The sequence below is a fragment of the Aotus nancymaae genome, unplaced genomic scaffold, assembly GCF_030222135.1.
Source record: "Aotus nancymaae isolate 86718 unplaced genomic scaffold, 86718_ANA_hifiasm-v0.15.2.pri h1tg000016l, whole genome shotgun sequence".
In the NCBI taxonomy this organism is placed as follows: domain Eukaryota; kingdom Metazoa; phylum Chordata; class Mammalia; order Primates; family Aotidae; genus Aotus; species Aotus nancymaae.
Genome location: NW_026988428.1, coordinates 39,291,222 through 39,352,169, shown reverse-complemented (window position 1 = coordinate 39,352,169; position 60,948 = coordinate 39,291,222). Strand labels below are relative to the sequence as shown.

The 60,948-nt window shown below is 51.5% G+C and overlaps 5 protein-coding genes and 1 long non-coding RNA gene across 12 annotated transcripts; 2 read left to right on the top strand and 4 right to left on the bottom strand.

Moving 5' to 3' along the window:
• Positions 1-3,339: 3,339 nt before the first annotated feature.
• LOC105715916 (uncharacterized) lies at positions 3,340-5,404 on the bottom strand. Its single transcript, XR_001107158.2, has 2 exons — positions 5,142-5,404; positions 3,340-4,851 (listed from the first exon to the last, which is right to left on the bottom strand). It is a non-coding gene; the product is annotated as an uncharacterized LOC105715916 (long non-coding RNA).
• Positions 5,405-5,491: 87 nt separating this feature from the next.
• On the top strand, positions 5,492-8,978 carry CD63 (CD63 molecule). Its single transcript, XM_012450392.2, has 8 exons — positions 5,492-5,545; positions 6,138-6,214; positions 7,146-7,334; positions 7,519-7,593; positions 7,688-7,783; positions 8,198-8,338; positions 8,566-8,649; positions 8,822-8,978. The coding sequence occupies exons 2-8, from the start codon at positions 6,149-6,151 to the stop codon at positions 8,885-8,887; spliced, it is 717 nt and encodes a 238-aa protein (XP_012305815.1). The 5' UTR covers positions 5,492-5,545; positions 6,138-6,148; the 3' UTR covers positions 8,888-8,978.
• A 769-nt stretch (positions 8,979-9,747) lies between these two features.
• Positions 9,748-14,919, bottom strand: RDH5 (retinol dehydrogenase 5). 3 transcript variants are annotated; one of them, XM_012450390.3, is made up of 5 exons: positions 14,210-14,919; positions 12,973-13,319; positions 12,521-12,779; positions 10,401-10,564; positions 9,748-10,126 (listed from the first exon to the last, which is right to left on the bottom strand). In XM_012450390.3, exons 2-5 carry the CDS (start codon positions 13,280-13,282, stop codon positions 9,903-9,905), a joined length of 957 nt encoding a protein of 318 aa, XP_012305813.2. In that variant the 5' UTR covers positions 13,283-13,319; positions 14,210-14,919; the 3' UTR covers positions 9,748-9,902. The 3 variants fall into 3 exon arrangements, with proteins under 3 accessions (XP_012305813.2, XP_012305814.2, XP_064233257.1); XM_012450391.3 differs by having other exon boundaries at positions 12,973-13,300; XM_064377187.1 differs by lacking the exon at positions 14,210-14,919 and having other exon boundaries at positions 12,973-14,203.
• Positions 14,920-15,018: 99 nt separating this feature from the next.
• Positions 15,019-18,619, bottom strand: BLOC1S1 (biogenesis of lysosomal organelles complex 1 subunit 1). The gene is made up of 4 exons (XM_012450393.2): positions 18,469-18,619; positions 17,667-17,739; positions 15,496-15,628; positions 15,019-15,220 (listed from the first exon to the last, which is right to left on the bottom strand). Exons 1-4 carry the CDS (start codon positions 18,611-18,613, stop codon positions 15,110-15,112), a joined length of 462 nt encoding a protein of 153 aa, XP_012305816.1. The 5' UTR covers positions 18,614-18,619; the 3' UTR covers positions 15,019-15,109.
• A 7,777-nt stretch (positions 18,620-26,396) lies between these two features.
• Positions 26,397-48,037, top strand: ITGA7 (integrin subunit alpha 7). 5 transcript variants are annotated; one of them, XM_064377184.1, is made up of 26 exons: positions 26,475-26,811; positions 31,026-31,153; positions 31,253-31,332; positions 32,852-33,107; positions 33,619-33,750; positions 34,014-34,133; positions 35,086-35,293; positions 35,421-35,614; positions 35,951-36,039; positions 36,162-36,289; positions 36,440-36,535; positions 36,702-36,763; positions 36,912-37,081; positions 37,497-37,646; positions 38,280-38,395; positions 39,265-39,457; positions 39,540-39,620; positions 39,713-39,792; positions 39,904-39,978; positions 40,095-40,197; positions 40,944-41,120; positions 41,287-41,418; positions 43,924-44,037; positions 44,612-44,710; positions 44,800-44,925; positions 47,324-48,037. In XM_064377184.1, exons 1-26 carry the CDS (start codon positions 26,606-26,608, stop codon positions 47,552-47,554), a joined length of 3,546 nt encoding a protein of 1,181 aa, XP_064233254.1. In that variant the 5' UTR covers positions 26,475-26,605; the 3' UTR covers positions 47,555-48,037. The 5 variants fall into 5 exon arrangements, with proteins under 5 accessions (XP_012305809.2, XP_064233254.1, XP_012305810.2 ...); XM_012450386.2 differs by lacking the exon at positions 34,014-34,133 and having other exon boundaries at positions 26,397-26,811; XM_012450387.2 differs by lacking the exon at positions 33,619-33,750.
• Positions 47,994-51,329, bottom strand: TMT1B (thiol methyltransferase 1B). The gene is made up of 2 exons (XM_012450389.3): positions 50,703-51,329; positions 47,994-48,784 (listed from the first exon to the last, which is right to left on the bottom strand). The coding sequence occupies exons 1-2, from the start codon at positions 51,198-51,200 to the stop codon at positions 48,548-48,550; spliced, it is 735 nt and encodes a 244-aa protein (XP_012305812.2). The 5' UTR covers positions 51,201-51,329; the 3' UTR covers positions 47,994-48,547.
• Between the last annotated feature and the right edge of the window lie 9,619 nt (positions 51,330-60,948).

Genomic DNA, 60,948 nt, shown 5'->3' with positions numbered 1-60,948 from the left:
CAAGTAGCTGGGACTATAGGTGCACTCCACCACGCCTGGATAATTTTTGTATTTTTAGTAGAGACAGGGTTTCACCATATTGGCCAGGCTAGAATTTTGTATTTTTAGTAGAGATGGGGTTTCTCCATGTCGGTCAGGCTGGTCTCGAACTCCTGACCTCAGGTGATCCACCGGCCTCAGCCTCCCAAAATGTTGGGATTACAGGCGTGAGCCACTGAGCCCGGCCACATTTTCATCTTTCTAAACTGAAACTCTGTACCAATTTTTTTTTTTCTTTTGAGACGGAGTTTCGCTCTTGTTACCCAGGCTGGAGTGCAATGGCGTGATCTCGGCTCACCGCAACCTCTGCCTCCTGGGTTCAGGCAATTCTCCTGCCTCAGCCTCCTGAGTAGCTGGGATTACAGGCACACACCACCATGCCCAGCTATGATATTTTTTGTATTTTTAGTAGAGACGGGGTTTCACCATGTTGACCAGGATGGTCTCGATCTCTTGACCTCGTGATCCACTAACCTCGGCCTCCCAAAGTGCTGGGATTACAGGCATGAGCCACCACGCCCGGCAACTCTGTACCCATTAAACACTAACTCTCCATGCTGCCTGTCCCCATCCCTCGCAATCACCGTTTCACTCTCTATGAATTTGACTCAGATGTACCCCAAAACCTAAAATGCAATAAAAAAAATAAATAAAAAATAAAAAATTCACATGTACCCCAAAACCTAAAATGCAATAAAAAATAAAAATAAATAAAAAATAAAAAAGTCACATGTACCCCAAAACCTAAAATGCAATTAAAAAAAAAAAATGAATTTGACTCAGAGTGGGCTATTTACTTGCCCTCCTCCCTTCCCCTTCCGCTTCAAACTCCGCACAGCCTTGTTCTCTGGGTTTCCCTGGCCCTATCCTTTCTTGCCCTGTTGCTTTACCAAGTTGCTGTTACCACTCTGCACTTGCTACAGCTTGCTTTCAGCCCCTTCCCCTGGTGTTCCTCTAGGAGGGCCCCATTCTCTTGACCTTCACCTCAGCTCTCCCTCTGCTCACCTGGATGTCTCTACTTCCTCCCCTTACTCTGGGGCCCCAACAGGTGCTCCTGACACTGCTCCAGAGAAAGCACCCCATCCAATGGCCTCTCGCTTTTCACCCAAACTGCCCTCTCTACACTATTTGGCAGAGTTCCCTCTTCCTGTATTTATTTATTTATTTAGAACAGAGTCTTGCTTTGTTGCCCAGGCTGGAGTGCAGTTGTGTGATCACAGCTCACTGCAACTTCCACCTCCTGGGCTCAAGTGATCCTCCCACTTCAGTCTCTAGAGTAGCTGGGACTACAGGTGCTCATCACCAAGCCCAGCTAATTTTTTTTTTTTTTTTTTTTGGTAGAAATGGGGTTTTGTCATGTTGCCCAGGCTGGTCTCAAACTCTTGAGCTCAAGTGGTGTGCCTGCCTTGGCCTCTCAAAATGCTGGGATTACAGGTGTAAGCCACTCCTGTCAAAGTTCTCTTTTCTCAGCTGGGCAAGGTGGCTCAAGCCTGTAATCCCAGCACTTTGGGAGGCCAAGGTGGGTGGATCACTTGAGGTCAGGAGTTCGAGACAAGCCCGGCCAACATGGTGAAACCCCATCTCTACTAAAAATACAAAAATTAGGCCAGGTGTGATGGCTCATGCCTATAATCCCAGCACTTTGGGAGGCCAAGGCAGGCAGATCACAAGGTCAAGAGATCAAGACCATCCTGGCTAATACGGTGAAACCCCGTCTCTACTAAAAATACAAAAAATTAGCTGGTCATGGTGGCAAGTGCCTGTAGTTCCAGCTACTCGGGAGGCTGAGGCAGGAGAATTGCTTGAACCTAGAAGGTGGAGGTTGCAGTGAGCCGAGATCATGCCACTGCACTCCTCCTGGGTGACAGAGCAAGACTCTGTCTCAAAAAAAAAAAAAAAAAAAAAAAGTAGCCAGTGTCGTGGTACACGCCTGTAGTCCCAGCTACTTGGGAGACTGAGGCAAGAGAATCACTTGAACCCAGAAGGAGGTCGAAGTGAGCTGAGATCGTGCCACTGCGATCCAGCCTGGGCAACAGATCGAGACTCTGTTTCAAAAAAAAAAATTCTCTCTTCTCTTGGCCTCCTTGAATGAGGGGGAAAAAAGCACAGGCTTTGGAACTCCCCCAGAGATCTGGGTTCAAATCCTAAGACTGCCTTTCACTGGGTTAGATCAATGTGTCAGAAGCGTTTGATCCAGAGTGACTCCATTTTGAGTGAGGGCTGGGACTTGCTGGGATGCATTCTCAGAAAGTTAGGCATTTTTAGCTTCCAGACGTTTATGGTTAAGGGAACAAATTAATAATAATAATAAACAGATAATATCGATTCTTACAAAATATAGTAATTAAGAAAATTAATCCTTTATCACAAACCCTTGTGCAGAGCATATCTCTCCATATATACAAGCATTGTACCTAGGGTGGATGTGTTCCCCTCCGCTTTTTTTTTTGAGATGGAGTTTCACTCTCGTTGCCCAGGCTGGAGTGCGGCGACACATCTCTGCTCACTGCAACCTCCGTCTCCTGGGTACAAGTGATTCTCCTGCTCAGCCTCCTGAGTAACTGGGACTACAGGTATGCACCACTATACCTGGCTACTTTTTGTATATTTAATAGAGAAGGGGTTTCACCATGTTGACCACCAGGCTGGTCTTGAACTCCTGACTTCAGGTGATCCACCCGCCTTGGCGTGGTGAGCCACCATGCCTGGCCCCTCCTCTTACTTTCAGGAACATCCTACTCTGTCTATGGAGCAGCTGTTCTTTCACCACTTCACTTATTTTTTTTTAATTTTTTATTTTTTGAGAAGGAGTTTTGCTCTTGTTGCCCAGGCTGGAGTGCAATGGCGTGATCTCGGCTCATGGCAACCTCTGCCTCCTGGGTTCAAGCGATTCTCCTGCCTCAGCCTCCTGAGTAGCTGGGATTACAGGCATGCACCACCAGGCCTGGCTAATTTTTGTATTTTCAGTAGAGATGGAGTTTCTCCATGTTGGTCAGGCTGGTCTTGAACTCCTGACCTCAGGAGATTCACCCGCCTTGGCCTCCCAAAGTGCTGGGATTACAGGCGAGAGCCACTGTGCTGGCCCTTCACCACTTTACTTTCTTTTCTCTTTTTTTTTTTTTTTGAGACAGAGTCTTGCTCTGTCTCCCAGGCTGGAGTGCAGTGGTGCGATCTTGGCTCTCCGCAACCTCTGCCGCTCAAGTTCAAACGATTCTCCTGCCTCAGTCTCTCCAGTAGCTGGGATTACAGGTGCCTGCCACCACACTCGGCTAATTTTGTATCACCACTTTACTTTCTTTCTTTCTTTTCTTTTTTTTTTTTTAAGATGCGGTTTCACCATGATGGCCAGGCTGGTCTTGAACTCCTGACCGCAGGTGATCCACCCACCTCGGCCTCCCAAAGTGCTAGGATTACAGGTGTGAGCCACAGCGCCCGGCCACCACTTTACTTTCTTAATAAATTTGCTTTTACTTTGCACTGTGACTTGCCCTGAATTCTTTCTTGCATGAGATCCAAGAACCCTCTCTTGGGGTCTGGATCGGGACCCCTTTCCTGTAAACAAATGCACTGGCCGATAAAGAATTAAAAAAAAAAATAAAGAAAAAAAAAGAAAAACTAGAGTAACTTATCGACATAATCATATCATGATATGCCCATTTTGTTAACCATGATAACAGTTCACAAAATAATTTTCTCATGTCTAATTCTCAGTCCCAAAATGTCTTTCACAGCTGGTTTGTTCAGACAACCATTCAGTGGACCAAGTTGGTTGTTATGTATCTAAAGTCTCTCAATCTTGATTTTCAGACCACCTTCGACACATCTCACCACATCCTTCCCAAGCACTTCGAGCCAGCCAACCCCAAGCTGTCATATACTTTAAAAAATGCTCCTTTTTTTTTCACAGTTAACTGCTTCCCTGTCCCTGGAGCTCTCGCCTTTATTCTCCAAGGTCACCTTGAGTACACTCCCCTGCTCCGTGAGATCCATTCTCCTATCGTCCCTCCCTTTGAGCTTAACCAGCTGCCGCGGCAGGCTTCTGCCTTTCTTCAGTGTGGCCAGAACTTGGTTCTGCCTGCTGGCACAGGGCAGGGCCACTGTCTTCCTCTCCTTGCAGCCCCCGTGCCTAGCACATGCCTGGCATCTAGTGGCAGCACAATGAGGAACCTGAATACTCCTTTCTTCAGCTCTTCGCTCCTCCTCCACAGCCTGCCCGCCATGGCCAGGGACAGCAAGGTCGGGAAGGGCTTGGTGTGTCCCGCGGGAAGGCCGTGATCCTGGAAGCTGCTTCTCAGCCCAGCCCAGATCTCCTTCCTTTTGCTCTAGTGGTTTCTTTCCTTCTTTGTGTACACACATAAACCAAGCCTTTAGATACATACATACACCAAGACTCAGGAAGCGGTTCTTGAGGCAGGACTCTAAGAGCCCAAGGAGTGGGGCCGAGGCTGGAGTGTGGGGGTGTGACGGTCGGTCCTACCCTCTGGTCCGTTCAGATCAGCTCTTTCTGGGGACCACCCCTGGCACACAAGGGAGGGAGGCTGCTTGGCCCCCCTAGGCCGCTTCCAGCCCTCACCTGGCTTTGTCTTCTGGGATAAGACGGGGAAATCCAGAGGACATAAGCCTCTCCCGCCTTCTTGTCTTCCCGCAAGCCCACGCCATAACAGGCGGATGCAGGAGCTGTCCGGGAGGTTGGGAGCACAGACCTTGTCAATCCTCCCCCCAGAGGGCGGGACCCGACGCGGACGTGTCTTGATTGACTGGGGAGTGTGGCTTCGAGGAACGGTTTCCTCCCCTTTGCTCAGACCAGGAGCCCTGGAAAATGGAGAAGCTGTGCTAATGGAGGGGGGCCTGAAACCCCCACTCTAGAATGCTCTAGCATGTTGGGAGACACCCACGATGTGAGGCCAGGGACTTTCTGGAAGTGCTTGTTCTGGCCCCACCCGACCCCAGGCAGACCACAGCGGTCTGCAGAGTCGGATGGGGAGGGGCTCGCACTGGAGAGAGCTGGGCTGTGGGAGAAGGATGGGGAAGCCTCTCTCAGACCGCCGGGTCACTCGTCCTCCGCTCTCCGCCCCGGCCCCGAGAGGGTAACTCTCACCCACCTCCTCCGCTTCTCTGAACCAGAGTGACCCAGGCGGCGCTCCGCCCCGCCCTCCTACTCGGTGTCGGCGCGGAGGTGGGGGCGCCGGAGGGGGGCCCCAGGCGCCTTGAGGTCTTGCGCTGGCGGCTTTCCCTTTGCGGGGGTGGGCGCTGTCTTCCGGGTAGGGGCCACGTGGCCCTGGCTGGGCGGGGGGCTCGGCCCACCCCGCGCCCGCCCCAGTGACTCAGACCTCAGCTGTTCCCGCGTCACATGAGGGAGGTCGGCGGCCACCCGGCGGGGGAGGAGGGGACCGTGGCTGGAGCCCGGGGCGGGGCCGCGCGGCAGGCGGGGCGGGAGCCGAGGGGGCGCAGCTAGAGAGCCCCGGCGCCGCGGCGGGAGAGGAGCGCGCAGCCTTGGGGAGCCCAGGTGAGGCCGGGGGGCCCCGGCAGACTTGGACGCGGGCTGGCGGAGACCACCGGCGCTCCCCTCCTCCAGGGCTGGCCCCAAGCCCGAGGAGACCTGCCCGGCGCTCTCCAGCCTCCCTCGAGCAACTTTGCTTCGAAGTTCCCAGGGCCCGGGCAGAGTGTGGCGGGGGTGCCGGCCGCACTTTATTTTGGTGGGCGGAGAGGTCCGATCCCAGGGGAAAGGGGCTGGGGTGGGGGTCGGGGTTGGGCTGAAGACCGTTTGTCCGGACTGGTTGGGCGGGGAGGGGGTGTCTGACGCCGGGAGGCTGGCGGGCCGAGGGTCGGGGTCTGACTCAAGCCCCTGCCAGCGTCCTCGGATCTGTCCTGGGCCCCACGGGCGGCGGGGCGGGGTCCGGGCTTCGCGGCCGTCACCCCCACCCCTCTCCTGCGGGTGGAGAGGGGGCTGGGAGACGTGGATCCGACCGCGGGTTTCCGGGTGGGAGGGGCCGGGAATCGGGGCCGTGCAGGGAAGCCCTCGAGGGCCGGCGGGGATCGCGGAAGCCGAGGTCTCCCCTCGGCCGGTGTTAATCCCCCCGCCCGCCCCTCTGCCCCAGGCCCGGCAGCCATGGCGGTGGAAGGAGGAATGAAATGTGTGAAGTTCTTGCTCTACGTCCTCCTGCTGGCCTTTTGCGTGAGTGGCGAGGGGTCCTGGGGGGCGCGCTGGCAGGGTGCGGGGAGACCTGGCTGCACAGTGGTGAGGGCTGAGGGAGTAAGAATGAAGGCAGCTGGAGACCAGATGTGGAAGGAAAGCCAGGGGAAGACAGCGCGGCCACTCCCTCCTCCAGCTTTCCTGGACACCTGAGGCTGGTTTCCACAGAGAATGGCCATCCTGGGGTGCAGCAACCCCCACCCCCACCCCTCCTGGCCCTTCCTGTCTGGTGACCCAACCACTTGTGATATGGGGCAGTGAGTGGGGCAACCAGCCAACTGCCTGATGCTATCGCCCCGGGGCTTCCCTTCTCTCCCTTCTCCCCTCTCTTCCTCACCCACAGCCCCATCCCTCTCCAGTCCTTTTCCCCCTTTCCCTCCTCCCAGCGCTTGGGGGTGAGGAAGGGCTCTGCCCACCTCAATTTGCTTCTGCCCTGGGCTCCTGTCTTGAGAGGCTACTGTTTGTCTAGGGCATATCACTCTTTCCCCCTTTTCCTCTTCCCTTCTCTTGGCCTAACTAGCCATAGGAACCTTAGTTACAGCTGACGCGCGTGGGGTGTGCACTGGAGGATAGCGAGGGGGCAGTTCTGGGAGAGAACTGAGCTGGGAACCCTTGAGGCCCGTAGAAAGCCTTACTCTAGGTCAGAAACATGCGCTTTCGGGGGTCAAGTCTTTCTGGGAAGCCTTTGAATTTAGTCAAGTCCCTGATTAAAGAGCCTGGAGGGGGTCAGAGGAGCTGGGGCCAGGCAAGGATGGGTCATCCCCCTTCCCCACAGCCAAAAAAGTTCACTGGAGGTGTGAGAATCTCTCCTCTGGTTAGGGCCAAGTCTGTGTCCTGGGTGTACCCCCGTCCTCCACCATGGAGGGCCACTGTGTTGTGGGTCCAGCCTAATCCTCGCCTGCCTTTCTCTTAGGCCTGTGCAGTGGGACTTATTGCTGTGGGTGTCGGGGCACAGCTTGTCCTGAGTCAGACCATAATCCAGGGGGCTACCCCTGGCTCCCTGTTACCTGTGGTCATCATTGCAGTGGGTGTCTTCCTCTTCTTGGTGGCCTTTGTGGGCTGCTGCGGGGCCTGCAAGGAGAACTACTGTCTTATGATCACGGTGAGTGGCGGGGAGTGGGACCAGCATGGGTGATCTAGGACTGCCAGGGCAGCTTGGTTGGGGCTTAGGAAGGTGGGTGAGGTGAGGTGGGTAGGTGGGTGAGGAAGATGTTTGTGAGTGTCCCCTGAACGGGCCCCTGTAATGCATAGACTCCAAACCTGATTCCTGTCCTTTGCTCCTGCAGTTTGCCATCTTCCTGTCTCTTATCATGCTGGTGGAGGTGGCTGCAGCCATTGCTGGCTATGTGTTTAGAGATAAGGTAAGCAGGAAATAACGGGAAGGGCCTGCCTCAGCCTGGCAGGGACCCAGGTGCTTGAATTCTGACTGCAGCAATGCTCCTTACCTACTCTCAGGTAATGTCAGAGTTTAATAACAACTTCCGGCAGCAGATGGAGAATTACCCAAAAAACAACCACACTGCTTCGATTCTGGACAGGATGCAGGCAGATGTGAGTGGGGTTATTGGGAGCAGGGGTGGTGGGAATAGAGAATTCTCATCTCTAAGGCCGGGCGTGTTAGCTCACGCCTGTAATCTCACCACTTTGGGAGGCCAAGGTGGGTGGATCACCTGAGGTCAGGAGTTGAAGACCAGCCTGGCCAACATGGCGAAACCTGTCTCTAATAAAAATACAAAAATTAGCCAGGTGTGGTGGCGTGCACCTGTAATCCCAGGTACTCGGGAGGCTGAGGCAGGAGAATCGCTTGAACCTAGAGGCAGAGGTTGCAGTGAGCCGAGATCGTGCCACTGAACTCCAGCCTGGGCGACAGAGCAAGTCTCTGTCTCAAAAAATAAAAAAGAATTCTCATCTCCGTATTGAAGATGAGGTTCACTTAACCTTCTCTGTATTTCTTCCCTCTCCCAGTTTAAGTGCTGTGGGGCTGCTAACTACACAGATTGGGAGAAAATCCCTTCCATGTCGAAGAACCGAGTCCCCGACTCCTGCTGCGTTAATGTCACTGTGGGCTGTGGGATTAATTTCACCGAGAAGCAGATCCATAAGGAGGTAGGGAGGAGACTGTGTACGGGACTTGGGAAACCTGGGAAATGTTTTAGGAGGCAAGAGAGACCTAGGATGGAGGTGGACAGGGTCAGGGATGGGGAGGGGATCTGGAAATGATAAGGGTGGGGTGAAAGGTACAGGGGCAGGGAAGAGACTGATGGACCAGGGGAGGGGCATGGGGTAGGAAGTTTCTGATGGTGCTTTTGCACTGCATGCCTGCCACCCTTCAGGGCTGTGTGGAGAAGATTGGGGGCTGGCTGAGGAAAAACGTGCTGGTGGTGGCTGCAGCAGCCCTCGGAATTGCTTTTGTCGAGGTGAGAGAGAACCCTGAGCAGGGGCTGGGACTCAGTCCAGGGTGCCTGGAGTAGGGGCAGTGGGGAGGGTGCTGAGCAGGAGGTACTGGCCTGGGAGTGTGTCTCTTGCATGGGTCTGGGGTAGCTTGCCCTTCTGACTCCTCTCCACCCCGGTCCCCATCTTTCTTTCTAGGTCTTGGGAATTGTCTTTGCCTGCTGCCTCGTGAAGAGTATCAGAAGTGGCTACGAGGTGATGTAGGGGTCTGGACTCTTCACCTTCTTCATCTTGGGGAGTGGAGTAGTATCCTCCAGGTTTTTCAATTAAACGGATTATTTTTTCAGACCGAAAAGAGAGATGGTCTGAGTTTGTCTTAGAGAGATGCTCGAGTCCTTCCTTTCCTTACCCATGTTCCCTGTCCTCTGGGACTTTACTGTTTGTGTACTTCGGGAAGGTGTATTGTGGGGTGTTTGGGAAAGGAGGACTTTGCTGAAGGTGTTGGTTGGGCAGGCAGTGGGAGAGGTGGCGATCCAGAGACTGTGGTGCTTCCTGCCCCCTAGTCTTGTGCTGCTAGGCTCACTCCGAACATTCACAAAGCCATCTGCTGCCGGAGTCAAAGCAGCTCCCCAGGAAGGCCCCACGTGGGAGAGCCCAGCCCACAGCTACCTTGGACATTTTCCTGGCCTTTTGTGCACCGCTAAGGGCCTAGCACCTCCTGCCCTGGCCAGTCCTCCAGGGATCCAGCTCCTTTCAAAGTGGTGATAAGTTGCCTTGACACCTGTGTGGCCAGTCTTCTCCTTAGCAAGAGAATTTATGTGAATATTGCCTTTTTTTCCGTGGAAGCCATCCAGCCTGACCCCACCCCTCTTCATCAGTTGCTCTTCTCCCCCAAGAGATATAAAGGCCATTCCCAGTACAGACCCTGAATTGCAACCTTACTCCCCTTTAGAAAATAAGGAAAACGTATTAAAGTGCCCTCTGATGGCCCCGCCTCGAGGTACAGCTGTAGATGTGAGGCAGCTCCCTGGCGCCCCCCTGTGGGTGTTAGCTATTTTGCAGGCACTGAACTGACCAGAGACCGCGAGCCTGTTGTAGTAGTTAGCACTTAAATGAGGTCAGCCTTCTACTGGGCACCTTCGTTTCTGCCCACCTTCTTTTTATTTTTCAAACAACACACTTGTTAGTGGTTATTTTGTGACAGGCACCAGGCAGTACCAGGGTGAGGGCAGAAATAAAGTCCTTGCCCTTGAAAAACAATCTTGCTGGAAGGCTGGATTCAGTGGACTGCTTGGGCAGGCTTGGGAAGGACCCAGGTGAGCACAGCATCCACCAGGCTGGCTGGCAGGTAGGAGGCAGGCAGCCAGAGCAGCTTGGCATCCCAGCCTGGGCTGTAGCGGGTTCGGGGGTGTCGAGCAGTCAGGGCATGCTCCAGGCATCGGCTCACCTTGGTGAGGTCCGGGTCGCAGATCAGGTTCATGATGCGCTCCTGCACTTTGAGGTCTGCAGCCCCATAGGTGGTGGCAGTCAGCTTCCCTTCCCGACTCCAGCCCATCTTAGGTACTGTCTTTTGGGGCCCAGGGCTTGTTGCCCTCAGTCCCCTCCTCAGTGTGGAGAATGGGCAGGTTCCACATGGCCTGGGCACTCTTGTGGCATCCTGTTCACCCTCAACCCTGCCCTGGGTGCCCCACCCGCCTCCCAGCAGGTTTATGTGGGACTGGCCTTTCTGGTGCTCTCACTTCCCTTCATGTGCCCCTGTGTGGGCTTGGCTACTCACACTTGGTGAGGAAGGCCCCCCCATAGTGGGCCTGTGTGGCAGGAGGTAGCCGGGCCCAGCAGGCCTGCAGCATTTTTTCCAGATTCTCCAGGTTGGTCACAGGGGTTCGGAAGAAGCCAGGCTCCACGATGGAGACGCGTATCCCAAAATGAGCCACATCCCGCCTAGAGTGGGGGCAGAGGGAAGCTGCTGGGTTCTTGCCCTATAGGGAGGGGACTTTGAGGGACACGGGTTGGGGAGAACGTTACCACAGAACAGGGACAAGAGTTTTGACGGAGATGCCTACTGCCCTGGGACAAGGGCCAAGTGGGGTAGAGAGAGGAAAGTATTTCTGAAGTTTGTTTTCTTTGATCTAGAGCGGGGGTCAGCACATTTTTTTCTTAAAGGGCCAGAGAGTTAATATTTTAAGCATGGCAGGCCAAGAAACAAAATTAATGATATTATCAGGTTCTTATGTAACAGTTTACAGTGTAACCATTTCAAAATCTAAAAACCATTATCAGCTTGTAGGCAACTGGCCAGATCTGGCTTGACAACTGAATTTGCCAATTTCTGACCTAGAGGAACCCCATTCCCTTGCTCCCAAAAAACAGGGTTAAGTCCTGAGTGCTGGATATTGGAGGCATAGTCTGGCATTTGTTGGAGGGTAAGCTGATGGGGAAAGTGAGGATACAGCCCATGGCCCTGGTCTTAATTTTCTACATCTACCCTCCTGATGTAGAAATCTAAGTATAGGTAATGAGAAGGAGGGGAGGGGAGAAAAAAAAATCCAAGTCTAAAGTTTGTGTTCCAGTATGCAGTGGCTCATGCCTGTAATCTTGCCTTCCTTTGGGAGGCCCAAGCAGAAGCATTGCTTGAGGTCAGGAGTTTGAGACGTCTGGTCACCACAGCAAGACCCCATCTGTAAAAAACTACTAGCCAGGCATGCTGGCATGTGCTTGTGGTCTCAGCTACCCAGGAGGCTGAGGCGGGAGTATCGCTTGAGTTGCTTGAGCCTAGGAGTTTGAAGCTGCAATGAGCCATGACTGTGCCACTGCACACACACACACAAAATATGTGTTCCATGATGCTGCCTGGAAAATTAAGGCTGAGAGATAGGGACAAAAGGAGACATTCAGATTCTTTTCTACCTTCTAAGGAAACCTGCCTTTGTTAAAATCTGAATCTTGACAAAGGCAGGCTTCCTTAGAAGGTAGACTAAGCTTAGGCGCCTTGTACTTCTGCTAAGAACTCAGGCCCTGCTCCCCTGTGGTCCTTATCATGTCTTTGTGCTCCCATGGAACTTTGCACCTTATTGTTTGAAGATGAGAGGCAAGGCTGGGCGTGGTGGCTCACACTTGTAGGACTTTGGGAGGCTGAGGTGGGCGGATCATGAGGTCAGGAGTTCGAGACCAGCCTGGCCAACATAGTGAAGCCCCATCTCTATTAAAAATACTAAAATTAGCCAGGCATGGTGGCGTGTGCCTGTAATCCCAGCTACTGGGGAGGCTGAGGCAGGAGAATTGCTTGAACACGGAAGGCGGAGGTTGCGGTGAGCCAAGATTGCGCCACTGCACTCCAGCCTGGGCAACAGAGTGAGACTGTATCAAAAAAAAAAAAAAAAGGCAGGAGGATGTAATGACCTGTGGGCAGGCAGACCTGGGGTTAAGTTCTAGTGCTTCCACTATCTAATTATATATGAATACCTTAACCTTTATGCAAATTAACCCTTATAGGGTTGTTGGGAGAATTAAATGAGAAAATGTCATATGTTACCAGCTTACTGTAATAGCTACTATTAACAGTAGTTTGTTTCCCAACTAACGGTTATGATAGCAGGCTTTTTTGAGCATTTACTATGTGTCAGGCACTATTAGGTCCTTATATGTACCTCACCTTACAATACCCATGAGGCAGGTTTTCTCATCCTGGTTTAACAGATGCATTAAAAATGGGTAAAGAGAAGTAATCTACTTATGGTCACAAAGCTTATATAAGGGTGGGGTTTGAACCCATGAAGTCTAGCCCCAAACTGTCTCTTCTTAAACATTCCACTGTACTGTATCTTAGCCATCTCTGCTGGCCCATGTTTGTTGAGTGGGCTGCCTTAGTCTTGGAACTCAGAGCCCTGTACGCCTCACCTCAAGCTGTCAGAGAAGGCCTCCAGGCCAAATTTGGAGACACAGTAGCCCCCACCATTGGCTGCCAGGCGACCCAGGACGCTGGTGATGTTGATCACCCGACCCTGGGCTTGCTGCAGGAGAGGCAGCAGGGCAAGGGTGACCCCGATGGGACCCATTGTGTTCACATTCAGCACCCGCTGGAAATCATCCCGGGTCAGCCATGGTGTGGGTCCGATGACACCAGCCACACCAGCATTATTCACCAGACCAAAAAGCCCTGTGGGGAGATGAGAAGGATGCTGGGGGTAGGTGAGGCACTCCTGCAGCCCCTTTTCTTTCCAGGAGCATCTGAAAACTGCTCCTCCTCAAATAGTCCCTTTAGCTTACCACAGCCCTTGCAGGTGACTCCTGGGGTCACTATGGGGATCAGGAGACCTCACACCACATTCCTGGTGGTCTTTCACACTTACCTGCTTCCTTAACGTGTGTCTCCACCCACTTGGCTGCCTGTTGGACGCTCTGGGGATCAGTGATATCCAGCAGGGTGGTGTGGAGGCGGGAGGAGGCCACCCGCTGCAGGTCCTCGGCCCCGGAAGGGGTCAGGCAGCTGGCCAGGACTCGGAAGCCTCTCTGGTCCAGCTGCAGTGCCAGAAGGCGCCCAAAGCCTGAGTCACAGCCGGTGATGAAGACGAAGGCATCGCTGGCAGGCAGGCTCTGCTGGTCCCTGAGCAACCACAGCACTGCCCAGAGCAAGGCACCCAGCAGCAGAGGGAGCCACATAGTTGGAGCCCAAGTGACCTGCAGGTGGCAGCCCAGGCTGGGCAGAAAAACTTGTCCAGTTTACTGCGGCCCTCAAGCCCTTTCCCCTAATACCTTCCCTGGCTGGAAGCATCTGGTGTGAGCAGATTGAGAAATTATCTGCTTGGCAGATAACTGGCCGACTATGGCTCATCTGTGCAAAACAAAGATGTGAGCAGACCCTGTATTTGTAGTTAACTAAAACCACATGAGCCAGGTTCTGTGTACAGACCTGCTGTATGGAGCAGAGACATCTTCTTGCTTGCCTCACACCTTCTCTCCTACTAAACCAGGGATACTGAACCTTCTTTTTTTCTATTTTTTCTTTTGAGATGGAGTCTCACTCTGTCACCCAGACTGGAGTGCAGTGGCACAATCTTGGCTCACTGCAACCTCTGTCTCCCCGGTTCAAGCGATTCTCCTGCCTCAGCCTCCTGAGTAGCTGGGATTACAGGTGTACGCCACCACACCTGGATAATTTTTTTGTAGTTTTAGTAGAGATGGGGTTTCACTGTGTTAGCCAGGATGGTCTCGATCTCCTGACCTCGTGATCCACCTGCCTCAGCCTCCCAAAGTGCTGGGATTGCCAGCCCACGCACTTGGGACACCGAACCTTCTATATGCAACCTGGGTCTTGTGTTTGCAATGATGTACAGGGCCAAGAGCCCTGCATTTAGTCCTGGTGGCCTCAGATTTGCTGTGTGATGCTGAGCATCTCATTGTGTCTCTGAACTGCTCTCGCATCTACCAAGTGAGGCTAAGACCAACCAGGTCCACCTCAGAGTTGTGGAAGATGAAAGGGGATAATGTGTGAGGAAGCATGTTAAAAGCGGAAAGCTGTGAGTTGCCAATACGTGTAATATCTAGCTGTCCTTCTCATAGTTCCCCTAGCTCCCAGTATCCACTTACCTCCTATGGGGAAAGCTGGCAGGTACTACAGCGCCCGAAGCTGCTGCTCTTGCTTTTGTTTGAGACTCTCCCGGTCTTCCCAGCCTCCCACCCTAGCTACTGCTAAGGCCAAAGTCCAGAGTGGGTGGACTTGAATGCCAGGCGCATTAAGTGTACGTGTGACGGGTGGGGATAGGGCTGAGGAGGAGGAGGAGCCAGGGAAGCTGGAGCTTGCCTGGCTGAAGCCAGGACTTGGCAGAGGCCAGATTTGCCTAGGCTCCCCCCACCCCTTGGTTGTCTTTCTCAGCCGGGGTTCTTGACCATCTATGTCATGGTCTCTGAGGAGGAGGGAGCTGTCAAGGATGGCAGCTGCACCGCTGTTGGTAACCGTTACTGGACCTGTCATTCCTCCCCCTTCTCAGCCCTCAAGTGTCCCCAAGAATTAATCTCCCACCTGGCTCAGACTCATGACACTGCTTAGTGTTAGCCCGGGAGAGGCCGTGAGCATGTGGAGAGGCAGAGAGCCAGAGCTGGGGACCAGGCCTGTGCCTTACTTTGTTTCTCTATTGTAAGAAACAGGTCCTGAATTAGGAAGCCTGGGGCAGGGCTACTAGGACCTTCTCTGGGGAGGGATGGGAACTCCCACACTCTGCTTGCCTAACAGACACTTGCACAAGCGCCGAGGAGGAGAAAAGAGGTGGGACAGTAAGAGGAAGCTAGTCCAGCCTCTACCCAAAAGGCACCTGTCCCTTAGAGAAACCACCTTTGAACCTTCCACTCCCACCCCCGACATTGGCGCTAGTAGCTCTTCGAAACACACCACAGAGAAATGGAGGCGTGTGTTTTATTCAAGGCTAGTCAGTCTCCCTCCTTCCTGCTGTGGGTGAGGTAGGAGGGATGGGTGGAGGGGGAGGGAACGGGCTAGGAAGGGGCGGACTGCAGCTGCCCTTTGTAGACATATTCCAGTGCAGTGGCAATGGTGCGCATGTCCAGCTCGATGCTCCGAGCCCAGTTCTCCACATCCCCAATTTCCTGGGAAGGGGGAGAGGAGGTGGGAGCCCAGGCATCAGAATGGGTAGAGTGTAGCTTCCAGTCTGGGGATACTTTTTATTCATCTCCTGGCAAAGGCTTTACTTGGACCTACCAACTGCTTTTCTTTCTTTCTCCACCTTTTCTGACACTGGGGCTATAGATGGGGTCTCTGGGACCACCCTACTTCCTCCTTAACCCTAGGCCTGAGGTAACCAGACTGGAGGCAGCCAAGGAGGGTGCAGGATTGGGGTGGTGAGGTAGGGAGTATGGCCCACCTTGAGTGCTTGGTTGAAGTTCTCCACCATTCCAATCCACTGGCCTGTCTGCTTGGCAAATTGGGCAGCCTGCACCTGTAGGGTCTTCACCTCATGGTCCAGCTTTCTCTGGTTCATGTAGGCCTGGGCTACACTAGGGGGTTGGAGGAGGGAGGAGATCAGCTCACCCAACTAGTTGGGGGTGGTCTCCAGGACTAATATCCCACTGCAGCAGTGGGAGTTCAGCCAAGAGTCAGGGCTCATCATTTGGCCATTTTTGGATGCGATGCAAATGACTACCAGTACATGCAAATAAATCCAGCTCCTTCTCTCACTCCCAGGATTCCCAGGAGAGCCAAGCTGGGAGCCGACTAGAAACATACCAGCTCCAACCCCCAAAAGGAGTTCCTGCAGCTGAGTGGGGGAAGGGAGGGAAAACGGGGGGCGATATCCCTGAGGAAGAAGCTGGGAGGGAAAAGGGGCATGGAAAAACTGGGAAAATGCAGCAGGAAGGACACATCTGGCAGTGATTGGAAGCCTAGGGATCTATGCAAGAAATTGGAGAGGGAAACTGGGCCCCTCCCTGAATCTGGGGTAGGAAGGGAGAACAAACCCCCTCCCCAGGAACCCTGGGTCAAAAGAGGATATCCCAGGGGTTTCTTCTCTGCTCTCACGTTGCTCTCCCTCTCCCGTCTTCGCCTTCGCCCACACAGATCAAGGAACACACATACGCTCCCTCCCTTCTGCCTTAGGCACTAGTTTTTCTTTTCAATCAAGGCACAGGCTGTGGTTTTACGACCATGGGGTTGGTGTCCACCACCTTCTGCCAATGTCTTTTGCCCTCCCCCACTCCTGCAATAATTGTTCTCCTTTATTGGCTGATGAATTTTTCACTTCCCACCCCAAAGCTCTAGTCAGTCAGGAGATTTCACATCCGGTGCCCCCACCCATTGGAATGTGTGGGGGCTGGAGGAGGGAAGGGGTTGATGGGGGCTGAGGGAGTGGGCAGGACACCTGACAGGGGCCAAGAGAGACTGAGCCTTTGTTTTCCTTTCTGGGGAATGAGAGGAGCCGTGGGCAGCAACACAAAACCCTTTCTAATCTGGCTTTGGCTTAGCTGCCCTCTAAGCTGAAAGTGGGGAGGCCTCTAGCAAAGGAAGAGAAGCAGGAGAAGCCTGGGCCAATCTCACAAATGATGGGCACAGCAGAGCCCAGCAGGCGCCAATGTGGGAGGGAGGAAAAGGGAGGGGCAGGTCTTGTCCCTTCTTTTTGGGAGACAGCTGGGTCACTGTCAAGGGTGGGGTGAGAACTGAAACAGACTCCCCTGAGAGTTCCTGAGCTCCTGGTTTTCCCCAATGACCACCTGCTTCTATATTCACACTGAGTAAAGAGAGCTGCCTGGAGAGAAGGGAGATCAGGGGCTCCAGCCACCACCTTCTTTTTCTCAACCTCCCCTCAAGATGAGTAACAAAGATGATCCCAGCCCCTGCATGGCTCACTTGGATGACTCAGTCTCTGGATTTATGCCAAGCTGTTCTATTTGACCTGGGGCAGAAGGCACCATCCTGCCTTTCTTCTAACAGGCAGACTAGCAAATCATCTCTGCACACTTCTGGCTCACTCGGGGTCAAGAGATAACATTCTTTGCTCTTTCCCAAGTCTTTGGCTGTTACTGGCATTCTCATTTAGGGCTGGGGCAGGGTGTAGCCCCTGGAGACCCAGCAGGAAGGTAAGAGACAGCCTGGTTCTGCCATAGCTCCTGGCACAGGTTCTACTCTCACCACCACCAGCTGTGCCATCTCTTTCCTGCCAGCTACTCCCCAGGCTTTCCAGAGGGTGGGAGGCAGAGAAGAAGAGGGTGCTCTCCCTCCTGCTGAAGTGACAGCTGGACTTGGAAGGGTGAAGGGAGGTGGGCAGATGGCATCAAGTTGAAAATGCCAGGGAAGTTAATGTGGGAAGGGGAAATCTGCCTGCTTCTCTAACCACTGCAGCTGTTCTTCCCTTGCCCAGTGCTAGGGCTCAGAGTTGGCTCAAGTTTCTCTACATAGAGCTGGGAGAGGCCGGGTAGGATAGGGGAATGAGTGCACCATCCCACCCCTTCGACAGCGGCCTGAGGGACAGACCTTGCCAGTGCCTAAACTTGGGCGGGGTGGGGAAGGAGGAAACTGGCGTTGATGAGAAGAGGTTCATACCCCACATTGAGGTGATCCACCAAAGCTTCTGTCAGGCAGGTCGCTGCAGTGATAGCCTCTCGCCTCCTCTTCTCTGGGGAGAGGGGGAAAAGGAATTAGAGGGGAGACTTGGTTTTTTGAGGGATAGTGTTAAAGTTTCCCTATCTGTTCATGACTCTTCCGCTAGTTGCCGAAATCTCTTAACTAATCTCTGAATGCCAGAGCTGAAAAGGACCTTGTAAAATATAGAGCAACCTCTTTCATTTTCGAGGTGAGGAAACTGGTACCCTGGGAGGGAAATGGACTCACTCGGGGACACCAGGAAATCAGTGGCAGGGCCCAGGACTCCTGACTCCCAGGCACTCTTTCTCCACTATCTTGGCCGAAGAATCGGTAACTCCGAGATTTCCAGCCCGGGCTCAGGAAACAAGTGCCCCACCTGCGTTCCGGCGGTTTCGGGCCTCCAAGAATCCCATTTCTGGGGGTTCCCCACACCCTCCTCCCTCCAGAGGCGCTGCCTCGCACCGCCAGGACGACAGGCTCCCTGGGCCACAGGCGGGAGCTCCGGGGCAGGGGCGGGGCTAAACTGCGGCCGAGACGGTTGTTGGGGGCGTTGCCGAGGGGACAGGAGTGTTGTCCCAGCGACCAGAGCCAGCTGGCAAGGGAAAGGAGTTTCAAAAAAAGCCGCCCTGAAATTCCCATTCCTTCGTGCCCATTGCCCGCTAGCCGGCGTCCTTCCCTGGGTATGGGTAGTCACTCGAGATCCAGGCTCCGGGCTGAAACTAGGCCGCGGCCGGAGAGAAAACGGAGATATTCGGCTCACCCTGCAGCTCCTTGCGTTCATTCTGTTTGGCCTGGTGTTCTTTTAGCAGGCGGGACAGCATGGTGGCGTCGGCCTGGGGGCTGGGGACGCCGGGCCCCCTCCGGCTCCGGAAGCTGGAACGCGCACCTCGGCTCCCCGGGGCCATGTCACGTGACCGCAGTGTCACGTGAGGTTGGGACCCGCCCTCTTTTGAGACGTTGGGTGAAGAAGATCTTGGCGAGGAGGGGAGGTAGAGGGTTGGGGAGGGCAGGTGAACCCTTTACTTTTTGGTGAGTGTTGAAGAAGCATTTCGTGATACCCATATTGCCAAGCCAGTTTTTAACATTGCCTTTGGATCTATCTCAGGCTTCGAGGGCTGGTGGTGCTAGTCCGTCTGTCACCGTTTGGTTGTTGAGGGAGCAGGGAAGCTCCCTGGACTCATTTAAATTCTTTTCCTTCGCTCTCCTTACCTCCTGGCAGTGCTAGCTGGTTCTCAGTTGATTCCCAGTTCCTTCCCTCTAGGAGAGAATGCTTTCCTCTCTCTCCCAACCCTCTTTCTTCTCACTACCCCACTGAAGTCTCTCAGCTCTGGGTGATAATTGTAGAGAAGCATTTTTAGGCGCTTCAGGCGGCCTCCTAGGGAGCTTGGCTAACTTGGCGGGCTGTGTGAATGTACAATTTCATCTCTGTCCTTTTGTGGTCAGGAATGCGAACCCATTTCAGTCTTAGCAGAAGCTAAGTGCTGTGCCAAAGTAAAAAGTGATTTATATAAGGCCTCTGAACTAAAAAGAAATGCTTCCGGGATGAACTCCAACGAGAACAATTATAAACATCATCAACATTTTCTTGCCATTGGTACAGTCTCTCTCGGTGCACCTTGCACTAACATGTTTGATGACTTTGGGCAAGTTGCTCACCACTCTGGATTCTAGTTTTCTCTTTAGTAAAACTAGGAGAAGGGATTGGATTAAATCAGTGGTTCTCAACCCTGGCTTAGCATTAGAATCTAAACATTAGAATCACAAAAATCACAAGGCTTATAAAAATGCTTTCATTCCAGACTAATTAAATAGAATCTAAGGGGTGGAGACCAAACATCAGTATATTTTAAAAGCTGTTTGGTGATTCTAATGCGTATGCAGGGTTGAGAATCACTGGACTAAACCATATCTAAAACTACTTCCAACTTTGGCATTCTCGAATTTTGTGATTCATTGGCATAGTTGAAGTTGACTTCATTATATTTACTTGCAGGGGGAGGAGAAATGGGTGCTGATTGAGTTAGAATAAAACATTCTTGAATTTTCTGAGTAAGATTTGAGAATTACTGATCAATGATTCATTCAGCTATTTGCAGAATAGCATTTCAAATCCTGGGAGGTGTGCAACTGTCAAAGGATTAATGTGGAGAAGCACATGAAATGCTTAAGTGGCAGCATAAAGCAAAACATTAAGTGCCAAAATAAAAATTCTAATAAAAACGTTAGGTACTGTTTGTATGTATGTGTCTAAATTGTATGCGTACTGTACCTTCTTTTTAAACATTTCCTGAGTACTCATCATAGGTCAAGCACTTTACATGTATTAGTTCATTTAATCCCTAGAACAGTTCTCTGAAGTATTATTATTAGTATCCCAAATTTGTAGATGAAGAATCTGAGGCAGTTAAGTAATAGAGTTCATTAGTGGCAGAGTTAGGATACGAACCCAGGCTATCTGACTCCAGAGCCTGAGTCTTACCACTGTATACTGCATAAACCACAGTTGAGACCCCAGGAGGGTAGACCCAGAGCACTTTTCTGGGAATGTTTGTGTCTCTAATCATTATGCCCCTCTAGCTTGCTGGGCATGAGCTGTAGGGAATCCTGGCAGGGGAGGAGTGTTTGGGAAGAGGCTCTGCTCCAGAGAAGGGCTGATCAATAGAAGCGGGAAGAGTGAAAGCATCACAGGGCAGCCTGGCCCAGTCCTCCCCCATCTCTGGCTCCAGCTTCCAACTGCAGTGACCAAGCAAAACAGAGGCAGAATGGAAATGCCTGGTGCCTCACCTCCAGAGCTGTGGGGCCTGGGGGAGAAGGACATGGGTTGGAAGTGTCAAGAGAATGGTGACATGGGATAAGTGAAACAGAGGGTGAGGGCTAATGAGGGAGGTTGGTGTTGGGGTCTCAAGGGTTAGTTCTAAATGTTAAGATTCGGCCGACTCAGGGAGAGTGTCAGGCCTGTCCTGTATTACCCTCACCCTTCTTGGCACAATTGCCTGATATTTTCACAATCAGTATAGAGACTGCCAGGATTCTGCAGACATTAGCCTTACCCTCCTCTCCCACACACTGGCTGTTCCTTTGCCCTAGAGCTGAGCAGAGGACATGGGTTATCTGTAATCTAGCATCCCCAACTGATCTCTCTAGGGTTATCCTCCATCTGTTCTTTTTCTGGACCTTTATTTTTCACTGTCTAACCTTAGTTTCTGCTGCGGTTGAAGCTCAGCTTCACTTGTCCTTGGTAGAGAGGGATGCAAGTCGCATACATATCTATCTGGAGAATGACTCTTGAAATTTCAAGTCTCTTTCTGTTCACCTGTCCTTACAATTTCCTACCCAGATTATTTACCCTTAGACTGAATAAATGCAACTCCACACTCCTTTCTCCACTGATTTCCCTCTTCTTTTGAGGTCTCTTTCAGAGTTAGCTTTAATTAGCAAGCTCCAAACTGACTGGCTGGGCCAAACAGGACTGGAAGCTGATGAGTTGTTAGGGGTTCGATGAGGACTGAGGGAGGACACAGAGTGAGTAAAGAAGGCTTCACATACTGGGAAATCTGGCTGGGCTTCAAGAGAGGGGGTTGTTGGTGGTGTGGCCAAGTTCCAAATGTTGGCAGGAAGCCAGCGCTCAAAGAAAAGGGGCCCTCAAGACAGTCTAAATGGCTTCCTTTGGTAAGTGACCTCCCAGTCCTTCTCAAGTGTAAGGGTTTCTTTTGGATCCTCAAAGACCAGAGCGGTCAAGCTGTTTCCCCACTGAATTCCCTCAATCACATTTGTGTTCTTTCTCTCCCAGCCACTCCCATAGTTCAAGCTTTGACTACAACCAGAATTCAGAGGCAGGGAGAAGGATTCCAGTGCTGGAGAGGAGAGTGGAGTGAAAAAGTCCTCATGTGGGTGCTGGGAAGGAAAACCTGACCCTGGGACATAAGCTCCAAGCGTCTGTTGCCAGATGAGGTGGAGGGAGAAGTTAGCCCTGAAGTGTGTGTTCTGGAAGTGTTTGCTTGTAAGCTAGAGATAACAACTGCAAAAAGTATGATTTGAGGGAGCTGAAAAATAGTGATCTCAAATGGAGGGGAAGAAGTTGTTAAAAAGGGAAGGAACAGGAGAAAGCCTCAGCTTCTACTCATACAAGAGCTAAAAGGGCAAAAATCTTGGCTGGATCTGGACATTTCTCAACTTTTAAAATTTTGGAGATTTTTGTAAAAATTATTAATCTTTTATTATTTATTATTTATTTATTTATTGAGACAGAGTTTCACTCTGTCGCCCAGGCTGGAGTGCAGTGGTGTGATCTCGGCTCACTGCAACCCTCCACTTCCTTAGTTCAAGCGATTCTCCTACCTCAGTCTCCTGAGTAGCTGGGACTACAGGCTCGGGCCACTATGCCTGGGTAATTTTTGTGTTTTTAATGGAGATGGAGTTTCACCACGTTGGTCAGGCTGGTCTCGAACTCCTGACCTCATAATCTGCCTGCCTCAACCTCCCAAAGTTCTGGGATTACAGGTGTGAGCCACTGCGCCTGGCCTAACCTTTTATGTTTAAATTAAATTTAATGTGTTTTAAAAATTCAGTTTCTCAGTCATACTATCCACATTTCTTTTTCTTTTTCTTTAATTTGTTTTTTTTTTTTGAGACAGAGTCTTTGTTCCCCAGGCTGGAGTGCAGTGGCACCATCTTGGCTCACTACAACCTCCACGTCCTGGGTTTAAGCAATTCTCATGCCTCAGCCTCCTGAGTAGCGGGGATTACAGGCATGTACCACCATGCCCGGCTGATTTTTGTATTTTTAGTAGAGATGGGTTTTTGTCATATTGGCCAGGCTGGTCTCAAACTCCTGACTTCAAGTAATCTGCCTGCCTCCCTCCTGAAGTGCTTGGATTATAGGTGTGAGCCACCACTTCTGGCTTGGAAATATTTTGAAACAATTATAGATCAGAGGAAGATGCAAAAACAGCACATGAAGTCTTGTATACCCTTCACCCAGTTTCCCCCAATGGTGACATCTTATGTAACTGCAGCACAAAACCAAAACTACTAAAAAGTTAATATTGGTACAGTACTTTTTTTTTTTTTTTTTTTTTTGAGATGGAGTCTCACTTGGTTGCCCAGGCTGGAGTGCAGTGGTGCGATCTCAGCTCATGCAACCTCCACCTCACAGGTTCAAGTGATTCTCCTGCCTCAGCCTCCCAAGTAGCAGGGATTACAGGCACGTGCTGCCACACCTGGCTAATTTTTTTTGTATTTTTTAGTAGAGATGGGGTTTCACTATGTTGATTATGCTGGTTTCGAATTCCTGACCTCAAGTGATCCACCTGCCTCAGGCTCCCAAAGTACTGGGATTACAGGTGTGAGCCACCAAGCCCGGCCTGGTACAGTACTGTTAGCTGGCCTGCAGGCCTTACTCAGTTTTTACTTTTTTTTTTTTACATGCATTTATTTATGTGTGTGTAGTTCTATGCAGTTTTATATTATGTATAGATTTGGATAATCACTACCATAATCAAGATACAAAACCCATCACCACAAAGGAACCCCCTTGTGCTATTCCTTTATATTTGTCCCCACCCCTCTCCATCCTTGTCCCTGGCAACCACTAACCTGGTCTTCATCTCTATTGTTTTGTCATTTTGAGATGGTATGCGAGTGGAATAATACAGTTTCAGCATTTTTTGCTGGGAGATAGGGTCTCACTCTATCACCCAGGCTGGACCGCAGTGGCAAGATCATGGCTCATTGCAGCCTTGACCTCCTGGTCTCAAGCGATGCTCCTGCCTCATCCTCCTGAGTAGCTGGGACGACAGACTTGGCTAGTTTTTGTATTTTTTGTAGAGATGGAGGTCTTCCTATGTTGCCCAGGCTGGTCTCCAACTCCTGGGCTCAAGTGATCCTCCTGCCTTGGCCTCTCAAAGTGCTGGGATTACAGGTGTAAACCACTGTGCCCAGCTCAGCGTTAGTTTTTAATTTAACTAATTCCTAAACCCTTGACTAAAATACAAGAAGTTCTCTGACAGGTTATTTATTTTAATGTTGAGCTTACTCTATTCTCTGGATCCTTATAGTTTCTTTTTTTTTTTCTTTTTTCTGAGATGGAGTCTCTGTCACCCAGGCTGGAGTGCAGTGGTGCCACCTCAGCTCACTGTAACCTCTGCCTCCTGAGTTCAAGCGATTCTTGTGACTCAGCCTCTGGAGTAGCTGGGAATACAGTCACCTGCCACCACACCTGGCTAATTTTTGTATTTTTAGTAGAGACGGGGTTTCACCATGTTGGTCAGGCTGGTCTTGAACTCCTGACCTCAGGTGATTTGCTTGCCTTGGCCTCCCAAAGTGCTGGGATTACAGGTGTGAGCCACCACGCCCAGCCCCCTCTAGTTTCTTAATTTCCCTCTTTACCTACAATATTATCTTCTACCCCAACATTCTGGTCTCATTTCTCCTTGAGGGAAATCTACATGTCTAAATTTACTAGGCTGGTCTAGTGTGCTCTGGTGTGTTCTCCTCCCTCCCTTGCCCCTTCTATTTATAGCTGGGCTAATTTTGGGTGGCCTCTTTCTCTGTTCTTTCCTGATCCTTCCTCCTGTGGTGGTGAGGTGACTTCTCAAATATTTGGACAGAGGAGGTCAGAAGCAGATTTTTGGCATCTGATTTCAGCCCTGGATCACAGAAGCCAGCCAGTGGGAATGGAGGCAGACAGAAGCTGCAGGTGCCGATAGGAGGCAGCTTGGGCTCTAAAGGCATTTGGAGCTGGGGTGGAGGCAGTAATCCCAGTTCTATCCCAGTTCTATCCTGATTTTGCTATTCTGCCTTCCCATATCAGTTCTCTACTGTCTGGGGCTCTAAGATATAAAAGGGATGGGGAGCACATGGTGAAAGTAGAATCCTCATGCCAGCCCTGCTGACAGCACATGTATTTCCTTATAGTACCTCTTTAGAGATGCTCTAGTGCTTTGGAGGGGATCTCCACAGGTGTAATATTGGAAAACGGAACCAAGTGCGGTGGCTCATGCCTGTAATCCCAGCACTCTGGGAGGCTAAGGTGGGCGGATCACGAGGTCAGGAGTTCGAGACCAGCCTGACCAACATGGTGAAACCCCGTCTCTATTAAAAAAAAAAAAAAGAAAAGAAATAAATCAAAAAAGGAGAATGGAGGGCCAGACTTCCAAGTGTCTGTTAACTTACCCAAGGCAAACACTATCCTAGGGCCAGCAGAGTGAGAACCTACTTTTTTTTTTTTTTCAAGTAAGTATAATCCTGAACAATGAAGTAGGAGAGATGAAGAGAACACAGGAAGAGGAATGCGGTAGGTCACACACTGGAACTTTTAAGAAAGGGAAGGAGAAGAGAAAATCATAAGAATATGATAGTGTTTGAAGGGTAGAGACAACATTAGAAACATTGAGAAATACTCTGAGAAAGATTCCAAGTGTGACAGAGACAAGAATGATGACAAAATAGAATTTGGGATGAGACAAAACCAGATAGTGAGAGAGAGAAGGGAAGATGGACAGATGTGTATTCACAAGACCAACACCAGTAAGCAGGAGGTGTAGGAAGGGGAAGTGGGAGCAAGAAAGGTTCCCATTATGCCAGATTATTTCCTGTCTCTCCTCCTGGCCCCATTTCTGTATCGGAGTTATAAATAGCAGAGAGTTGGAAGGTGTCCTCCCACCCCCTTCCTTCTGTCCCAGCCTGAGGGAAAGAGAGAGGAAGAGGGACAGCCATTGGGTCCCTGTGGAGATCCCGTCTCAGCTCCACCCAGGTCCTGCTGAGCCAGCCCAGGACTCTGCCCCTTCCATCTCCTCCCGTTTCACGGATAGGAAGTGTGCAGTCTTGGGAAGGGTCTAGTAGCTGGGGACACCCTTTACAAGCCTCTGCCTCTTGGGTCCAGTCTCTTTCATCTTTGCCTTCTTTGACACCCACTCCGCTCTCCACTGCTTAATTTACTCTTCCTGTAATCATCCCCAGTCGTTTTCTTTTCTCCCTTCATTCCATCCCTTGTCAACCAACCTCTTGCCCGTCTTTCTTCCTCTCCATTCCTTTCCTTTTTCCATTTCTCCATTTGCTCCCCATATCTCCCGAGTTTTTCTCACTCTTCCTGCCTCTGTCTTTTTCTCTGTTCCTTTGAATCCTGACGCTGTGGCTAGCACTGCTGTGGTCGTTGCCGGGCTGGGGGCGGGGTATGGGATAGGATAGGGGAGGGCAGCGGTCTGATCCCAACAGCAGAAGGAGTGCTCTACGTGACCAGGGGGAACGGGGAGCACGGAGAGCCACACCGGACCCAGGCCCAGGACCGCTCCTCTTTCATTTCCACTCTATCTGCAAATCTCTTTTCCCAGGTTGTCTTTCAGCGTCTTCCCACTTCTCATCTCTTACTCTCCTTCTTCTATTTAGGCCTCTCTCTTTCTATCGGTACTTCTCTCTCTCCGCATTCCTGGGCGCCGCCTCCACCACTCCCAGGCTGGGGATGGAGTTGGGGGAGAAGTGGAGGAGAGCGCCGTGTGGGGGCGGAGCCGGAGTCGGGGCTGGCCTTGGGGGGCGTGGTGGTCGGGAGTCAGCAAGGCCAGTTCCCACCCCAGCCACCAGCCTGGGCATCCTCTAGGCGACGCGCTTGGGTCTCCACCTGCCGCGGGAGAGAGGGGCGGGGCAGGGGGAGGGGCCTGGGCGGTGCCCCCGGGAGAGAAGGCGGGAGCCGGAGTGGACGCCCGAGCTGCGGCTGCTGTAGCTGTCCTAGTGGGTGCTGGGGCGGCGGACCGCGGGAGGGAGGGCTGGCGGGGCGAACAACTGGGAGACCTCAGAAAGACCAACGAGACTTCGGAGACCCGAGACGCGCCTGGGGGAACCTGGGGCTTGGGGCGTGCGAGAGTTCCCTTGCAATCGCTGGGAGCGCGCGCGGGGATCGTGCCATGGCCTGGGCTCGGAGCCGCGACCCTTGGGGGGCCTCCTGGATTTGCTACTTTTTTGGCTCCCTGCTCGTCGAACTGCTCTTCTCACGGGCTGTCGCCTTCAATCTGGACGTGATGGGTGCCTTGCGCAAGGAGGGCGAGCCAGGCAGCCTCTTCGGCTTCTCTGTGGCCCTGCACCGGCAGTTGCAGCCGCGACCCCAGAGCTGGTGAGTCACTGCACCCGCCCAGAGTCCCCACGTCCGAGCCACAGATCGACCCCCTCCCCACTCTGCGGGCCACTTCATTTCTCTGTTTTGCAGCTCCACCAACACCTAGACTGCCCACAGACATCTCACACCCCAACCTGGAGCCTTGCCTCATCTGCCTTGGGTCTGAAGCTGCACTCTCTGGCCGCGAGACCCAGCATTTTGCTTTAGGGATGAGTTGGAGAGCAAGGTTCTTGTCTTGGCAGCAAACCATCTTCTGGGCCTTTTCCCCTAACTTGCATCCTTGATCCAGTCCCAGGGCCTGTGGCTCTCCTGCTTCTTCCAAGGGCTGAATTCCGCAAGGAAGGGAGACTGTCTCTGCTTAGAACGGGAGGAGATGGAAAGGACACAGAGGTTGAGGGTGCCATGAGAGGGATGCAGGGCAAACTCCAGAAATAACTTTCTGCCAGAGCATTGCCATGGATGGAATGAGGGCAGCAGGGCACTGGAAGGTCAGGAGAGAGCTGCCACTTCAGTGGCTTAGGACCACGGGAAGACTGGGAGAGGGTCTGCAGGTCTGGCAGCCTGCAGTAGGTGGCTTGGTGACAGAGAGTGGCAGAAAACTGAGCCTCCAAAACTACTGGTAATAGTAGTAGCAGCAGCCGTAGCAGCAAGAGAGATCCAGGAGGGATGCTGGCCAGGCTGCTCCCCTTCCTCCTCCTTAGGAAATTTCCAACTACTGGAATCTCGCAGTAGGGAAATGCCAGGAGGAGTAAGGGGTGGAGGACAATTCTAATTCTTTCTAATCAGTTCAGAACCCATGGGAGATGGATATACTTTTGTGTGGGTCCTGTGGCTGGTCATGCTGCCTGCATCCTTGGCTCTTGCTACATGTCCGACTGTAAAAGAAGAGGCCAGAGGTGAAGAAAGCTTCTCACAGGTTCCTGCTAGGGGGCTTTTCTTTCTTCAACTGGTGCCTAAGCCACACTAAGTATCCATTACTGGGATCAATGCTGTCCACTGGGACTGTCTTCTCCCGTACTATTGGTCTGGAGGCAGGGGGCAGGGACAAGAGCTCATTTCTCCTCACTTGCTCAGGGAGTGGGCGCCTAGCTCTAATCTTTCTTCTTCCATTATCCCTATCATCTGGTAGCAATGTCGGGGGTCCCCAAAACATTGGGAGAGGTAGAAAGCAACAGACTTCACCTCCTCTCCTGTCTGCCATCTGCTTCCTCATTCACATTTGCTCCCTCCCTCCCTTCTTCCTCCATCTGCCAGAGTTCCAGGACTAGAGGCCTTTTTAGGACATGCTGAACTCCCTAAGCTATTTCCAGGCAAATTCTAGGTTATTTTTAATAGCTTGGTCTCTTGTCGTTTCCCCCTCCTCTCTGAAGGTGGCCCCTGATTCTGCCTCCCAGAGCCTAGCTGGGGGCATTCCCAGAGGGCGTGACTGTCTCACTCTGCTTTTGCTCCAGCAGGGGGTGCTCTGCTGCCGGGGGGAGGGCATGTGAGAGGCCAGGCACCTGCTTAGTCCCTAGCTTTTGAGTTGCAGGTCACCTGCCTTAGCACTCACTGATGAAAAGAACTTCTGGTCTGCTTTGATGGCTTTCAGTCTTGCTCTGGGATGCAACTTTGAGGTCTAACCTTTGCTGTGTGGTTCCAGCCTCATTTATTTCCTTCAATTGTAAAATGGATATAAACAGTAGTATTACTATATAGGGTTGTTGTGCGGATTAAGACTTCTTAATGTATGTTAAATGCTTAGAATAGTGCATAGCCCACAGTGAGTGCTGTGAAAGTGTTAGTAGTACTGCTATTCTTGTATTGTGATTCACAGAGCGCCTTACAGAGATCCTGGATGCAAACGTTTGGCTAGAGGGCCTTCCCGGCTGAGCCAGCCTTCCAGGCCAAGCATCCTCCCCAGAGGGCCACCCAGATTGAGAGGGGCTAAAGAGGGGCTGGACTTGGGCTGGGGCCCTGGAGTGTGTGGAGAATCGAGAAGTGCAGTGGTTGTGGGCTACTCCTTTGTTTTCACTTATCTAAGCTCCCAGGGGGTCCCTCTGCCCCTAGCTGCCAATATATATTTTTTCTCTCTGCAGTGGCTGCACTGTGGCTGTCCAGAAGCCTGGGGTGTCTAGGGCTCATGGCATGAAGCCAGGAAGGAGTGTGTGTGTGGCTGGACCGGAGGTGGAGGGACTAGAGAGGCTGTGGGTGGATGCTCTTGTTCCACTAGGGATCAGCTGGCCTCTTCTCTACCAAGACTGGACTGGGCATATCTATGCACTCAGCTTCTTTCCTCCATATGGGCCCCTCCTCTCCTTGCTACTTTTGGCTTCCAGAGGAGATGTGCGCATAGAACAAAGTTAGCTTCTCTGGGTGCTTAGCTATGCACTGACCAGCTGTGACACTGGGTATCTCTATGAGTCCACAAAATCTGTGTGTTCAGTACACATCCTGCCACTCCCTTTGGGGCAAGCACAAAGATGAAAAGACAGCCCGATCCTCAGAGAGATGGCCACCTCTATGTCTGGAGGTTGGGGGCACTGCTGACTTGCCTGAAGCTTGCCATTCATTTGCACAGGGCCGTATCACTTCGTTTCCTTTTCTGCCCAGGCTACCCACATCTCCCCTCTTTCTTCTTCCTTTTCTGGGGTGGTCTCAGTGTTCTAGAGACAGGTCAGTCATTGGGCGGAGTGACAAAGTGTTGGAGTTAGGCCGATGTGGATTTGAATTCCAGCATCACTGTTTAATGTCTTTGAGTGAGTTTCCTCATCTGAAAGACAAGAAAAGAATCCTTATCTCATAGGACTGTTGTGAAGATTAAATAACATAATGCATGTGACTTGCCTGTCCTGGTGCTTGGCACATACGTGGACAGTGACGAATGTGAGTTTCTCATATCCCTGGTGTCTAGCCTCGGACCTGACCTCATAGTAGGTGCTGAATAAATATGATTCCTTTGTCCCATCAGTGCCTGACACAGGACTTGGCATGTGACAGACTCTCAATAAGTAGTTGAATGCCCTTCTCTGCTACTCCCTCTACCCCTTCTCTGTCTTGACAGTGGCTCTGACAAGGGATGGCAGCTGCTAAGAGATGAGGAGGAGTTGTGGGAAGGAAGAATGGTTCTCTGCCGTCCCCCTCCTCCCCATCAGACCTGGCACAGTGCCCCACAGATGCCTGTCTGTAATATTGCCTAACACGGTTTTGGGCCTTGCCCCCCAGGAAGGGAGATGGAGGAGAAGAGTGTGGGAGAGAGGCCTTGAGCTTTGTCCCGCTGCCACTTTTGAGTCTCTCCTTCTGCAAAGAGAGGACCCGTGGAGCCAGCTGGGTGTCAGTCATCTCACCTCACCCCGCCTTCACTCCTGGCCTGGGGATTCAGCCCCAGGGGACCCAGGCAGCCTCCATTCCCAGCACAGTGCTCCCCTGGGGAAGCCGCCTTGGCTGTGATCATGGAAAATTGTCCTGCCAAGAAAGTTGTAGCTGGGAAAGAGGCCGAGGGGGAGGCAGGAGAGAAGGCTGGGTGGGGGTGAGGGTGGAAGGGAAGGAGAAATCATGGATGTGGGGAGGAGAAGGAAGGATGGGGAAGGGAATTCAGGATGTGGAGAAGAGAATGGGTAGAATTGGAGGCAGAATGAGAAACTTGTCCCTACCTCTGTGCCAGCCGGAGTGGCTGATTGAATCCTGGGCTGGCACAATTTCTTGGAGGTAGGGTTTTTGCTGGGACCCTGATGAGGGGGCAGTGCGTCCATATCTAGCCTCTTGCCTGGCCTCTGAAACTGGTCCCTGAGGCACACTCTGGTGCCAGTCTGGGCCCCTGTTACTTTTGCTCCCAGCATTCTTGGCATTTCTGGCTGACTTTCAACTGGACTGGGTTGGGGAGCAGGGCAGAGCTTGGGGATGGGGCCAAGGAGGGGGTAGGGAAGGCCTACTCAGGAACAGGTGCTGGGAACAGGCGGTTCTTTCAAACTAGCAGGCCTGGCTGTCGAGTTAGCTTGTGCGTGTGTATATATATCTACTGTGCATGTTGGTCCCTCATCCAGATAGTGTGTACATGCAACGTGATGACCAAGTATATTAATTTGTCCTTGCCAGGGTTTGTGAAAACCCTTTTGCCCCTTCTCTTTAGTCTTTTAACACTCTCTTTAGTACTGAGGGGTTGAGCCTGGGCAGCTCTAAGGAGGTTGGATCGTTCTGCCCTCTAACTCCTGTTCCTGCCTTTGCACCATTTGCAGGCTGCTGGTGGGTGCTCCCCAGGCCCTGGCTCTTCCTGGGCAGCAGGCGAATCGCACTGGTGGCCTCTTTGCTTGTCCCTTGAGCCTGGAGGAGACTGACTGCTACAGAGTGGACATCGACCAGGGAGGTGTGGCCCTGCATGAACGGATTGGGGGCAGCATGTGATGTGGGAGGAGAGGACTTGGGCTCTTCTTCCCTCCCCTAATTCCCAGTGTCCTGCCTCCAGCTGATGTGCAAAAGGAAAGCAAGGAGAACCAGTGGTTGGGAGTCAGTGTTCGGAGCCAGGGGCCTGGGGGCAAGATTGTTGTGAGTACTACTCATGACTGAATGCAAGGATGGTGTGTGTGTGTGTGTGTGTGTGTGTGTGTGTGTGTGTGTGTTTATGGTGTGTGCATATGCACAGCTGTGCTTAGACAACACAAGTTAGGAACATGGTATGATTCCAAGTACACCAGGGAGATATAAAAAGATGTGAGACATGGTCCTTGTCCTTATAAATGTAAACGTCTGTCCATTCATCCATCCATTCATTTGTCAACCTCAATAAGAGAACCTTTTAAGCATCAGGCATTGTACTAGTTACTCAGAGAGGATGTATAAACACAGGGGAAAGCCTGGGCCATGCCCAATGGCTATGGGGATTCTCATTCTCTCTCTCTTTACTTTTTTTTCCTGTGTCTCTCTGTTTCTCTCTCTCTGTATCTTTCAGTAACATGCATAGACACACAATTACCAATACAGGTCACTATGGGGCAGAATCTGGTTAATGTTAGGTGAGTGGTCTAGTCTCCAGTCTATAAAAGTCCAAAGGAGGAGTGGAGAGAAAAGACTTCTGCAGATGGGGGGATTTGAGCCAGGCTTTTAACAATAGATAATACCGAGCCTGCGCCGTCTCTACAAAAGATAAAAACAAATTAGCCAGTCATGGTGGTGTATGCCTGTAATCCCAGCTACACAGGAGGCTGAGGTGGGAGGATCACTTGAGCCCTGGAGGCTACAGTGAGCCATGATTGTGTCACTACACTCCAGCTTGGCTGGGTAACAGAGTGAGACCTTGCCTCAAAAAAAAAAAAAAAAAAAAAAAAAGTAATACTTGGAGAGTGAAGAGGAAAGGAAATTCTTTGCAGATGAGGTGGTGACACAAAGGTCTCGGGATGCCGGGTGCGGTGGTTTGTGCCTGTAGTCCCAGCACTTTGAGAGGCTGAGGTGGGTGGATCACCTGAGGTCAGGAGTTCAAGACCAGCCTGACCAACATGGAGAGACTTTGTCTCTACTAAAAGTACAAAAAATTAACTGGGTATGGTGGCAAATACCTGTAATCCCAGCTACTCAGAAGGCTGAGGCAGGAGAATTGCTTGAACCTGGGAGGCGGAGGTTGTGGTGAGTTGAAATCGTGCCATTGTACTCCAGCCTGGGCAACAAGAGCAACTCTCCGTCTCAAACAACAACAACAACAAAGGCCCGGGGATGGGGCCAAGCTTGGCATTCTCGAGGACTGTGATATGATTGGGGAGACACACATCCTATGTGGTGGCTTAGTAGTGTCTTTTGGCTCCAGGCAGAATGTGGAACGAGGACATCTCCATTTGAGGGCAAGAAGTGGGTGCAGACAGGATGCTGGGTTATGTATGGACCTGTGTAACACTGGCAGGGTAATGGTGCTTGAGTGGTGCAGGCATAGGGGTGTGTGTGTGCGTGTGTGTGTGTTTGTGTGCGTGTGAGCACACACATATCAGTATCTGCCAAACCGCTGTATGTGGGCAGCATGCTTCAAGCAGGTCCCTGGCCCACAGATTGAAACGATCCCCATCCCTTCCTCCCCCAGACCTGTGCACACCGATATGAGGCGCGGCAACGAGTGGACCAGATCCTGGAGACACGGGATATGATTGGTCGCTGCTTTGTGCTAAGCCAGGACCTGGCCATCCGGGATGAGTTGGATGGTGGGGAATGGAAGTTCTGTGAGGGGCGCCCCCAAGGCCATGAACAATTTGGGTTCTGCCAGCAGGGCACAGCTGCCGCCTTCTCCCCTGATAGCCACTACCTCCTCTTTGGGGCCCCAGGAACCTATAATTGGAAGGGTGAGTCACTCCTTGGGGAGGGGAGAAGGGACCAAACCCTCCTCTCACCTCAGAGACAGGGCTGGGGACAGCACATGGCCAAGCATGACCAGGTGTGCACTGCTGTCTGGCCCCAGGGCACTGCCATGCCTTCCACCCCATTGAGCTAGTGCACACGCGAATGTTGGGGGGGATACTGCCTTTCCCTTGCATGGCCAAATGTTTCTCAACATGCTGGCATGAGCCCCAAGTGCACACTGGGCCCGCAGCTGGGGCCTGCATGCTCCAACACACTAGCCCACACCTCATCACTGCCATTACCGTCTCCGCACGCTGCTGCTGGCTGAGCTGACACTCGGTGAGTGTGATGCCACGACTGGGGGACCCCAGGAAGCCTGGGTTGGGGAGGGGGTGGAGAGAGGGCTGGAAAGAAGAGGAGGGGCTTCCCCGTGTGCGCCTGTCTAACTCAGTGTCCGGCCTGAGGGGTGCCGCCTGTGCCCTGCCTCTGGCACTAATAGGACTGTCCTTGCAGGCACAGCCAGGGTGGAGCTCTGTGCACAGGGCTCAGCGGACCTGGCACACCTGGACGACGGGCCCTACGAGGCGGGGGGTGAGAAGCAGCAGGACCCCCGCCTCATCCCGGTCCCTGCCAACAGCTACTTTGGTAGGGACCCCTCCCCGGCCCAGAGCCGCTCTAATCCTCTGCTCCTCTCTCTTGTCCTCCCTCTCCATGCTCCCGTCCTTCTGTCTCCGTTTCTGTCTCTCACCCTGTCTGTCTTTCTGTCTGGCTGTGATCTCTCTGGTCTCTTTTCTCTCTCTACTTCTTCTTCTTTCACCTTTTTCTGGCCTTTCTGTGGCTCTGTCTCCCTACTCTGTGGCCCCTTCTCTGGATGTCCCCTCCCTGGTGTCTCCCCCCACCCCCCACAGGGTTGCTTTTTGTGACCAACATTGATAGCTCAGACCCCGACCAGCTGGTGTATAAAACTTTGGACCCTGCTGACCGGCTCCCAGGACCAGCCGGAGACTTGGCCCTGAATAGCTACTTAGGTTTGTAAGCTCCCACCTCCTGGACTCTAGGGTCGTGGCCCAGCCTCCCCTCCTTCCCCAGGGAACTCGACCTCTGCTGCCTTATAATCTCCTCCTCCCCAACACACACCCAGGGAGCCACACATTGGGCCCAAATTGCAGAGAAGAGCTGGGTCCAGTGACCAGGCCTAAGAAGAGGAGGCCCCGAGGGTGATGGCCTCTGGGGCTGTGAGCCAGGGGTCTCCATAGAGGAAGATCCAGGTGGAGTGAGAGGGCCAGGGCTGAGGATATCCTGGGAAGGACAGTCCTGCCTTCTAGGGGGACTTTCCCTGAGGGATGGATGGTGGGCACATACTGAAGAAAGGGCTAGTGTTGTTGGTAAGTCCCTCTCATTTTCTCATCTGCATCCCTCTGCAGAGGAGGAGGAAACCAGGCCTGGGAGATGTTTGGGTGAAGCAGGCTCTCTCTCACTCCCTCTTGCCTCCCCCTCATCCATGTGAAGACTTCCCCTCCCTGCCCGGATGAGGCAGTCGGGGGAAAGAGGTGCACTGGGTGGGACTGGGGCTTGAGAGGGACTGGTCCTCTCCTCTAGCTCCCTGGGTGTGGGCAGGGTGGGGCCACTGTGCTCATCCTCCTGCCTGGGCTCCTGGCTTTCTCAGCTATCACCTTTCTCTCTCCTGCCCCGTCCCTGAGGCTGACCTCACTGCACTTTTAGTGCCAAGCTTGTCTCTGGGCCTGATGGGTGTGGGGAGCTGACAGGCCCTGTCGGGAGGAAGAGCTATCCAGCTGTGGTGCTGATGACTTGGGGGGAACCTATCTTTCTGCTCTTAACTTGGGGGAGGGGGCAGGGGCCAGGGAAACTGTGACTAGGCTTTTAGCCTGTGGGGAGGGAGCAGGGGCCAGGGGAGCTGTGACACACCCCAGCTTCTGAGGCTTGGGGTGAAGACTCAGGGGTAAGTCACCCTTCCCCCAGGTTTCTCTATCGACTCGGGGAAAGGTCTGGTGCGTGCAGAAGAGCTGAGCTTTGTGGCTGGGGCTCCCCGTGCCAACCACAAGGGTGCCGTGGTCATCCTGCGCAAGGACAGCGCCAGTCGCCTGGTGCCAGAGGCTATGCTGTCTGGGGAGCGCCTGACCTCCGGCTTCGGCTACTCGCTGGCTGTGGCTGACCTCAACAGTGATGGGTGAGTGGGTGCAGGGCCGTGCCACCTGAGGGAGGCTGGGTCCAGGAGGTATGAGTGGCCTTTGGCACCTCCTGCTGGCTCCTCTGGCCAGGGAAGACCCACACTGAATATTTCCCTCTCTCCATAGCTGGCCAGACCTGATAGTGGGTGCCCCCTACTTCTTTGAGCGCCAAGAAGAGCTGGGGGGTGCTGTGTATGTGTACTTGAACCAAGGGGGCCACTGGACCGAAATCTCCCCGCTTCGGCTCTGCGGCTCCCCTGACTCCATGTTCGGGATCAGCCTGGCTGTCCTGGGGGACCTCAACCAAGATGGCTTTCCAGGTGTGACTGGGGAGGGAGGGGCCCGAGGAGGAATGGGGGAGCCCCTCAGAGGTCAGGGCGTGGTCCTCTGAGGACCCAGGGAGAGAGGGTCCCTGGGCTTACGTCTGAGCTTTACCATTTCCCAGCTTTCTGACCTTGGCAAGTTACCTAACCTTTCTGCGTTAGTAATATCTGCGGGGAGCGGCCAAGAGGATTGAAGATGATGTTTATAGAGTGCCTGGGATTTTGTAGCCTTCCAATTAATAGAAAACAGACCTGAGTGACTCGGGAGAGCTGAGGCCTGGACCTTGTCCGTACTCCCGGCCAGCGTGACTGCCTTTTCCTTGTGCCCTACAGATATTGCAGTGGGCGCCCCCTTTGATGGGGACGGGAAAGTCTTCATCTACCATGGGAGCAGCCTGGGCGTTGTCGCCAAACCTTCACAGGTGAAGGGAGTCGCTGGGATGAGGGAGTGGGTGTGTGGGTGGAATCAGGGCAGCAGAGGCATCAGGGGAGGCAGAGGCCTGCGGGAGGTGGGACTGGGGGAGGCTGACAGCCGGTTCTCTAGGTGCTGGAGGGCGAGGCTGTGGGCATCAAGAGCTTCGGCTACTCCCTGTCAGGCAATTTGGATATGGATGGGAACCAATACCCCGACCTGCTGGTGGGCTCCCTGGCTGACACCGCCGTGCTCTTCAGGTGAGTCCCCCGGCGCCTTCTCCCTCCCTGAGGCCGTGAGCCCCTCCCTGTGACTCTGACCCCCACCCCAGGGCCAAATCTGATGCTTAAGAGTGTGTTTCCCAGTCTCACGTTCTCATGTTTCTTGTGCCTTTGACTCCCCAATCCCAGGGCCAGACCCGTCCTCCATGTCTCCCATGAGGTCTCTATTGCTCCTCGAAGCATCGACCTGGAGCAGCCCAACTGTGCCGGCGGCCACTCGGTCTGGTGAGGCGGGATCAGGGGGCATCTGGACCCTGCCCTCCCCTTGATCCCTTTATCTCCGCAGTTTGGGGCTGGGGTGGGGCTGTGACAGGGTGTGACAGATGGGTGGGGGTGGGGGCCTTGGCCCATCAGCCTCGTTTGGCTCAGGAGCCACCCTTTGCCCCCGCAGTGTGGACCTAAGGGTCTGTTTCAGCTACATTGCAGTCCCCAGCAGCTACAACCCTACTGTGGGTGAGTGCGACTCCCCTCCTGCGGCTCACCCTTTTGGGTTTCCTGGAGAGGGGGCTCACTTCAAAGTGGAGAGAAGAGCACCCTGGGGATGGGGTCAGCTGGAGCAGCTACCCGGCTCAGCGGCTCCTTCTCTCCCAACACACCTCAGCCCTGGATTACGTGTTAGACGGGGACACAGACCGGAGGCTCCGGGGCCAGGTTCCCCGTGTGACCTTCCTGAGCCGTAGCCCAGATGAACCCAAGCACCAGGCCTCGGGCACCGTGTGGCTGAAGCACCAGCATGACCGAGTCTGTGGAGACGCCATGTTCCAGCTCCAGGTGGACACTGACCCCTTGGCTTCTGAGGGTCATTGTCATGGCACCATCTCTTTTCCGTGACTCCTCTTAGCTGCTTCTTCCTGAGCACACACGTGCCTTTCTCTAAGACCTAGACACGTGGGAAACCTGTCTTCTGAGCTCACTTCCTCCTCACCTGCTGCCCCCTCCTGTCATTTCTGCACTCCCTGGAGGAGGAGATGGCAGCTTTTATCTGGTCCTCAAAGCCCTGAATCCTGGGTTTCCCCTCTTCCCTACCCATCTTTCTCCCTCCTCCTTGCTCAGTTCTCCAACTCTCTCCTCCATCTCCCTAAGCTTCCTTCTAAGTTTCAGAATTGGTCCTACGTGTGGCCGGGGCACTGAGCAGGGCTGAGTCCTGGGGACTGTTCCAGTGAGGAACGGCCCTTCTTCTTCCTAGGAAAACATCAAAGACAAGCTTCGGGCCATTGTAGTGACCTTGTCCTACAGTCTGCAGACCCCTCGGCTCCGGCGACAGGCTCCTGGCCAGGGGCTGCCCCCAGTGGCCCCCATCCTCAATGCCCACCAGCCCAGCACCCAGCGGGCAGAGGTGAGCATGGGTTCTGGTTTGGCCCAGGAGGAGGAGTGGGGAGGGCAAAGATCATGGTCCCTCCCCAGTGACACCCATTGATAGCTCACAGAGCTCCTTTACCTTTGCTACTCTGGTAATTCCTCATATCTCTAGGTGCCCAAATGACCATGTGTTCCTAGTCAAGGGGACAGAGCTCCTTTGCTCCATGTAGTCAGTCTGGGGCTCAGGTTGATGGGATTCTGTCATCTTCAAATGTGGCCTCCAAGCCCTTGAAGTCACTTTCATCCCATTCAACTGGAAGGGGGGACATGAAGCCCCTTACATGGCTTTTATGGCTGGCCCAGAAGTGGTGCCCTTGCCTTCTCTTTGTGTTCTAAATCTGGACCTCAGTTACACGCACGTGAGCTGGGGCAGTGTGGCCAGCTCTTGACTTGCTGCTAGTCTCTACCATGGCATGGTATGCTCCCATTGTTTTACTCCTCTCCAGAGGAGAGGGCGTAGCTCAGGATCACACGGCTAGTAAGCAGCAGATCTGAGAGTGGAGCACAGGTTGTTTAATCCTGTGATCCTCTAACCCACCGTATGCCATGGTGACAGGTTTGCCCCGGCCTCACCCCCTAGGAATGCCCCTTATCTAATGCCTCTCCCCAGATCCACTTCCTGAAGCAAGGCTGTGGTGAAGACAAGATCTGCCAGAGCAATCTGCAGCTGGTCCGTGCCCGCTTCTGTGCCCGGGTCAGCGACACGGAATTCCAGCCTCTGCCCATGTGAGGGGGGCGGAGAGTGGAGGGAGAGGGGTGTGGGTGGGCCAGAGTTCAAGGAATGAGAGAAAACCCCCTCAGGAGGACAAGTCAGAGGAAGGGGCCTAGCTGGCAGAGAGGGCAGAAGGTGGAAGAGGACCTGCCGATGACTTAGGAGACTGAGCTGAGGGGCCGGGCGCAGTGGCTCACGCCTGTAATCCCAGCACTTTGGGAGGCCAAGGCGGGTGGGTCACCCAAGGCCAGGAGTTCAAGACATCCAGTCTGATCAACACGGTGAAACCCCATCTCTACTAAAAATATAAAAATTAGCTGGGCGTGGTGGTGCATGGCTGTAATCCCAGCTACTTGGGAGGCTGAGGCAGGAGAATCACTTGAACCTGGGAGGCAGAGGTTGCTGTGAGCCAAGATTGTGCCACTGCACTCCAGCCTGGGCAAGAAGAATAAGACTCCGTCTTAAAAAAAAAAATAAAAAGGCTGAGATGAGTGTCAGTGATGGGGTGCGGGGGCTCCCATGGCAAGGAATAGCAATCCTTCACAGTACACTAATCATATGCAGTCTACATACATCTCATTGGTTAGTCTTCAGACCTCTATGAGGTAGGAATTATTAGTCTCGTTTTATAGATGGAGAACTGAGGCCTAGAGAGGTTAAGTTACTTGCCCAAGGAAAATAATGCTGGAACTGAGATGAGAATGGAGGTCCCCTGACTCCCAGTTGTGTGTACAGAGGCTTGAGGCTTGGACGGGTGTGATGGGGACCTGGAGTGGGAGGAGAGGCTCAGGGAGTGAAGGCAGGTGCTGGGGGAGCTGGCCGGGAGGGGCAGTGGTTGGGGGAGGTGTTCAGAACTTATCGGGAGTGGGGTCTGACTCTCCAGGGATGCAGACGGAACAACAGCCCTGTTTGCACTGAGTGGGCAGCCGGTCATTGGCCTGGAGCTGATGATCACCAACCTGCCATCGGACCCAGCCCAACCCCAGGCTGATGGGGATGATGCCCATGAAGCCCAGCTCCTGGTCATGCTTCCTGCCTCACTGCACTACTCAGGAGTCCGGGCCCTGGACCCTGCGGTGAGGACTTGGGGGCAGGATGGGGTGGGGTCTTGAGGGGCTCCAGTCACCCAAACTGATCTCGCCTTCTCTCCCATTCCAGGAGAAGCCACTCTGCCTGTCCAATGAGAATGCCTCCCATGTCGAGTGTGAGCTGGGGAACCCCATGAAGAGAGGGGCCCAGGTTGGCATATCTGCCCTTATCCCTGTGTGAGTGGTCCCTCTGTAAGCCTGTAGACCACCTCTGACTCAAATCTCTTCTCACCCTTGGCCTAGGTCGCCTTCTACCTCATCTTTAGCACCTCAGGGATCAGCATTGAGACCACGGAACTGGAGGTGAAGCTGCTGTTGGCCACGTAAGCCTGGCGGGGCCAGAGGGTGAGGTGGGGGCAGTCATATTGGCCTCATCTGACCCCTTGGGAGGTGCCTGTGCCTGATGTCCACACTTGCCCTTGCCCACTCTCCAGGATCAGTGAGCAGGAGCTGCATCTAGTCTCTGCACGAGCCCGTGTCTTCATTGAGCTGCCACTGTCCATTGCAGGGTGAGCCTGGCCCAAGAGGGAGGGGACATTTCCACTTTCAAACCCTGTCCAGGGCCCTGCCTCTATTCAGCCAGGCCTCAGACCTTCTCATCCCTGTTCTGACCTCTCCATGCCAGGATGGCCATTCCCCAGCAACTCTTCTTCTCTGGAGTGGTGAGGGGTGAGAGCGCCATGCAGTCTGAGCGGGATGTGGGCAGCAAGGTCAAGTATGAGGTCACGGTAAGTGTCAGGGGCCAGGCCCCTCGATGGTCGCGTGAGGCCCCTCGATGGTCGCCTTTGGCCCCTTGGCACAGCGGAGAGGCTGAGCCGTGTCGTGTCCCCAGGGCTGGGACTGTTTTACCATGTGGCAGCATGCTGGTCTAGCGAGTTTGAGGCCTCTGCCCTGCATCTGGACCTTGGCTGTGGGTGGATGTTTCTGCTGGGGCCTCACTTGACCATTTCCTGGTCGTTCTATCTGGCTGTCTCACCTGCTGGTCTGGTAGGCCATGAGAGTCCAGGAAAGCTTCTCCGCTGTGGGCCTCAGCTGGGGGAGGGGAACATGGGGCTGGGGTTAATGTCTCTTCCTAGAACTCTGCCTTTGCTTGACTGAGGCTTCTCCTCACACCTTCCAGGGACACTTCCAGGTTTTCCTGGATTTGGTTGGTGGAGAGAATAGTGCCTGGTGGGGTCTAGGATCCCAAGTCTTTGTTGAAATTGTTTCCAGAGGGCCTTCCTTTCAGCCCTTGTTCCTTCCATCTCTGTGGATTTAAGATCCCCTTGAAAACCAAGTTTCTTGGCTGGGCGCAGTGGCTCATTCCTGTAATCATAGCACTATAGGAGGCCAAGGTGGCGGGACTGTTTGAGCCCAGGAGTTAGAGACTGGCCTGGGCAACATAGCCAGATCCTGTCTCTACAAAAATTGAAAAACAAAACAAAACAAAAAAAACAACTGAGGTCCCTCCTCTCATACTCTCCTTTTCCCACAGGTCTCCAACCAAGGCCAGTCACTCAAAACCCTGGGCTCTGCCTTCCTCAACATCATGTGGCCCCATGAGATCGCCAATGGGAAGTGGCTGCTGTACCCAATGCGGGTGGAGCTGGAGGGCGGTCAGGGGCCTGGGCAGAAAGGGCTTTGCTCTCCCAGGCCCAACATCCTCCACCTGGTGAGGCTTAGGTGGGGGTGGGGTTACATGTTGGGAGGGATGTCATGGTGGGGGCAGGGGAGTGAGTGTGGTGATGGGCCAGGAGGAAGGTGGTGGGGAGGAGATTTGATCTCAGGACTGCTGTGATTGGAGGGACACTCACTGGCACCCCCTCTTCCATGTCCAGGATGTGGACAGTAGGGATAGGAGGCGGCGGGAGCTGGAGCCGCCTGAGCAACAGGAGCCTGGTGAGCAGCAGGAGCCCAGCATGTCCTGGTGGCCAGTGTCCTCTGCTGAGAAGAAGAAAAACATCACCCTGGTGAGGGCAGGCTAGACTCGGTGCAGCCAGAATGGGGGTGTGCGGTGTGGGGCACAGAGCTCCAGGGTGCTATGTGTCCAGGGAGGGTAGCCTGTTGAGATACATGATGATCAAACACCCGGGGCAAGTTGATCAGATGGTTCCCGTCACAACTCATGGGAGGGGGCGCCTGGGAGGCAGTTGCTGACATTGCAGAGCCCCTTCTTGCCCAGCCCCTGCAAGTGCTCACTCCAGAGCAGGTCACTCCACCTGAAGCCAGTTAGCCAAGCAGTCGATTTACCTCATGTTTATATAAAGCATTATATTGTATAGGTGATGGGATGGGGTTAGCCCATCCTCACACTGTGAGGTCTGTTTGTTGTTCTTTTGAACTCTTATAAGATAAAAAAGTCAATTTGTATAAGGACACATGCTCAATTTTTACAATATTAAAAACACTAAGTTATTTTTTGTTGTTGTTGAGACGGAGTCTCACTCTGTCACCCAGGCTGGAGTGCAGTGGCATGATCTCAGCTCACTGCAACCTCTGCCTGCCGGGTTCAAGCAATTCTCCTTCCTCGGCCTCCTGAGTAGCTGGGACTACAGGAGTATACCACCACGCCCGGTTAATTTTTGTATTTTTAGTAGAGACAAGGTTTCACTGTGTTGGCCAGCCTAGCTGGTCTCGAACTCCTGACCTTAAGTGATCTTCCTCCCTCCACCTCCCAAAATGCTTGGATTACAGGTGTGAGCCATGTGCTCAGCAAAAACAATAAATTCTAAAAGTTCTAATAATTAAGACGACAGTAAATTGTATATGATTCATTGTCTATCCCTTTTAAGCAGCTTTGCTTTCCCTTTTTCTGCTTGTTTCGCGGAGTTGTGTTGTTTAGGTGATGGTATTGAGCGGATCCGCACCTACTCTGTGACCCTCCCTGCTAGGATGGGGCTGGCAGTGAGAATGTGGTGGGGACGCAGATTAGGAGGGTCTTTGGTCTGATTGTAAGGAGGTGGAGGTAAACCCCAGGTAGAGCCAAGGAGACCCTTTGCAGGGGAATGTCAGCAGCTGCTGCAGTCCCCACTCTGGGCCCTCAGCTCCCCTGGGAACATGACAGGAGGCTCCCCTGGGAACATGACCTGAGGTGAACCAAAGAACACCAGGGGCGGTAGGAAACTGTGTTGTGGCTGCTGTTCTGTTACATGGATAGTCCTCCCTTCTCCATGTGACCGATTTCCTCTGAGAGGCCTCCTTTTTAAATGGGAACTTTGAAATAGAGTCTTGTTTTAATGTTAAAATTTATTTATTTATTTAAATGACAAAATTATATTTATCATGTATAACATGATATTTTGAACTATGTATATACTGTGGAATGGCTGTATTGAGCATTATGCATTGAGCTGTATGCATCACCTCGCATATTTATTTTTGTGGTAAGAACACTTAAAATCTATTCTCTTAGTGATTTTCAAGAATACAATATGTTGTTATTAACTAGAGTCCCCATGCTGGGCAACAGATCTCCTGAATAGATCTCTCTTCCTTCTAGCTGAAACTTTGTACCTTTCGACCACCATCTCCTCCATCTCCCCAACCACCCCCACCCCCGACCCTGGCCCTGGGTAACAACCATTCTACTCTCTGCTTCTATGAGTTCAACTTTCAGATTCCACATATAAGTGAGATAATGCAGTATTTATCTTTCTGAGTCTGGCTTAGTTTGCTTAACATAATGTCTAAAGTAGATTGTTTTACAAAAGAGGCAGAAGGCCTTGCTTTTAGATAGTTTGGCTAAGGATTCTTGAATGGCTCAAAAGTGGCAAAATGAAAGGTAACTCAAAGAATTCAGACACTGTTAAAGACGTTCTTCTGTGTCTGGATTGTGGTGTGATGAATATAACATAACTTACAGGCCAATGGGTCATGAAGTGGTGATTGGGCCAAATGGATTTGGGTCAGTCCTGGACAGAACGGAGCCTGAGTCCCCTGTCCCCCAGGAGCTTCTGAGGCAGCCTCCTCCTCCTTCAAGGAGTTTGGGTTTAGGGCAGGGGTGTGGCTTTGCCAAATATGGACCTTCAAATATTTGCTCCACTGCTCACTAGCTTTGCTAGCGCGTGACCTGAGGTGGGTCGCTTCGCTTCCTTGGGCCTCCTCAGTTTCCTCCTTTGAAAAATGAGATGATAATCATGTGTACCTTGCAGGACTGTTGAGAAGCTTAAATGAGATAAGTGCCTGACAATAGTAGGTGCTCAGTAAATGGGACTGTCATTGGGTAACATAAGCATCAGTTGGGAAGCTACTCTGCCTGTGTTGTCAAGAGATTCCCCTTCATGCTGCCCCCGCCCCATGCATTTCAAAGCCAAATAGCTCAGATTTGGGGTAGGCAGCTATTTTGGACCATAAGATTAGTTTGAGAAGACCTCCTGGAGGAGGGAAGTTCAAAGTCAAGTAAGGAAAGTGGGAGAGATGGCAGGCTCAGCGGGGTGGAGCTGAGTGGCTTAGACCCCATCTGTCCTTATCTCCAGGACTGTGCCCGGGGCACGGCCAACTGTGTGGTGTTCAGCTGCCCACTCTACAGCTTCGACCGAGCGGCTGTGCTGAGTGTTTGGGGCCGTCTCTGGAACAGCACCTTTCTGGAGGTGAGGATACCACTGGGGCTCCAGTCTGTATTTCTTCTTCCCCCAAAGCCCCTCCACACCTCACTTCTCCTCCTCCCTCCTCACTGTCCAAATGCAGCATCCTTTTTATCTTTTTTTTTTTTTTTTTTTTTTTGAGGCAGTCTTGCTCTGTACCCCAGGCTGGAGTATAGTGGCATGTTCTCAGCTCACTGCAATATCTGCCTCCCAGGTTCATATCTGCCTCCCGGGTTTGAGAGATTCTTCTGCCTCAGCCTCCCGAGTAGCTGGGATTACAGGCAGTTGCCACCACACCCAGCTAATTTTTATATTTTTCATAGAAATGGGGTTTTGCCAAGTTGGCCAGGCTGGTCTCAAACTCCTGACCTCAAGTGATCCACCTGCCTTGACCTACCAAAGTGCTGGGATTACAGGTGTGAGCTACTATGCCCAGCCCAAATGCAGCATACTCTTAACTGAAACCAGGCAGAAACATCCTCTGTGTTGGGCACAATTCCATTTATAATTTCAGAAGGTAACAGGAAAGGAGGGAGTCATGGGACATTTAGGAGAAGAGTCTCCTTCCCTGTTCCTTTAGGAGTACTCAGCTGTGAAGTCCCTGGAAGTGATTGTCCGAGCCAACATCACAGTGAAGTCCTCCATAAAGAATCTGATGCTCCGAGATGCCTCCACAGTGGTGAGCTGCAGGGCTGGGGGATGGGTGGGGAGCACTCTCTTCTTTCCTGCTCCCTCCATCTCTTGCTCCATTGACCCCTTGCTCCCCAGATCCCGGTGATGGTATATTTGGACCCAGTGGCTGTGGTGGCAGAAGGAGTGCCCTGGTGGGTTATCCTCCTGGCTGTACTTGCCGGGCTGCTGGTGCTGGCACTGCTGGTGCTGCTCCTGTGGAAGGTGAGACCTAGGGGAGGGTGGGGCTGATGGGGGTGGACTTCCTGGTTGGGTGGGCAGCCTTTTGTACTGTGGTTCTCTCACCTACCCACTCATGTATTCAGCAAATCTGCCCTGAATACTTACCCTGCATGTCTCAGGAACTCTATTAGTCCCTGGATGTTTCAAAGATAAATCAGATGCAGGCTTGGCTGTGGTGGCTCATGCCTGTAATCCTAGCACTTTCGGAGGTCAAGGCGGGTGGATCGCTTGAGGCCAGGAGTTTGAGACCAGCCTGGCCAACATGGTGAAAACTCATCTCTACTAAAAATACAAAATTAGCCAGGCATGGTGGCACACACCTGTAGACCCAGCTACTTGGGAGGCTGAGGCAGGAGAACTGATTGAACCGGAAAGCGGGAGTTGCAGTAAGTTGAGATGGCACCATTGCACTCCAGCCTGGGTGACAGACAGAGACTCCATCTGAAAACAAACAAACAAAAAACCCCAAAAACAAACCCCCACAAAAAACCCAAAAACAGCAAAAAAAGAAATCAGATGCTGATCTCGTTCTCAGGGATTTTACAGTCTGGCGGGGCGGGAGTGGTGAGCCTGTAGTCAAGGACGAGGCAGAAAGTGTTGAGTTGAGAAAATGCAGTGGGAGTTTAGAGGGAAAAAAGCTTGAGAGGAGGTGGCACTGGAAGCAGTCCTTAGAGGAGGGTGGGGTAGTCGGGTTAGGATGTAAGGAGATGAGGTGGGTGGGGTCCAGCCGGACCATGGTAGGCAAAGTCACGGAGGCAGAGAAGTGTGGTCTGCCTTAACTAGAATGTGGCAGTGAGAACCGGAAAGGTAACAGTGGCTAAGAAGGCCGACAAGCATGGAGAACGGCCTCCAGGGAACCGCCCTTAGGGTGGAACTTGGAGCTTCCACATACCAGGCTCTGCAGGGAAGCATTCTTGTATGCACAGAGCTGTATACAGAATCACACTGGCATCCAGGGCTCCACATAAAAGTACACACATGCACACATCAGTACATACATCACTGGGGGTCACATGCTGAGCCATCTGCCACATCTGGGGCTGTGTTCAGAACCATGCGTGTCCTTGGGGCTCTGGAGAACTGCCCCTGCCTATACCTGCTCCTTGGGACGAATCACAGACTGAGCATACCCTTTGGCAAGTGTGAGTCATCAGTAGACCAGGGTCTGGAGTGGCATCTAAGCTGTTGGGAACCTGCCCAGTCTTAGGGGAGATTGATGCCTCTGTAAAACTGGTCCCAGGATGCTTGCTCCCTGCTCCTATGGAAGGGAGATAGAACAGAGATGGGGGCTCCCATCCTTCCTCAATCTTCCCATCCTCTGCCTCCTCTGCCCTGCTTCTCCCTCGACATCCCAGTGTGGCTTCTTCCATCGGAGCAGCCAGCGCTCACCTTTTCCCACCAACTATCACCGGGCCTGTCTGGCTGTGCAGCCTTCGGCTGTGGAAGTTGGGGGTCCAGGGACTGTGGGGTAACTGTTGTGTGTGTGCATGTGTATATGTGTGTGTGGATATGTATGTATGTGACTATAAGGAGAATTCCCAGCATTCAGGGGACCGGGAATGTTGAGGGTGAAAGATGAGATTGCATGAGAGTGACGTGAGGTGAGAGGTTACTAGAAGGGTGCGGATATAAGGGTAAGTCTACATAGCCTGAGGCGTGCACAAAGGGTTGGTGGGCTCATGGAGTGTGAGCATGTGGGAGTGTGGGGAGGTCCCATGCATGCTTTTTCTATGGGCATGAGTGTGCGAGGAGATGAATGTGTAAGGAGGTGCTATGCAGTCTGAGCATGTAGGAGTCCTGGGCCTCTGAGTGTGAGTGTGCAAGGGGCACAATCCCAGCCTGGTGTGTAGGGGCCAGCATAGTCCTGATTTAGGGTGAGGCTAGACTACTGTATTGATGGACAAGAGGGGGGTGCTGTAAGGGGCATGCTGCCCAACGTCTAAGTACACGGGGTGCATGTTTACGAGGCTTGAGAGGGATCATTCCAGAGGTGCAGGGCTCTAGGAAGCCACTTTCTTCCTCAGATCTCGTTTGTGTTCTGGGGGACACTACTGGGTCTCTTAAGAAGCTAGAGTGGGTGGAAATCTTGTCAGGTCCTGATGCTCCACCCTCAAACCTCTCTTTCAGGGGCCAAGGGAGATGCCCTTGGTTCTGTCTCTTGGACCCCCTCCTGGTCTCTGTCTTGCTGTGAATGAGAACCCGGGGACCCAGCACTGATGGGATCACTGTGGGCACTGCCCACTGCATTTGATGCTGTTCAGTCTGTCTCCTTTCTGCCACAGCAGGGATGGTGAGGGCGAGGAGCTGCGCTGCGCTAGGCGTCTGCTCCAGGGACTGCAGCTCTTCAGGCTCCTCACGGTCAGGTCTGGTGTCCTTACAGATGGGATTCTTCAAACGGGCGAAGCACCCCGAGGCCACCGTGCCCCAGTACCATGCAGTGAAGATTCCTCGGGAAGACCGACAGCAGTTCAAGGAGGAGAAGACGGGCACTATCCTTAGGAACAACTGGGGCAGCCCCCGGCGGGAGGGCCCGGATGCACACCCCATCCTGGCTGCTGACGGGCACCCCGAGCTGGGCCCTGATGGGCATCCAGGGCCAGGCACCGCCTAGGTTCCTGTGTCCCAGCCTGGCTTGTGGCTCCCCTCCGCCCCTTCCCCAGAGATGGCATCTTGGGATGAAGAGGGTAGAGTGGGCTGCTGGTGTCGCATCAAGATTTGGCAGGATCTGCTTCCTCAGGGGCACAGACTGCTCCCACCCACAGGAACTCCTCCACCCAGCTTCCCCTTAGAGTGCTGTGAGATGAGGGCAGGTAAATCAGGGATAGGGCCATGGGATAAGGTGAGAAGGGCAGGGGTGTCCTGATGCAGAGGTTGGGAGAAGGAATCCTAATCCCTCCCTCCCCCATTCACCCTGTAGAACAGGACCCCAAGGACCTGGCTCCCTAAGAAGTGCCTTAGCCTAGAGGGTCAGGGAGAAGGTTGTGTCACTGACTCAGGGGCTCCTCCCTCTCTAGTTTCTCCTCTCCTCTGACCTTAGTTTGCTACATCAGTCTAGTGGTTTCATCTATTTATTAAAAGGTATTTGAGAACAAAACCTCTGCCTCCTTAGACTCTTTCTCCCTCAACCTCAGCGTCTCCGATTCTCCTTGGTGCCCTCAGCTCGGGATGAAGGTGGTAGTGGGGAGAGAGGGTCGGGGGGCTTGGCAGGGATGTATGCACCATGACTTTTGTGACCAGTTCCTGTAGCCTCAGGAGGAGAGCAAGGGGAGCTTTACCATGGGAACAAAGGAAAGGGACAGGGAGCTGTCCTAGAGGACAGGTAGGCAAACGTCGGGAGACCAGTCCAGAAACTTGCAGTTAAGGATCCGAGCGTTTCCTCCCTGTAGTCAGGGTAGAAGTATAGCTTTTTCGCTGTGGAAGGAGGAATTGAAGTCAGAGATTGCCCTGGCAGAGGCTGGGGAGAGAGGGACTAGGAGGTCATATGGGAATGACTTCTCTCACTCTGCTAGGTCCCTCTCAGTGGAAGATAGATAGGTTGGTGGGTGGCTTGTTCTAACTGGAAGCTGGGGAGGGAGCAAATGAGTGCCTTGGGGCTTGGGAAAGGTTATTTCACAGCCTTTCCCATGATGTGGGGCCCAACAGGTAGCCACTTGAAGAGAGGGGGCTGTAGTTCCATTTGGACTTCGGAGAACCCGGCCTTCTCAAGATCCTTCCAGGTCTCTCTGGTGAGGCAGCAGCCGTCCCCAATGTGTTTCCACGTGGGCTCCACAATTTGCTGCCACGTGAGGGCCCAGCTTCCTTGTGGTTCCGCCACATGCTCCCAGAAAAAGAGCACACCTCCCTGGGAGGGAGGAGAGAGTTACCGTCGCTTGGCTACGTTCAGACCTTGCCCCCTATCGCCCTGATCAAATGGTCAAACTTCCTGGTGAAGTAGGAGCTGCTGGTCTGAGAGTTCATGGTCTGAGAGACAGCAAACTGTCATGCCCCTGACCTTTTCTTTCTTTCTTTTTTTATTTTTTTGAGATGGAGTCTCACTCTGTCACCCAGGCTGGAGTGCAGTGGCGCAATCTTGGCTCACTGCAACTTTTGCCTCCCTGGGTTAACCGATTCTTCTGCCTCAGCCTCCCAAGTAGCTGGGATTACAGGCACCTGCCACCACGCCCAGATAATTTTTTTTTTTTTTTTGTATTTTTAGTAGAGACAGGGTTTCACCATGTTGGCCAGGCTGGTCTTGAACCCCTGACCTTGTGATTCACCCACCTTGACCTTCGAAAGTGTTGAGATTACAAGCGTGAGCCATCGCACCTGGCTGCTGCCCCTGACCTTTTCTGTGTCCCCTGCTACCACCTTCAAAGTGCATGTAAAGAACCTCATAACTGAAGGGGATGGCTGGTGTGAGATCTTTAAAGGCTGATCAGAATAGCCAAGGGCACGCAGAAGGGGAAATTGAGAAACAGGAGTGGAGGGCTTATTCTTTTTTTTTTTTTTTTTTGAGGCAGAGTCTCAGTCTATTGCCCAGGCTGGAGTGCAATGGCATGATCTTGGCTCATTGCGACCCCCACCTCCCAGGTTCAAGTGATTCTCCTGCCTCAGCCTCCCAAAGAGCTAGGATTACAGGCATGAGCCACCATACCCAGCTAACTTTTGTATTTTTCAGTAGAGACAGGGTTTCAGCATGTTGGCCAGGCTTGTCTCTAACTCCTGGCCTCAACAGATCTGCCTGCCTCGGCCTCCCAAAGTGCTGGGATTACAGGTGTGAGCCACCTTGCCCAGCTGGGCTCAATGTATTCTGAAACACACGCACCAACCTCTCTTAGGAGACCCAGCTGCATACACAAACTGCTTCCTGGACATCACTGTGAATATTCCAGGGAAACTTCAGGCCCAACTCTTGACTGAAGCTGGGGTTCCTCAAGCTCCTTGCCTCACTAGACTCTCCCGAGGTGATCACAAACCTGGTAAGTCCAAAACTTTCTTCCGTCTCAGCAAATGGCACTTTAATCGGCTCTCCCCTCAGCTGTTTGTACTAGAAACCCAGAAACCATTATGGACGTTCTCGCCACAGTCTCATGGATTCTACTCTACTTACCCTACTATCTTTCTTTTTCATTTTTTTTTTCCAGCTTATAAAGTCCTATCACCTACTGTCTTTATCTAGAACACTCTTTCATCTTCCCCTACCCCATCCACACTCTGCTTAATCCCTCAGATCTCATTTTTTTTTTTTTTTGAGACAGGGTCTCACTCTGTGGCCCAGGCTGGAGTGCGGTGGCACAATCACAGCTCACTGTAACTTTGAACTTGGGCTCAAGAGATCCTCCCACCTCAGGTTCCTGAGTAGCTAGGACTACAGGCTTGCACCACCATGCCTGGCTAGTTTTTGTATTTTTTTGTAGAGATGGCGTCTCACTATGTTTCCTTGGCTGGTCTGGAACTCCTGGGCTCAAGCCATCCTCCTGCTTCAGCCTCCCAATCACAGATCTCGATTTAAATATCAGTCCCTTAGGTGTGCTCCCCGCTCCCCTCCCTGTCCCACGGTGGTAGGTGATTTCTCCTGTTGCTTTCACAACACCCTATTGTGCTCGTCGTGGCACTGATCATGTCTCCTATTCACCAGCAGGTAGGGTGGATGGGGTGTCTACTGTGCTGCTTACTACCTCCGATGCTTCATCCTGGGGGCTGAACCCTGGGGGCTGAACCCTGGGGCGGCTGAGCTGCGTTTGCCTGCCCCGCACCCATCCCCTTCCCACGCTGCTCACCGGCCTCAGTACTCTTTGGACCTCCTGCAGGACCTTCCTTGGGCTCTGCACAGAGCACAGCACCAGGGTGCAGACCACCACATCCATGGAGCCATCAGCCAGCTGCCTCATGTCCTCTCCAGGAGCCACCACGAACCGCTCGTATTGGAGGTGCCTGTTCTCAGCCATGCTCTTTGTCAGGAACTTCTCAAAGTGGGGATTTGGGTCCAGGCAGGTGACCCTGCAGCCCGCCGGGTAGAACTGAAAGTTGGCGCCGGTGCCACAGCCCAGCTCCAGCAGGGCCACTTTCCCAGAGGCCCCCATGAGCCCCTTGATCTGGCTGAAGAGCTCCCGTTTCTTGCTCTCCATCTTGCGGTTGCTCTGGCGGGTCAGCACGGCCATCAAGTAGGGGAAGTAGGTTTTGCACAGGGGCTGCCAGCAGCCCAGCAGAGCCATGAGGTGCAGGGGCAGGGTGAGAAGCAGCACCAGCAGCTGCAGGAGCGGGACCAGGATGTCCATGGCCGACCAGCTCTGAGCGGTGCTGCCGCTGGGGCACTGGCCTTTTCCCTGCTCGGCCTCAGCAGGCACTGGCGTCCCCTCCCGCTGTGATGGGACTTTGCTCCTTGTCTCCTACTTGGCAATTTCATCTTTGCCAGGGTTGAGTGGGTGTATGAAATTCCTCCAGAGGGTGCAGGCCCCGCAGCCCCACAGGCTCTTTAACGACTTTTATGTGGGCGGAGGGACAGGTGGTGCGCATATTCCTGAGTTCTGGGGCACCGTGCCCAGCTGAAGGGGGGCGGGGTTGCTGAGTCATCTCAGAGGGGAGTGGGAAGGGGTAAGGGGATATGTTTCAGATCACAGACTCATGGCCGGGCACGTGGAGGCTGGCGGGGCGCTGTGGGGTGGGTAGTGGCAATGCTGGGGACAGAGCTGACTCATGGGACATGTCCTGGCCTCACTCCATCGAGTCAGGCTCTTCAGAGGGGCCACAGGAAGGAACCGGTGCTCTTGGCAGAGGAAAAAGTAGATGTACAGGACAGAGACAGCATGCCCTCTCCTGGAAAGGGTGAGAAGTTTAGTTCTGTGGGGAACTGGATGAGCTGGAGAAATGGGGGGAAGTGAAGTCAGAGAGTAATCACTGCTTAGAGTCTCCCTCCCTCCCTCCCTCCCTCCCTCCTTTCCTTCCTTCCTTCTTTTTTTGAGACAGGGTGCAGTGGCACAGCCTCGGCTCACTGCAACCTCAATCTTCCCAGGCTCAAGCGATCCTCCCACCTCAGTTTCCTGAGTTTCTGGAATTACAGATGCACACCACCACGCTTAGCTATTTTTTAAAAAAATGGAGTCTCACACTGTGGCCTGGGCTGGAGTGCAATGGTGCAATCTCGGCTCAGTGCAACCTCCACCTTCCAGGTTCAAGCGATTCTCCTGCCTCAGCCTCCTGAGTAGCTGGGATTACAGGTGCCCACCACCAAGCCCAGCTAATTTTTTGTATTTTTAGTAGAGACAGGGTTTCACTATGTTGGCCAGGTTGGTCTCGATATTCTGACCTCGTGATCTGCCTGCCTTGGCCTCTCAAAGTGCTGGGATTACAGGCATGAGCCACTGCGCCCAGCCATTTTTTTCCCCCTGTATTTTGTAGAGACAGGGTTCCACCCTGTTGCCCAGGTTGGTCTTGAACTCCTGGGCTCAAGTGATCCACCTACCTTGATGTCCCAAAGTGCTGGGATTATAGGTGTCAGCCACTGCGCCCAACTAAGAAGAATTCTTTGTACGAAATGTTACTAAACAACTTTTTTTTTTGAAAAGGCAGCACATTCACTTGGTACACAATTAAAAACATACTAAAGAGATTACAGGGGAAATTCTCTCTTGTACTCCTGTGTCCCAACCACTCAGATCTCCTCTCTGGAGGCCCTAAATACCACATTGTCAATTTAGTGTGAATGCTTCCAGAGATGACTTGTGGATCAGCAGGGAACACACACACCACGTGTTTAGATCCATGTACATATATGCATTTACATATTCCCTTTTCTTTTCACAAATGGTAGTATATTGTATACACTCTTATATACCTTGCTTTTCCGCTTCTTAGCAGTGTATTGGATTTAGTAGATAATAGCAAATGGCTTTCTAAAGTGATTGTATTAATTTACACTTCCACCAGTAATATTTGGTTTTATGTATCTTTTATGTGTTCATATTATTGATGTATAGATTCCTATTTTATTCACTGATTTGTAACCTAATACCCTTTTTATTTATTTATTTACAATTTTCCTAAAATTATATAAATAAGTTTTTTTTTTTTTTGAGTCGGAGTTTTACTCTGTCACCAGGCTGGAGTGCAGTGGTGTGATCTCGGCTCACTGCAACCTCTGCCTCCTGGGTTTAAGTGATTCTTCTGTCTCAGCCTCCTGAGTAGCTGGGACTATAGGCAGACACTGCCACGCTTGGCTAATTTTTTGTGTTTTAGTAGAGACGGGGTTTCACCATGTTGCCGAGGTTGGTCTTGAACTCCTGAGCTCAGGCAATCCACCTGCCTCAGCCTCCCAAGGTGCTGGGATTACAGGCATGGGCCACCACTCCCCGCCTACAGTTTCTTTGAGGTGTAATATGTCTAAGAAGGTTTACATATTTACAGTCTATAATTAGATGAATTTTGACACAGTGTATACCTGGGAAACCATTACCACAGCCTAGATAATGAACACGTCTATGTGCTAGGCTTTTGCATTGCTGAAAAGAAATACCTAAGGCTGGTTAATTTATAAAGAAAAGAAGTTTAATTGGTTCACAGTTCTTCAGGCTGCACAGGAAGCACGGCACCAGCATCTGCTCGGCCTCTGATGAGGGTCTCAGGGAGCTTACAATCATGGTGGAAGATGAAGGGGAGCAGTGTATTACATGGCGAGAGAGGGAGAAGGAGAGATCTTGTGTGAACTACCAGAGCGAGAACTCACTCATCACCAAGGGGATGGCCCTGAGTCACTCATGAGGAATGCGACCTCATGAGCCAAACACCTCCCACCAGGCCCCACCTCTGACACTGAGGATTACATTTCAACATGAGATTTGGAGGGGACAAACATCCAAACTGTATCACTCTATCAATCAAAAACATCTTCTCATGCCTCTTTGTAATCCATCTTCCCCTCTTCCATCATCTTCAGGTAACCACTGATCTGCTCTCTGTCAGTATAGATCAGTTTGCGTTTTCTTTTCTTTTCTTTCTTTTTTGTTTTTTGAGATAGAGTCTCACTCTGTGGCTCAGGCTGAAGTGCAGTGGCATGATCTCGACTCACTGCAATCTCTGGCTCCCAGGTTGAAGTGATTCTCCTGCCTCAGCCTCCCTGGTAGCTGAGATTACAGGCACGTACCCCCATATCTGGTTAATTTTTGTACTTTTAGTAGAGATGAGGTTTCACCATGTTGGCCAGGCTGGTCTCAAACTCCTGACCTCGGGTGATCCGCCTGCCTCGGCCTCCCAAATAGTTTGCATTTTCTAGAATTTTGTGTAAGTGGAATCCTGTAGTATATAGGATTTCAGTATCTGGCTTGTTTCATTCAGCATGTTTATTTGGAGAGTCATCCATGTTGTACATGCATCAGTAGTTCACTTCTATTGCTGAGTAGTATTCCATTGTATGCATATACCGCATATGATTTTTATCCATTCACTTGTTGATAGACCTTTGGGTTGTTTCCAGTTTCTGACTGTTAGAAATAAAGCTATTATGAACTGTTTATGTACATGCCTTTGTGTGGACATATGCTTTCATTTCTCTTGGGTGTGTACTTTGATGTCCAAATTGCCGTAGATTTGGCTGGGGGAGCACCTGCAAGCTGGCTCCGTCTCCTTTTGACACAACCCCATCATTCTTTGAGCATTTTCTTACTTTCTGCTACAAGATGTTCAGGCTCATCTCGTATTTCTCCTGCTCCAGCCCTGAACTTAGCCATCTCTCCAAGAAGCACCACTGGTCTTTTGTGCAGAGGATGGCATTTAAAAACCATGATCTGAATGCTGGATGTGATTATTGTTACTGGGAAGTAATTGCTTTGGGGCCTGCTCCATGGACACAGAAAGAAGCAAAACCGTATTAACCTGTCCTTTTTTTGCTCTTTTCTTTTCCTTTTTTTTTTCTTGAGACAGAGTCTCACTCTGTTGCCCTCCCAAAGTGCCGGGATTACAGGCATGAGCTGCCAGGCGTGGTTTGTTTGCTCTTTTCTGCTTGATGTTGAATGTTTTTTCTTATAATTATGAGGCTCTGTATTTTCTTTTCTATAAATTTTCATTTTATTTATTTATTTATTTATTTATTTTTTGAGACAGAGTCTCACTCTGTCACCAGGCGCCAGGCTGGAGTGCAGTGGCACAATCTCGGCTCACTGCAACTTCTGCCTCCTGGGTTCAAGCAATTCTCCTGTCTCAGCCTCCCGAGTAGCTGGGACTACAGTTATGTGCCACCATGCCCAGCTAATTTTTGTATTTTTAGTAGAGATGGAGTTTTGCCATTTTGGCCAGGATGGTCTCGATCTCTTGACCTCGTGATCTGCCCGCTTCGGCCTCCCAAAGTGCTGGGATTATAAGCGTGAGCCACCGCGCCCAGCCAATTTTATTTATTTTTGAGACAGAGCCTTGCTCTGTCACTCAGGCTGGAGTGTAGTGGTGCGATTACAGCTCACTGCAGCCTCAGCCTCTCAGGCTCAAACAATCCTCCCACCTCAGCCTGCTGAGTAGTGGGCACCACAGTTATGTGCCACCATGCCTGGCTCATGTTTTAGTTGTTTTGTAGAGATGGGGGTCTTGCTATGTTGGCATACATTTGGGTCTATTTATGGACTTTTAATTCTGTTTCACTGAACTTTCTGTTTGTCTGATTGATATGTCTTAATATTGAGAAGGCTAGTCCCGTCCCATTATTCTTTTCCAGACTTTTCCTTGCTTTTCTTGCTTCTTCCTTTTTCCTATCCATACAGATTTTAGAACTAGCTTGTCTAGTTCTAAATGTCAAAATTCTGTTGGCATTTTATTTTATTTATTATTTATTTTTGACAGAGTCTTGCTCTGTTGCCCAGGCTGGGGTGCAGTGGAGTGATCATGGCTCACTGCAACCTCTGATTCCTGGGTTCAAGCAATTCTCCTGTCTCAGACTCCGGAGTAGCTGGGACTACAGGCACATGCCACCATGCCTAGCTAATTTTTTTTTTGTATTTTTAGTAGAGACGGGATTTTACTGTGTTAGCCAGGGTGGTCTCGATCTCCTGACCTCCTGATCCACCCACCTCCAGCTCTCAAAGTGCTAGGATTACAGGTATGAGCCACCGTGCCCGGCCTCTGTTGGCATTTCATTAAGATTATGTTAAATATATTATAGGGAGAACTCTTGAATACAACTTTATCAGCTTAGCTGGTAACTACTGTCCTCAGCATCTGAGAGGCCCAGACAAAAGAGCGCCAGCAGAGGACCTAGGACCTGCATGGGTCCCTTTGGGGCGGACTCACTATCAGGGGTCAGATTGCAGACACAGCTTCAGTGACACAAGCACAATGTGAGAGAGCTTAAGACTTTTTAGTACTTTCAGATCCTGGAGGGCACCATGTCCTGCCCAGCCCGCCCCCAACATGCACACACCCACACATGCACACATGCACATATGTGCCCAGGTCAGAGAGGACAGGCAGATAAAGACGGAAGACATCTGTGGGCCAACGTCTTTATTAGGTCGTGTGTTATCCAAACAGGGTTCCCTTGAGAAGCTTTAATTGGTGGGTTTAAAGCAAGCAGGTCCAGCCTGGCCAACATGGTGCCACCTCCCATCTCCCCCCAACCCAATCCCTTCAGCCTGGGTGACAGAGTGAAACTCTATCTAAAAAAAAAAAGAGGGAGAGAGAGAGAGAGAGAGAAAGAGAGAGAAGCAGGCACTAGTTCCAGGAGGTCACACTGTGACTGTGATGCAATGCAGTCACTTTAAGTTCTTGGGCAATTTTTTTTTTTGGGATGGAGTTTTGCTCTTGTTGCTCAGGCTAGAGTGCAATGATGTGATCTTGGCTCATTGCAACTTCTGCCTCCTGGGTTCAAGTGATTCTCCTGCTGTAGCCTCCCTAGTAGTTGGGATTATAGGTGTTTGCCACTGCAACTGGTTAATGTTTTTTGTATTTTTAGTAGAGACAGGGTTTCATCATGTTGGCCAGGCTGGTCTTGAACTCCTGATCTCAGGTGATCCACCCACCTCAGCCTCCCAAAGTGCTGGAGCCACCATGCCTGGCCTTGGGCAAATGTTTGAATGGTCGGTTTAAAAGAAGTGATGGGGAAGGCCAGCCTGCTAGGCAGGAGGGATGCTTCTAAGTTTTATCTCTGGTCACTGGCTGAACCATCCGGGTGGACTATAATATTGAAAACTGTGTCAAGGGTCACTAAACCTTGCTTCTGATATGAGAAAGTTAAACTTATAGTTAAAATGGATACCAAGGCAACAGAATAACTTTATTGAGACATAATTCATCTACCACAAAACTCACCCATTTAAATTATGCAATTCAGTGGTATTTAGTACAGTTGACCTTTGAACAACACAGGTTTGAACTGCATAGATTCATTTACACAAGGATTTTTTCTTCTTTTTTTTTTTTTTTGAGAAACAGGGTCTCACTCTGCCACCCAGGCTAGAGTGCAGTGATGGAATCATAGCTCACTGCAGCCTCAAACTCCTAGGCTAAAGAGATCTTCTCGCCTCAGCCTCTGGAGTAGCTGGGGCTACAGGCACGGACCACCATACCTTGCTAATTTTAAAGTTTTTTTCTAGAGATGGGGTCTTGCTATACTGCCCAGGCTAATCTTGAACTCCTGGCCTCAAACTATCCTCCTGTCTTGGCCTCCCCAAATGCTGGGATTATAAGTATCAGCCATCACGCTTGTTCTCAGATTTTCTTCCACCTCTGCCACCCCTGAGATAACAAGACCGACTCCTCCTCTTTCTCCTCCTCCTCAGCCTCCTCAATGTGAAGAGGATGAAGACCTTTATGATGGTCTATATCCACTTAAAGAATAGTAAATACATTTTCCTTATGGTTTTATTAATACACACAAAACATATATTCATCTACTATTCATGTTATCAGTAAGGCTTTTGGTCAACAGTAGGCTATTAGTAGTTAAGTGTTTAGAGAGTCAAGAGTTACACACAGATTTTCGAGACGGAGTCTCGCTCTGTTGCCAGGCTAAAGTGCAGTGGCGCAATCTAGGCTCACTGCAACCTCCGCCTCCTGTGTTCAAGCGATTCTCCTGCCTCCATCTCTTGAGTAGCTGGAACTACAGGCATGTGCGAGTAGCTGGGACAACAGGCCCGAGCCACCACTCCCAGCTCATTTTTGTGTTTTTAGTAGAGATGGGGTTTTACCATCTTGGCCAGGCTGGTCTTAAACTCCTGACCTCACGATCCGCCCACCTTGGCCTCCCAAAGTGCTGGGATTACAGGCATGAGCCACTGTGCCTGGCCTGTGTCTCAGCTTTTAACAAAAAAGTTAAAAAAAATTTAAACATAGGGCCGGGCGTGGTGGCTCATGTCTGTAATCCAAGCACTTTGGAGGCCAAGGCGGGCGGATCACCTGAGGTCAGGAGTTCAAGACCAGCCTGACCAACATGGTGAAACCCTGTCTTTAAAAAAAGAAAAAAAAAATTAAACATAGAAAAAAGCTTCTAGAATAAGGATATAAAGAAATAAAATATTTTTGTACAGTTGTAGAATATTCATGTTTTAAGCTAAGTGTTATTACAAGAATCAAAGTTAAAAAGTTAAAAAGCTTATAAAGTAAAAAAGTTGCAGTAAGCTAAGGCTAGTTTATTATCGAAGAAAAGAAAAAAAAACTTAGAATAAATTTAGTGTAGTCACTCATCACTCACTCACTGACTCACCCAGAGCAATTCTTGCCCTGCAAGCTCCATTCATGATATGTGCCCTATATAAGTATACATTTTAAAATCTTTTATACTGTATTTTTAGCACATCTGTCCATGTTTAGATACAAAAATACTTAACGTGGATTACAATTGCCTACAATATTCAGTACAGTAACATGTTGTACAGGCTTGCAGCCTGGGAGCAATAGGCTACAGCATACAGCTTAGATGTGTAGTAGGCTGCACCGTCTGGGCTTGTGTAAGGACACGCTGACGTTCCCATAATGCCAAAATCACGAAACGATGCATTTCTTGGAACTTATTTCTGTTGTTAAGCAACACATGACTTAACATGTGACAGTATATTCACAGTTGCGCAACCACCGCCACAATCAATTTTAGAACATTTCTGTTACACCAAAAGACACTTGTGCTTTTACCGCTTACTCCCATTTCCCCCATCCTCACCCCGACCCCCAGTACCATCAATCTCCTTTCTGTAGGCAATCACTGCTCTACTTACATCTGTATGATTGACTGATTCTTGACATTTCATGTAACCGTAATCATACTACATGTGGTCTGTGTGACTGGCTTCTTTCACTCAGCATAATGCTTAAGGTCACACATGTAGCATGTATTAATACTTTATTCCTTTTATGTCCAAGTAGCATGGCATAGCATAGCATAGATATGCCACATTTTGTTTATTTATTCAACAGTTGATGGACATTTGGGTTGTTTCCGCTTTTTGGGTACAATGCTGCAGCCTGGCGTGGTGGCTCACGCCTGTAATCCCAGCACTTTGGGAGGCTGAGGCAGGTGGATCACCTGAGGTTAGGAGTTCAAGACCAGCCTGGAGAACTTGGTGAAACCCTGTCTCTACTAAAAATACAAAAAAAATTAGCCAGACGTGGTGGCACGCACCTGTAGTCCCAGCTATTCGGGAGGCTGAGGCACAAGAATCGCTTGAACTCGGATGGTAGAGGTTGCTGTGAGCCGAGATTGGGCCATTGCACTCCAGCCTGGATGACTCCATCTCAATAAAAATAAAAAAGGAAAAAAAATACTGCTATGAATTCTTGTCTTCGTTTTATCTTTTTTTTTCCTCCTAAATCATTAATCTCTGTCTTTCTATGGATCTTTCAAAATATGAATACACTCTAATATATTTCAGGTTAATAATAAACCAACTCTCTTTACACCACACCTCCCTTTAGCTAAAACTCCATTTTACAGATCTATGTCAAAGTCTTTTTTTTTGAGGCAGGATCTTGCTCTGTTGCTTAGGCTGGAGTGCACTATTCTGGCTCGCTGCAGCCTCAAACTCCTGGGGTCATGCTGCCCTCCCGCTTCAGCCTCCTGAGTAGCTAGGACTATAGGTGTGTGCCACCATGCCCGCTAACTTTTAAAAGTTTTTGTAGAGACAGGGTCTCTCTCAGGGTTGCCCAGGCTGATCTCGAATTCCTGGCTTCAAGTGATCCTCCTGTCTTGGTCTCTCAAAGTGCTAGGATTACAGGCATGAGCTACTGTGCCAAGCCCAAGAAGTTTTTATTGGTGATAGATTGGAGTGGGAGAAAGAGTGAACGGAAGGTGAGGAAACCAAGATAACACAAGCATATGACTCAAGAATTATGACTTTAAGCCAGCATGGTGGCTCATGCCTATAATCCAAGTACTTTGAGAGGCCGAGAGAAAATGATTGCTTGAGCCCAGGAGTTTGAGACCAGCCTGGGCAACACAGGGAGGCTTCGTCTCTACAAAAAAATTTTAAAAAATTAGCCAAGTAGCTGGGTGTGGTGGTGTGCACCTGTAGCCCCAGCTACTTGGAGGCAGAGGTGAGAAGACTGAGCCCCAAGTTCAGGGTTACAGTGAACCATGGTTGGGTCACTGTACTTCAGCCTGGGAGACAGAGAGAGACCCTGTCTCTAAAAACAAAACAAAACAAAGAAACCCAAAACTATTATCAAGACTGTTAATTATTTCCACATTGCTAGGTCCAGCGAATATTCCATGTTCTCATCTTATTTGACCTCTCAACAGCTTTAGAAATAGTTGACTGCTATTTCTTCCTTGAAAAATTCTCTCATCTAGGCTGTCTTAATATAACAGTCTTCTTGTTTCTGTACCATTCCCGTGGCTGTTACTTCTTAAATATTTCCTTTTTAGATCTTTCTCATCTATTGAACATTTAAATTTTGTTTCTTTGGGTTTAGTCTTGGGTCTTTCTCTTTCTAAATTCCCTCATTAAGTAACCTCATCTTTTTTTTTAATATAGACTTTAGTTTTTAGAGCAGTTTTAGCTTCATAGAAAAAATTGAGGAAAGTACAGAGTTTTCCACATATCCTTTGTCTTCACACAC

Bases quoted from the DNA above. Each gene is read 5' to 3' on its own strand.
- CD63 (XM_012450392.2), top strand. From the start codon at position 6,149: ATGGCGGTGGAAGGAGGAATGAAATGTGTGAAGTTCTTGCTCTACGTC. The intron at 8,339-8,565 runs GTAGGGAGGAGA...GCCACCCTTCAG, and splicing joins AGAAGCAGATCCATAAGGAG to GGCTGTGTGGAGAAGATTGG. The intron at 8,650-8,821 runs GTGAGAGAGAAC...CTTTCTTTCTAG, and splicing joins TCGGAATTGCTTTTGTCGAG to GTCTTGGGAATTGTCTTTGC.
- RDH5 (XM_012450390.3), bottom strand. From the start codon at position 13,282: ATGTGGCTCCCTCTGCTGCTGGGTGCCTTGCTCTGGGCAGTGCTGTGG. The intron at 12,780-12,972 runs GTAAGTGTGAAA...ATCTCCCCACAG, and splicing joins GACACACGTTAAGGAAGCAG to GGCTTTTTGGTCTGGTGAAT. The intron at 10,127-10,400 runs GTGAGTAGCCAA...ATGGGGCTGCAG, and splicing joins GGGGGCCTTCCTCACCAAGT to ACCTCAAAGTGCAGGAGCGC.
- BLOC1S1 (XM_012450393.2), bottom strand. From the start codon at position 18,613: ATGGCCCCGGGGAGCCGAGGTGCGCGTTCCAGCTTCCGGAGCCGGAGG. The intron at 17,740-18,468 runs GTGAGCCGAATA...CCCTCTCCCCAG, and splicing joins TGAACGCAAGGAGCTGCAGG to AGAAGAGGAGGCGAGAGGCT. The intron at 15,221-15,495 runs GTGGGCCATACT...CCCCCTTCCCAG, and splicing joins ACTTCAACCAAGCACTCAAG to GAAATTGGGGATGTGGAGAA.
- ITGA7 (XM_064377184.1), top strand. From the start codon at position 26,606: ATGGCCTGGGCTCGGAGCCGCGACCCTTGGGGGGCCTCCTGGATTTGC. The intron at 34,134-35,085 runs GTTTGTAAGCTC...CCCTTCCCCCAG, and splicing joins GGCCCTGAATAGCTACTTAG to GTTTCTCTATCGACTCGGGG. The intron at 37,647-38,279 runs GTGAGCATGGGT...GCCTCTCCCCAG, and splicing joins CCAGCACCCAGCGGGCAGAG to ATCCACTTCCTGAAGCAAGG.
- TMT1B (XM_012450389.3), bottom strand. From the start codon at position 51,200: ATGGACATCCTGGTCCCGCTCCTGCAGCTGCTGGTGCTGCTTCTCACC. The intron at 48,785-50,702 runs GTGAGCAGCGTG...CCTCCCTCCCAG, and splicing joins TCCAAAGAGTACTGAGGCCG to GGAGGTGTGCTCTTTTTCTG.